We start from the raw sequence: 69,210 nt of genomic DNA on the forward strand, positions 1-69,210 counted from the left end.
ATATAATATCAAGACTCATGAAAAAAGTATGTAATATTTATTTCAGAAGTTGGGGAAATGTGCAATATGGATATAGGGAGCTTTTCATAAGTGTATCTTCATTGTGAATATTTTCTCTTTAGAAGTAAAGCATACAATTGAATTGCATAATCATACTTAAAACAATTCTGTAAGTACTGGACACATTTGATGATAATTTTACTCTTCAGTGATGGGGAAACATCTGTCTCTTTCTTTTCTTTTAAATGTACAAGAGAACACAGAATATTTGAAATGTTAGTTGTGAAGACATGGTTGGCTTAACTGAAGCTGACTGAGTGAAGACCTCTACATTTTGGTCTTTCAGGTGACTGAAACATGTTCACTGGACAGTGAAGTTGTCTTTTTCCCTGTCATTTTCACTAGAGTTTGCAGAGTCTCTGCTGATGGTACATTTTATGACTAACTTTTGTTTACTTTCAGATCCCTGAATTTTTGGGCTTACTTTTTTTTCCTGACAATCTGTGTTTATAGAGATAACATGATCTTGGCAAAGCATGTAGTGCTGTATCTTCGCAAAAGCTGGCTGTTATTTCAGATAGGGAACAAGCGGAGAGCTCTCAGGCCATTGATGATTAAGGAAGCATTAAGCAAACTATCAAGCAAGTACATTTTCCTGAATCATAAAGATAAAATGTCAACATTGCTATCATAAATTATTCAACAATATGAAGAATTGAAATAAGGTTTAAAAAAAGTATGTATTCCTTTTTTAAAATACTTCAGCCTTTCTATCAAGGAGTAACAGAAACTGCAATGTTTATGCATATGGTAATTGAACTCTAAATCTTTATTTGATAGGCTGGGGAGTGCTTTTCTATAGTTTTGGGTTTTAAAGTATTAGTCTTTAATTAAACTTTCATTTACAAAAATCACTTGCATCCAAGTATTTCTGTGGCACTGTCTCACAAGATTATTGCTTGGTTGTCTCAGAGGGTCTTTTTTTTTGTTTTGTTTTGTTGTATCATATTATGTGACCAGGCCCTGATTTTGTAAGGATTTAGAAATGTGATTTAATTTAATTATGCCCTTTCATAGCCTTGTTGAAGCTCCATACAGTTGGGGGGCAAGGAGGGAAGGTTTTTTGTTTGTGAGTTGTTTTTGGTTGGTTGGTTTGGGTTTTTTAAAGCAGGTTTTTTATTAGCTGATACAGACCTCCAGGCTCTAATCTTCCCTAGGTTTTTAGCTGCTCCTGCAGTAACAAAGAAAAATAAAAATGAAGACTTATAGAGTGCATTGTGTGGAATTACATTTTCTACAAACAAAAGTAATAAAAAAGTTAAGTACTTCTAAATAATATTAGTGTTTCAGATTTCTGATGTGTCGTTGTAAAGAGCTGGCTTTCCTCTACAAAACTTTAAGTGCTTTTCCAAGGTCGGCAGGGGGAACAGCTCCAAAATCCACTAGAAACCCCTGCATCTTCAGAAGGGAATTTATTCATGGACGTTGTATCAGGTCTGGTCTATTTTTACACAATTTCTAAACTGAAGCTAAAAAAGCAGGGTAGGCTAAAGATGAAGGGAATCTTTCCGGGTAGTCCAAAGCACAGACTTGCAGCTATTACTCTTGGCTGTTCGGTAGAGACTGCTGATTCACTCTGACTTAAATGTTAGCCTGTTTACGTACTGACAGTTACTTAGGCAAAGGGCTCATTTGCTGAAGCACGTTTTCAGCTTCTCTTCAGATAGTGTAAAAGCTGGGATAGAAGTAAGGAGATAACTTCATTCGTGTAGATGTCTTCACATTTTTGATGACTCCATCTCAGATTTACTAGTCTTTCCCTCCCCCACTGAAAAATGTTACAGGAAACAAGGTCACACATGTTCTGTCATGCAACATATTATGCAATGTTCTTGTCCAAGACCACTTCACTCTTTGCTTTTGTCAGGTGGTGAAAACTGGCAGAGGAAAGAAACTCAAGAGCCCACAAAAGTGGGAGCAGTGTGTGTGTGTGTGTGAGACATCTTTTTAATTTAATATTGTGAAGAATGTAGTGGATCTCTTTTTGTTTTCTCTTTTTTAAGTCAGAAAAGGTGGCTGGATTGTGATTATATTCTCCATGGTAATTTACCCTGTATAGTAAAGTGTAAAACTGTACTTTAAATCTCTAAAGGTAGAAATTCAGGAGTATGACAGAGAAGAGTAGATACCTTTTCATCTAGGACAGTATAGCAAAGAGGCATAGCAATACTGTTCTGTGCAATTATGTCTCACTATACCTAAGGTGACTGCAAACTTCTTTAGTCCATCCTTGAGGTATGAGTTAACAGGTTTTTTTCTTAACCTATGCTGATACTTGGCCAGTAATCAGGATCTTTCTATACTGCATTCATTTTTCCCCCCATTTTTGATGCTACTAAATTCTGCTACTTAAGCTGTGTTTTTGAAGCGAATAAACCTCAAAATAAGAGACTTAAACTATGCAGGGGAAGGAAATTTTTTAAACACTGTTTTGACACTTTTTGTCTTTACTTTGGCTCTTCCTCCCTGTGTACTTGTGTGTTCCTCTCCTGTATTTTGTGTGTTATAGGAGACTGGTGGCATCACTACCCTTCCCCCTGCCACCCCCTACCCCCCCATGTAATCTTCTGCTCCTGGTTCATGGGAAAAAAAATTCTAGCTCTTCAGCCCTCATTGAGTTTCTGCACATAGTGTAAACATACATGACAGTTACTATAGATGCAGTAGTTTTACTGACCTCTGAGGAGGGAAGTTGCCAGACTGAGGAAGTGAGATAAGGCAGCAAGAAAAGAGAGATGACAGAAGTCAGAAGAAAAGTCCAAAAGGGTTTAACTTTTTTAAAATCCAGATCTTGGGAAGAGCTTCCCAAACAACCACAAGCTGGGCAATTTATCCTAACAGCCAATGGCAAGTGGAAAGAGTCATGACTGGTTTTCCTCAGAGAAGTGTTTGCTGTGAGAAACTCTATCTGCTGTGAAGGAAGAGAACCTTGTATTTTCTACCAGGATGTAACTCCACTTGATGAAACCGTTGTTATTTGCCTAGAAGATACCTTTTTAATAGACTCGGAGCACCAGCACGCTCCCGTAGTTGGAGGGGATAAAGAACTTTTGTTGAAGGTCTGACACCCTTTAGAGGTACCAAACTACAGCAAGGGTCTTGACTATTCTTCTTCTTCCATAGTTCAGATGTTGAGAGCAAATTAATCCCTGCTTGCCATAGGAAAAACACAGGTCTTTGGAGGCTGAGAGAACAGTAACAGTTTTGAAACCTTTTCCATTGTGATACTGGTGTATCTGTGAATCTGGTGACAGCTGGTGTCTGCTGTGCCACTATTCAGCACTGTCAGATGGCAACATGCTGTGCGTATGACTTCTGACGGCTTAGTGTAGCTTGCTTCTTCCTTCAGTTTAGCATATGCTAAACTGGCATCTGTTTTGCAACTGTTGATGCTATTCTTTGGCCATGTAGTACTGTAGCAACGACTATTGCTTTGTGTGTGTTTTATCAAATCCCTCTTCAATTATGACACTATGAATTGCATTTGAAAAAGGATAGCGTGCTTTCTTCAGAAGTGTCTTCCAGCATTACCTCCCCACTATCTCCATCTTGCAATGTTTAAGAAAGCCAAGCAATTTGACAGACTACTTTGCTGCTGTTGCTTTTGTACTTTTTGCTTTTATTTGCACTTTCAATATTTATTTTAACTTGTGAGTGTAACTATAACTGGCATATGTATTCTCTAGAGGTCATTGAAGGGTTTTTCCCCTAGATAGTGTTTTCAACAAAAATGCCTTTTAATAGAAAAATACTTTTTTCTGTTTCAGTGGTGAGTCAGAATTCTTTTTCCACTTGAAATGTGATTTTTTTTTTTTTTAAAACCTTTTTTCTTGTCTTCTGATTTCTTGGTAATTCTTGGTGGTTGGTTTTACATAGAAGCCAGTGCTTTGATTGTTCAGTGTAGGACAATGGTTATTTGTTTTTGTAACCAAAAGCCAGGAGACAGAATGAGATTAGTATCAAGCAATCCTCAGAAACAGTTTTTACTTTGAGTTAATTTGTTTGATGCACACAGGAGCATTGTCAATTCCTTTTTTCGTGTTTTTGTGGAAAAAAAAAATTGAAGAATCAGTTAAGGAGGTTCTATGCTCTGCTAATTAGATCTTATTTTCATGGTCTGTGATAAACAGAATTCAGTTTTCAGTACAGTTCATGAAACAAAGCCCTGGTATGAGGTGGCATAATTGCAGAAATATAATTTAATCTTAATTTTGCTGTTGTCCTCTTCTGTTGTATCACTCTAGACAAGTTTGAGAGGTGTATGTAAGGCAATAACGGGAAAGTGGTGACGTTTTTCATATACTTCATGGAAAAGATCTTTCTGAACTATTGTGGTGACTTTTCCTATGTCCTCTGTGCATATAAAGTTGTGCAGATAGTGGTGGCTCTCAATGGACTACAACTCCTCAGGTGCCACTGTCTTGGGATGTAATCTTTGCCAAAACAATTGGGCAACAATTTGAATTGCTTGGAAATTTTCTGATTAAATGGTCTTTTGCTGAAATTTATCAGCAGGGTGAAATTTAAATGTTTTGCAGATAGCTACCAACTTTTGTCACAGTGCTGATGAAACTAAGCAGAGCTGTTGCTTGTGGGCAGGTCTTTGAATTGATTGCTTTTCTCGTAACTCACCTACTTGGCAGGTTACTGTGACACTGAGGCTTCTAGAACGTATTGTTCATTCTGCTTCCTGATGGCACCCCTAGGTAGCTTTCTACACAGGGTAAGCTAGAGCAAGGGCTTCATTCTGCTGTGAAGAACTTAGAAATCATGATTTTTCTTCTATTCCTAATCAGAATGCAAAGATGAAAATCCTCATACTAACGGCATCTATCCACTTGCTCCCTGTGTGTCTAAGAGCTAATTAGCAAGCGGATCAGGTCAGAATCATGAATGCTTCTTTGTGCAAAAGTTCCTGGACTCTTGCTGAATTGGTGATACAGGCAGTGGTTTGCCAAGCGAAAACTGTAAGCAAATGTTCTCTTTACTTCTCAACTTCTTTTAGCATGTGTTTTGTCATTAATAGGTTAGTGTGTCATCTTCCTTCTGTATCTGCTTGCTGCCATGTACATTCAAATTTTGATAAATTAAAAATCCTTGTGTGGTATTAATGTATGGCTGATAAAAATGGAAAATTCCTTTGGAGTCGCTTAACTTTTTGCCATTGTTTCTTCTATGAGCAGTTTTCTTGTGTCAATGGCTTTGCTTGTGACAGGGCAACTGTTAGATCCCCCAGTAGGCAGAGCGTATTAGAAAAAGCCCATAAAAACTGAAGATGCACTCTTTCTCTACAAAATACCTTTAAATACGTTTTAAGACAATCTTTTATATTTTTTAAAGTTGTTTTTAAAGTCAAGACCAATATTACCTGGAAAAGACAACCAGGTTTCCCTAATGCAGAAGATGATGTATTTAAAGCACAGATTAACTTTGTGTAAATTTGGCATTGGTTGTGTAAGCAGTAGAAAAAGTTCTCAGAATTTCCCAGTTGCTTAGTATTTTTAAAGGTATTGTTAAGTATTTTGATAAAGTCAGAAGAATGTTTTCTTGTGCATAAATGATGGAAAGATGTGAATCTGTTGCTCTGAATTTTTTTGTGGAATACTAGCTGATGTGTGTTCTGACTGAACAAAGATTTCAGAATCTCCTTTTGGTCTGTTAAGGAGCAGTGGCATTTCTGCAAATGCTGGTGTTTAAAAATACTTTATTGCCTGTCAAAGTAGCATATGCATTTGGTTCCTTGAATTTAGTATACTTTGGTATTTAAAAAAAACCCACCAAAACAAACCTGCATACACAAATGAAATCACGTATGCAAGGAATATTGCATGTTGTATGCAGAATACGAATACTGTTGTCATCTTTTTAAGATTTTAAAGTTTTCATAGCACGACAGGCCATGCTGGCTGTATGTTATAGGAAAGTTTAGTTGTGCACCATTTGTCTGTGTATTCAAACTGAACTGTGAAGACTATAATTAAATATTAAATATACCTATTAATTGTAAAACAAATAAACTAACCAAAACAATTACAAATGGGAAACTGACTGACCTTTCCTCCTAGTCTCATCTTGGTTTTAGAGGTAAGTAGTGTATTTTGGTGGTTTTGTAACAAGACACATAATAGTCTTTAGAACTTACTGATGTTCTCCCATTACTACTAGTGTAAGAACTGATAGTACTTTCTATGAGACTTTTCTACTCTCGTACCTACAATCACAGAATCACAGAATGCTTTGGGTTAGAAAAGACCTTTAAAGGTCATCTAGTCCAAACCCTACCACCCCTGCAGTAAGCAGGGACGTCTTCAACTAGGCAGAGCTGCTCAGAGCCTTGTCCAGGCTGACCTTGAATGTTTCCAGGGATGTGGCATCTACTACCTCTCTGGACAACATGTTCCAGTGTTTCACCAATATTACTGTAAAAAAAATTTCTTCCTTACAGTAGTCTGAATCTACCCTCCTTTAGCTTAAAACCACTATTCCTTTTCATGTTGCAGCAGACCCTGCTTAAAAAGCCTGTCCCCATCTTTCTTGTAAGCTGCCATTAAATACCGGAAGGCCACAGTAAGGTCTCCCCACAGCCTTCTCTTCTCCAGGCTCTACAAAACAAGTTTCTCAGCCTGTCCTTATAGCACAGGTACTCCAGCCCTCTGATCATTTCTGTGGCCCTTATCTGGACCTTCCCTGCAGGGTTCATGTCTTTGTTGTACTGAGGACTCCAGAGCTGGGCGTGCTATTCCAGGTGGGGTCTCAAAAGCATGAAGTAGAGGGGCAGACTCAACCACCTACCTACTATGACTTGGGAAGGCTTTCATGATTGGTTTTTTACAATGTTCGTTCAAATTCTTTGAAAGAAGAATGTGTGTGTATGCACATTTTTGTCATCTTCAATTTACACAAGAACACAAGATGTCCTAGTCTACTGGCAATAAACATAATGAGTTGTTAGGAGACAACTTGCCTTCAGGACCTTACTTGTCAGTAGAAAATGCTGTTTTGGTCTTTATTCTTTCTTGCTGGTAAACTGAGTATTCAAGGTGCTCAGTGACATTGGCTCAGTAAATGCTAGTTGTATTTATAGGACTTCTGAAGGCTTGCTGAGAAGTGACTATTTCAGGTTGGGAGCCTCCTCTATATAACAGATTTTGTGTTTTTATTGCAGATAATGGCATCTTGGAGATGGTGCACTATTTATATTGATTGAGTTTGATTCGACTCTTAAGTTCATTTTGGAACTGGGCATTGAAATCCTTGCAGCTGCCAGAAATGTAAGCTGGTGCAGACTTGAACAAATTCAAAGGAAAGAGGAAAGGGGGAAGCTAGGTCACTGGCAGGATGATGCACTGTCAGATTGGTACAACTGGAAATGTAGGTAGCATTCTTTGCAACTCTGCTGCTAAAAGAACAAGTTGTGTCATATGAGACTTACTCAGCCTTATGTAAACTGAATAGTTTTATAAGGCCTTAATGCAGATCCTACAAAAAGGTATGTCTTTAAATGTGCGCAGAAGAAAAAGTGGTTGACTCTCTTTTAAAAAAAATAAAAAAGATAGAGAGAATTATGTTATTACAACCACTGTGAGCCTGTAAAACTTGGAGTTTTTCCTTCCTTTTTGTCCAGAGCTATGAGCTGCTCTTTCATAAGCAAGTAATCATTTTTCTCTTTGTCACGTGAAGAACAGACTTGGTACTAGGTTGCTTTATCCAATTTTTGAAACGCAAGCTGCAGTGTCATTGAGCTTATTCAAAGTGTTGCCACCCTTATTCCACTGGGCTCTGCTAGGCAGAGACTAGAAATGGCTTGAGTTCTTAGCTTAACTTAGTTTGTCACATCAGCCCTATCAGCAGCTGTATCAGCAGCTAATGATGTTACACAATTAATCTGGAGTTTATGGAAAAACTATGTAATTAGTCAGGTAGGTCTCCTTGCAGTTTTGCTCAGAAGCCTGACTGGGAGTGATGAATGCAAGACAATTCTGAGCATGGAACAGTACTTTTAAAATAGAAAAATTAGTTCAGAATACTTAGCAGTGCCCCTTGATCTGAAACCTGCATGAGCAGGTGGTAGTTCTCTGCTTCACTTGAAGCCAGAGCTCCCAGATTAGTATGCATGGAATGTGTGCTGAGTATGTCAGCGATAGACTGCTCTGCACCAAAGAATCCCTCTCCCTTTCTGGCACTTTAATACAAGTCTGGAAAACTTGCACTGACTGTGCTGGGCTTTGGATCAGGTCTTAATTGGCTGACTAGACAGCATTTGAAGAAGAATCCCTGGAGGTGCATACAAAATAGACAGCTGTTCAGACAAGGCAAAACTGCTTATCTCTACAGCCAATATTGCCAGAGCAGAAACGCTAATCATTGCCATAACAGTCTGACTTCTGTGGGGAGAGAAACTGAATTTGTTGCTCATTGAGATGGGTTCCTTTTTCTTGGGATATTGGATAGACTCACTAGATGCAGCACATGGTGCTAAGGAAATTGCGTTTATTTCCTTCTCTCTTTACCAGGGAGATTTCTATCTGAAAAGTCATCAAATATAAAACTTGCAGAGTTCTCCCACTCTGAATTCTGCCCCCTTTGAACTTCCATGATACTTCTTTCCCCTCTGTCCAGTCTTAAAATTTATTTTTACTTCTCTCTCAGGCACTTTCCTATGTTGGAAGGTTCACAAGAGGGAATTTATCATTTTTTTTCACTGGTGCAGGAAGCTGCTTTTGCACTTAAGTGCTTTCAAATGCTGTTTCTTGCAACCACAGAAATGCTGGGTGAAGGGGGCAAGGGTGAGTGTGCCCTTGTCCAAGACACTTGGTGTTAACTTCAACATCAATTGACATCAGTGGCTGTTGTCAGTTTGCAAACAGAATTAATTGTTCTGGCTGAAGAGAATGTTACTGCACGAAGTAAACTTAATATGTCTCTTTTTGTAGTTACTTTTCCTTTTTAGCTTCTCTTTTCTTCATGTAATGCCACCAATAGTTTTCTTAAACTGACCTTGTATTCACAGAAAAGAAAAACATGTTGAGTGTGGAAAAAATTATAGTTCAAATCAGAGGTCTGTTTCATACACCAGTTTCTTGCTAGAAGTGAGGAGCAGTTTCAGTACCAAAAATGTGGGTTTAATTTTTTTTAAAAAGTCCTTTGTATTAAAGAAAAAAACCAAAAACAACCCTAAGTTAAAAAATGTATTGACAAAGACAGGAATTTGGGCAAGTGGAGTAGGAGTGGATCACTCTTATCTGTTCCTAAACACGGATTTGAACTCTTAAATAGTGATGCATTATGTATTGTTCACAGCCATTATTTTTTTTTTAATATTAAGTCTGTTTTTATTGCAGATGCATTATGTTCCACCACTGCTTGTGTGCCTGCTTTGTCTGACCTGCTGTGGATACCAGCAGTAAGTGGGTGACTTGTTACCTGCTTATTTAAAGGGCTTCGTCACTCTCATGTTTCGTACAGATGTTTCTCAAGTCATAAAAGGTAATTAAGAGTCAGGGATTTATCTGTGGTGAGACAGTGCTCTGATTTTTGAATCTTTGAAGCTGTACGTTTGAAGTTATATGGCTTAAGATCCTCGCCCTGAAAGTGTCTCTGGAAACCCATCCCCACCCCACCCCCCAACAAAAAACCTCAACAAACCAAAAAAGTGCCAAACAAACAAAAAAAAACCCAAACCCCCAATAACAGTATGAAGGTGAGGAGGATTATTTTTAAGAGAGAGTTTAGATTAAATAGCTCAAATTGTCTTTAAGAAGAAAAAAATTACCTCTGACTGGGGCTGTGGATGTTGCATATTAAATCATGAGGATTTTGTATGTCCTCCACATCTTAATGAAATTTGTTGCGTAAGTGGTGGTTTCCATCTCATTAATTAATTTCTTCCTGGCTGACTTAAAAACAATTATATCAATTAGGACAGCCCAGTGTGGCTAGTAAAATTAATCCTCAGTTAGGAGTATTGGGATGTACAGGCAGCAACAGAGAATTGCATGTAAACATGTTGCATTGTAGATGCTGGTAATTGTGGTTAGAGAAATATGGGCAATGATTAATCTCACCCTTTAGAAGCTGTGCCTTGAAATGTTATCTGGATTATTAAAATAATCCTATTGGATCAAATCCTCTATTCAGCAGTACCAGATCTGTTATAGTTAGTAGCTTTGATCCTGAAATCAGGATATTTACATTCCACCCAGATTTTGTCAAACATTCTTGTTAGGTGGATAAGTGGATAGGCCATTTTTCACTTTCCCCAAGTGCACTTTTAAGAATGTTAACTCCCATCAGCCTATGCAAAACAATGAACATATTCTAAAGTTAAACAGTAAACATTTTTATGTTTAATTTCTTTATTAACTGTTCAGTATCTTAATCAGTGACATAAACAGTAGGATCGAGTGCACCCTCGCCAACTCTGGGGATGACACCAAGATGAGTGGTGCAGTTGATGGGTTTGAGCGAAGGGATACTATCCAGAGGGAACTTGATGGGCTTGACAAGAGGGCCTATGTGAGCTGCACAATGATCAACAAAGCCAAGTGCAAGGGTTCTGCACCTGGATTGGAGTGAATCCCCACTTCAGTACAGGCTGGGCAATGAACAGATTGAGAGCAGCCTTGCAGAGAATGACTAGTGCATCTTGTTAGATGAAAAATGAGACATGAGCTGGCAATATGGTCTCGCAGCCAATTGTAAAAAAAAAAAAAAGTGTGACCAGCAGGTAAAGGGATGTGATTCTCCTCCTCTGCTCTGCTTTTGTGAGACCCCACTTGGAGGCCTGCATCCAACTTTGGGGTCCCCAGCACAAGGAAGGTGTGGACCCATTAGAGTGAAGGAGTGCCACAAAAATTATTAGAGAGATGGAACGCTTCTGCTAAGAGTTACGGCTGAGAGAGCTGAAGCTGTTCATCCTGGAGGAGAGAAATCTTGGGGGAGACCTTATTGCAGCTCAAATCATTTTGTTATTCTGAAAAATCAAATCTTTAGAACTGCTTACTTATTTAGATCTATTCTGCATTTTCAAAGTATGAAATGCCGAATTCCAGGTGGTAGTTACCTGGAATTGCTTTTAATAAAAGTAAGCCTTATAAACTGTGGTCAAAGCTTTGATCATAAGCATGGATTATACTGATTAAAACTATGATGGAGTCTCAGAAGAGCAAAGAAATTCTTCTGCTAGCTTTTGGAATATGCTTTGGAATACGTTAATCTCACTTCTTAAAAAAAAATCGAGTTTTTTCTGTTATCAGATATACCTGTGGTTATATATTGAGTTACTAGTCTTGTCTTTTCTTCGATTTAATTTATCAGAGAGGATTGTTAGCTTGAGTTACTTATGAATAGACTGAAATTGTTAGTCTCAAAGGGAGGTCTTGGAAGTCCTTCCATTCATGCATAAATACAAAAGATGTCTGCTTACACAGGGTCTCACCTCAGTTAGTACATGTTTTCTTTTGAGTGTTTGCTTAAGACTAAAACTGAGCTGAAACTGAAAAGTGCTATTCCTATGCTTCTCTTCTTCAGTGCCAGTTTGTGACCTCGCCAGTTGTTTTGTCTTAAGTTCTCAGTGCAGTCTTTGTGCTTAAACTGGGAATATAATGAGTTGCGCAGATGTCATTAAAGGGATTATTTTGCCTTTCAAGTTTAATGAGCATGGTTTCAGTTGGACAGGGGAATACACACTGTCTGAAGTCTAGTGAGAGGTATTAAGTCTTCTAGTTGGAATCCCAATTAATATCTTCGTTCTGCCGGTCATAGTGTCTGTTATTTTTCAGACTAGGGCTACATAATAAAAATAAACAAAACTTGTAGTAAACGTTCTAAGCCATTCTCTTGTCCTCAGCTATTGATGTTTTTCCTGTGTCAGAATGGTACTATCATTAAATAGGAGTATTACGAGCAAAGCAGATATAGCTGATCAAGAAATACTCTTTACATTTCTTTTAGGCAAATGCTCTGAACAGAACCAAACTGAACAATGGCCTGCCTTACAATGACAAACACAGAAGGTACAGCAACTTCTACTTTCCACCAGAATGGTGACATCCATGGGAATACTAGTGCAACCAAGCAGACAGAAGCATTGCTTCAAGTGTACCTTTATCATTCTCCTGGGAAGACAGGAGGAGATTACCTTCAATTTTCAGCTGGAGAATATGTTGCAGAAGAGATTTGTGCTGTTGCCTGTAAAGCCTGTGGTAAGTATATACGTAACATTATTTCCTAATGAAGGAGTGAAATCCAACATAATACAAGAAAGTTTTTAATGACCCAGAGGTCATCAAAATAGTGGCATTTTAACTGAAATGTTAATTTATCTATTCTTTCAGAAGTAATCAGTGTCAGAAGTAATTAGCATCAGGCTGCGAAACTATTCCTGTCAGAATGGTTGTGAAACAGATTATAATCAGATGACTCTAACTTTTCTTCAAATAATTTGAAAAAAAAAATGAGTTGGAAGTCGTCTTTCATTGAGCTGAGATACAGTTTGGATAGTTAAATCACAGCAGCAGCTGGAAATAGCTTGAATTACTTTCTGATGCAACCCTGCGAAACAGGTTGTGTATTATACATACCTACTCACTTTGCAGATGGAAACTGTTCTGTTAGATATAACATGACTGCATGAAGGATATGTGTGTGTGTGGTAAATGCTTTTCATTATTGTTTAGGAAATAAAGTGAGTAAATGTCAGGGTAGTGCCTTGACTATACCACCCAAGGAGACTTTCCGGTGTGCTCTTTGTAACTGGACTTGCCTATCCCACATTGGCCTTTTCAGCCATCAGCGCGCTTGCAGTAAGCGTGGGTAAAGCCCTTCCCAAATCTTCGTCCGCGAAGCCAAGCCATGAGAGATATTTGAAATAAGTAAAATATGTTTGTACCTAAGAATGCCTTTGAATTGTTACATTTACCAAAGCTTAACATGAACAGGTACTGAGACCCACAGTAAAATAATTCAAGCATACAGTTTGTGCATGCGTCTTTCTTCCATTGCAAAAGTGTGTTGAATTTGTGAATGAAAAAAATTAACTTCACTAAACTTCAGATATTAAAGTAACTGTCTTTTTACTCCTCATGCACATGTATACAGAGTCTCTCCACCCCTTCGTTTGGGCTGTCGGTGGTACAAGACTGGATTTGTCTTTTAGCTTTCCAAGTGCCACATTTCAGGTGCAGATGAATTTAAAAGGCAGGCTTGTAATTCCAAATCTTTCTTTTCCAGTGGATCACAAGTATGAAGCTGCTGACTCTCACTGTATGTTTTATAATCTCCAAACATCTTATACTTTTGTGATTTTTGTCTTTTGATTGCTGTGTTGTTTTTCAATTATTTTAATGACTTTACTTTTGGGAGGGATCTGTCAGTTTTATCTGTGCTGTTAAATGTCTTGCTGACTGACTTGAATGCTGTGAGTTGGCAGTTTGTTTGTATATGCTAGTTTCACACAAATTCTGATGTGTTTAAGCCCCAGTGTTACTGGGCGTCCTTTAGGAGTGGCAGGATCTGACTAAGATCTGAGTTTGTAGAGTTGCTTTTTCATGTAGTATAAGAGGTTTAGGCAGATAAGCACATATGAGTTCAGCAGAAGCACTCCCTGGGATTCATTCTGGGAAACCATGAAGAAGTAGTGTGGTATTTAGAGGTTTGCAAAGTTTTAGCTCTGTGAGATTCCACTGCTCTAATTATCTGAGTTGGTCAAATCTGGGATCTAGGAGAGTTCTTGAAGTTAAGGTATCTTTTTGATGGTGACTCAAAGATCTTCCACTGTGTCCTCAAGGTTCTATTGTCTCTTTCCTCCAACTGAAGAAAAAAAAAAATTGTCTCCCTGCTTTAGAAAATATGCCTATACTCATTTCTGTGGTAAGAATAGATTTCGTAGCACTGGTGCCCATGTTTTCTGGGCTTCTGTTTTGCCTCTGTAGGTTTGTCAGCTTAGTTCAGACCCTCAGGTACAGTGTCTAAAGGTGTGTAAGGCAGGGAGCTGGGAGGTTCTTCACTTCCTGAGTGTTAAAGTGTTACTGAATTTTTACATTAGACAATAGTTAATATTTTTTTAATGGAAATAAATACTGTTGTAGTCACTGAGGATATTGCTGAAGGAGTGAAACAGAATAATTTTACTAGATAGTAGGGGGGAAAAGTACTTCTTTGTTTAACTTAGGTATTCATTTACTAACTTGCCAGAACATTAGACTGACGAGTGCTTGTGTCCATCAGATTCAGTATGTTCAAAAGAACATGGTCTTTGAAAGAATATACTGTATCATCAACCATGACATCAGGTGCCTTGCTTCCTTTGTTTCTGTCTGACTAGATTTTTTTTTTTTTTGTGATAAGGAGATAAAAAAATCATCTGAACACCAGTTACTTTTCTAATGAATCAGTTAGTTAAAGCTCATTTTCCAGAAAATCATGGACTTATAGAATGGTTTGGGTTAGAAGGGACCTTAAAGATCATCTAGTTCCAACCCTCCTGCCATGGGCAGGGATATGTTCCCCTAGATCAGGTTGCTTAAAGCACCTTCCAGCTTGGCCTTGAACACTTTCAGGGAGGAGACAGCCACAACTTCCCTGTACAATCCTTTCCAGTTTCTCACCACCCTCACAATAAAGAATTTCTTCCTAATATCTAATTTAAGTTTACCTCTTTCAGTTTAAAACCATTACCCCATGTCCTGTCCCAGCCTAGTCTGAATTCACTGGAATAGTAACTACCAGTTTGATCAGCTGTTTCTACTGTTATTAAGCTGGTCTGTCCATTTTTTTCCTGCTTTTTCTCTGGTTTGAATTTTCACGCTTCAATTTTCAGATGTTTGTTCAAGTTCTTTGTCTCCTTTCTCTAGGGATATACTTATAGGCCATAATCAAATTAGTTTTTCTTTTTGGTAAAACCTAAATTGATTGATTTCTTTAGCTTTAATGTCATAACTATTAAATTTTTTTTGTCTGTCTTCTGCACTATCTCCAATATCCTGGAAAAATGTGCAGCCTAGGCCATGTATGATAGTCTTCTCACCCACATCACAGACATACAAAATCCAGTTTCTGGTAAGCCACAAATTCAATTAGTCTTGTTTCCTGTGACATCATCTGAAGACTTTATTGCTTGTTTTGTCAGACCTCATCAGTCCTTCTCAAGGCTTCTAGCTTTCTGGAGTACCAGTTTCTGTTTTGCTGATATAGCTAGTACCTAGCTTCCAGATGTATTCACTTATACTTGACTGTTTTAAAAATAGTATTTTAATAATAGTATGCCTTATCAAGATGGTTGTAAATTTTTCTATTGTTTCAGCATTCTTCACCAGACTTTCTAAAGTATATCAGTAGTAATTTATACTTACCTGTATAAATAAGATGTTTTATCATGTTGAGCCTTTATCCTTGTAGAGCTGAGGCAGACAAAAGTCCTCTGAAGAGTGTTTTCAGCCTGGCAGCTACTATGGCAATATTATACAACCTTTCCCTCAAAGGAATTCGTAACTGCATTTTTTTCTAAGTTGGTGGAAAAGGCTGAAACAGCTGAAGGTTTTTGTTCTCTTTAAAATCAGTTATTAGCCCTTAAGTCACAATGTACCACTTGTAATTTTCTGTTTGGCTTTTTTTTTTTCCTAGAAGGTTTTGTGGTTGTACAGCAGAACATGTAGGTCTGCAAAGCCTATACAGTCAAATAACGTTTATATTGGCAAGACTTGACTTTTGGAGTTAGCTGTGAATCTGTATACTTCATTAAGAAGAGAGTGGTTCAAATAGTAGGCATGTCCGAAATATAATGAACTTGGTAATTGTAAATGGACTTTCTCTGATCTGAGCACTTGTTAGATCTCTTGATTACAGAGCTGATTACATCCAGGTATGTATGTATGTTTGCTGCTGTTGACAAGCCGGACTGGATCTAGCAAACATCAGCAGTGACAAAGACAGTCTTGTTATGTACCTTTTACACAGTTCAAACAACTGAAGGTTTTCCAGTCTGTGCTGACTTGACTTTAGAACTGTTCTGTGTGGCATGTATTAGTTACACAAATACTAGTCTGTCTAAATATTATTCTGTAGTTGCATGCCAGTTTGAGGCATGCATGCAGAAGCTAAGCATTATTTTATTTAAAAACAACTTTCCAATTTTTTTGAAAAATATAAATATGGAACTTCTTGTAGGTTTGTATTTTTATATGGAAAACAGTCTGAACATGAAACTGAATCACATTTTCTAACTAGAAATGCAAGAAAAACAAGTGTTTGGAACTTAAATTGACTAGTTAGTGTTATGGATCAGCTCTTTTATGTTAACTAGTATCATTATTGCCATGTAAAAAATTGTTCATGTCACACCAAAAACAAGGGTGGTATTTGCTGTCAGCCAAAGAGGTGAAGTGGTATGAGAGGAGCTAACTTATGGTGGGAATGAAATTATGACAGAGAAATTGTTCACGAGGTTACAGAATCATTTTCTTAAATGTGTCTTCGTAATTCAGTGTCAGAGTTGTGTTTTCCCAACTCATGATCTTAAACTCTTTCATTTTCTCTGCTCTCTCAAATGATCTTAAACTAAAATTCTCTTTTAAGCTGTGTTTACAATCAGTTTATAGAACTATCAAGCAGTCAAGGCCATCTAAACATAAGTAGTAGTAATCATTCAGGAAGGCCGCCAGAGCTGATGGGAGAAAGTGATAACACAAGCTTGATGAGATATTTTACAGAATAAGTACCTGTAGTTGTTTACAGATTAACTATGAACTTTGCTTATAATTTTTGTATTACTCAGAGTGTAATTTATGAAAAAGCCCTGGAAATCTGTATTTAAAAATTAGCAGGTGTAATTGAAAATAGCTTGAATTCCGTTGTGGTGTAGGTATACCAGACACAGACTACTGGAAATGTCTGAACTCTTTGGATTTGAATCTTGTATGTATGTATTTGAATACAGAAAGAAGGATGTTTGGTATACTACATTAGTGTGACTATGCACTACCAATAATTTTGTAGTAAGATTCTGGCCATTCTCTTGTAAGTGCATTTAACAGTTTTTATCATCAGATAAAGTAATTTAAAAAGAAAATTTAAAAAGGCAAACCCAGACAACTCTAGACTATACACTCTACCTTACCAGTATAATATGTTATACACAAGACCAGTTTACATTGGAAAAAAAGCTTTCATTCTTAATTTTTAAACTAACAATTTATTGATTTATTCCATCAGCTGAATGAGTGAAAAATATATGCATCACTTGGATGTATAATCCAAATTTTACCTGAATTAAAGGTAACAAAATGAATATATTTTTATATTAAGTAAGTGAGTTTGTAAATCACAGTTTAAACAGTTGAAGTTATAAGCAAAGTTGTATTTACACCTTAAATGCAACTATAACATACAAGCAGCACACTGAAAAATGTGTTGGCAGAGTCAACCAAGTTTTGTTTAGCATCTTGCATTTCTGCCATGGCTTGTCCCTTTGGTGTATATGAACCCTAACTTTCTGACTTTATTTATCTACTTTCTGACAGGCTTTTGTTCTGATTTTCTTCCTCCCTGTTAAACCCTGAAATCTTAACTGCTTAATGGAACTAGAATCCCAAGAGGAAACCAACTGGATAATCCTCATGGGGTTGCTGACTTGCAGGCAAATAGCAGTTAACAAAAGACCTTGAATTTGTTGGCTTCTGTGTCTCTTTGTAGGTTTTTTTTTTTTATTGTTGATATCCTGAAACTCCACCTAGGAACCTTTTAACTCTCACCGATCTGATGGGCAAATAGATTGGAAGTTCTCTGGTACTTTCCTTGAAAACTGCTGATGGCTTCTGGAAAGCCGTAAGATAGCAGAGAATTTTTAATTATAACCAAAGCCAAATCATTGTTTCAAAATATTTAATGTGACTAAGCACTGACAGTGCTTGTAGTCAATTAAACATTTTCAAGGGAGTGACTGTGTTGCGTAATGTGATGAGTCTGATGATCTGTAACATGTATGTTTCAGAGGACATTCCTTGTTAGTAGCTAGAGAATTTGAAGCAGATTTATGTTTATCACGCTGAATTTCCAGAATTCACATGGCTCAGAGTTGTCATTGATTATAGCTGACCATTGTGGGTTTCGGGGTGAGTGTGTGATGATTTTTTTTTTTTTTTTGAGGTTGTGTTTTTTTCTTAAGTGATGGCCCAAAAATCCACACACAACACTGTTGGCAGGCTAGCGACACTGAATGTGATGTCACAGTTCAGTAAGCCTCCAGTTTGTGTAAAAGATGAGGATAAGATACTATTTTTTACTGAAGAAAAGCCAAGCAATTTTCCATCTGATACGTGCAATATTTTATAAGTTTTAGATAGTTTACTTGACAGTTTTGTGTGAGAACTGACTAATGTTTATATTGGACTTTGAAATTTGGAGATACTTTGTTTTTAATCATTAACTCCATGCAACTAATCGCTTTTGTATGTATATGTCTACTGAGTTATTTACCTGCTTGAATTGGCAGTTTCACAAGACGCTATTGCTACTGTAGACTGCACGTGCCTTACACTTTTCATAGTAGTGTTATGGCTTTCTGTGATTCACCATTTCTGGTTTTTATTTTTTCTTTACATTATATAATGAAAACATACTGTAGGGGTGAAAGGGTACCTAATGACAACACAGGAAGAAATACAGAAAAACTGTTTCCTTAGCTGCCTCAGGGTAAATGAAGTAATGCAACTTGTCTGGATGTGAAGCTCTAAAATCATAATGAGGAAAGGAAGAAACCTCTGTGCAAATGATTCTTTTTTTAGTCTCGAGGCAAAAGTTTGAGAAATAAACTTCAGCTGTGTTACAGCCTTTCATGGTGTTACTTGTTGCTATACTTACTTGTATAGCATGATGAAGTTCCTTCATTTAGCCTTACTAAATAAAATAATTGTGAGAGATAGTAATGTCTTTGCAATAGTCCAGAAAATATATTTAATAGCCCTTGCTGGAGAAGCGAAGTGGAGAACAATTCTGCTTTATTTTGTGAGTGAATGTCTCCTCTCCTAAATAATCATTGGTTGATTTTGATAGCATGGTTAGTGCAGCGCAGAAATACAGGGGACGTTTTTTTATTACCTGTTCTGAACAACTTTTCTGGTTTTACTTGTGGTGAAAATAAATTTCTCAGAAGTTGTCACTATCATTTACAGATCTAGGCACCATCAGAAGACTTTGATTCCCTAGCCCTCTACACCTCCACCCCTAGACTTTTGGTTTTCGTTGTTTCTGGAGAAAACACTTAAGTACTACAGTTATCATTCGCTGAAAAGTCTTTGCAATTAATACTGCTGGTAAGAATTACATTAAAAGAGACATCTCTGGCCTCTCTGCTTTCATCAGACTTTTGTGGACAATTTTCAAGACTCTAATAAGATTTGCTCTATTTGTATAATCATTGAAGTTTTTCACGTGCAGTAATACTCTGGCACAAATGTATAATAATCCTTAAAGGGGAACAAAAAAAGAAGAGAAAAGTTTAACTCCCTAGCTTGAAAAACATGTATGATCTGTATGTCATTGAGCACTGGCAGTGAAAGGCACAAGTTACCATTAGGAATTAAAAATTCTAAAGTATGAGGAATAAATTAGTGCACAGTTTATCTTCATACATAGGAAGACAGGCAAGAGGACTTTTTTGAGTTTTCTGCTTAATGCCAACATTTCTGATTTGTAGGGGGAATTCCAAAGTCATGTTCCTTGCTTAGTTAAAGTTTCAGAATGGCAGTGATGTGATCTGGATTCAAATATCTGTGGGGTTTTGGGGGTTTTTTTTTTTTGGTTTGGGTTTTTTGAGAGATGGGTGCGGTGATGGTGTCTGTAACATACGTGGTGAACTATGGCAGCTTAACATTTGACTTTATGACTTGGAAGTTTTTTCTTGTTCAGTGTGCTTACATGGGGTTGTTAGTAGGTAGGGGAAATGTGTTAGTGAGACTAGGTAAATATTCAGCATTGCCTTGAGTGGTGTTTAGCATCTGGCTAGAATCCTGAACTAGGCTGGTGATTCACATGCTAATGCACTGTAATTGATCTGAAATTATTTGGATTAGAGACACCACACAGCCTTAAAACTGCTCTGTTAGTTGTTACTGCTTCACAGAGATCTGATCTGTAATGTAGTTTAGTTGATACCACTTCACATATCAAGTGAGAACCATATTTTGTAGCGTGGGATATGTTTCTTTCTAACTCCATAAAATGGAGTTAGTTGTGTTTTTCTCAGAACTCTGATGGATCAAATATGCCTGCTGCACCATAAGTTTGCAAAGTTTAGATTTACAGCCAGTTGTTCAGTTACTGTTCACTTCAGGGTTATTCCTTTGGGGGCTTTGTTTAGTTTTAGTTTCTCTTTGGTTAATTTATGTGATGCTTTCAATTTCTGTAGTTTCTTGTAAGTCTGTGACTCCTTTTTGTAGAAAATCATGTAGTAAGTTCTGTCGTTCTGGTATATTTTGCTGAGCTTTGGTTTAAGCAAATGCCAAATGATTAGCCTGTAGATTTCAGCAGTTTAATCAGCTGCACAATAAACCTCTTGTTCTTAGCCCTCTTACTGGCTCCTTACAGAGACAAATCCTATTTTGTAACATATTTAAGCCAGTTGTTGTTTAAGACTGAATTACTTTTTGTTCCACAGGCTTATGTAGTTTTATATGAGGACTTGATCAGTTGTTTCCTAGTTGATTGTCTTACATACATATTAGATGTGATGAAAGAAATTCCCCTTGAGAAGTTCTGTAGACGTTGTACAGAACAGAAACAAACAAGGTTTTGGGGTTTTTTCCTCCTGGTTTCTTGCATTAATTTCAATTATTTAATTCAGGCAAGGGTCTCAGTATTTTGCCTTTTTCCAGAATTCTTTTGTCTCTTAATGTCATTTTAAGTTGCTTTCATTGTCTTTATATGTAATTTTTTCGATGTTTTTGGCCTTCTTCCCCTGTAGTTTTTCTTTAATGTAAACATCGTTTTCATTATGACTTACTGAGGCATTCAAATGGTAATTCACATTGTAAATTTTCTTTCCTACTCTCTGATCTCTAGACCTGTATCTCTTCCTGTCTTCAAAATACGGTTGTCAGTGTTTGATACCTGTCCTTTCATGCTGTCGGTTCTCAAGCGTTTAACCTCACTTCTTTATAGTACTGGCATCACATGGATGACTAACACTGCATCATAGTACAATGCTGTGGCATCTGTCTTACGTTAGGCTGTACTTTCAGCTGGGAGCTCCAAAACCAAATTAAAATTCTGGTGCTGCTGAAGAGTCGATGCTCAAATGGTTTCTGTAGTTTGTCATTAAGAAGGATTGCTTGACAATCCACATTAAAACAATCCTGAATTGTTGAGGGAAAATACAAAATTTTCCAGTTTTGTTTAATTAACAATATTGGTTTTGTTCTCAACTGAGTCACTAAAATGTAAATGGCAGATAGTTGTTCTAGTCATAATGACTTTCTTTGTGTTGCTTTACTTTTAATTTTTCATTGGTCTAAAATATGAAAATCAATGCCTGGATCTGTTTTTGGAAAAGGTAAGGAGAAAGGTAATGTACTGTTGTTAGCTGTTACTGAACTTAGAAACTTAGAAGCCATTGTATTAAATGCCATACAGAAAAAAAAATGTAATCTAACAGTGAAACAGTCTGCAGTCAGACAACATAAAGGAAGAAGCAGAAAATAAACCAGTAAAACCAATCAGCTATGGGGTGATTATTGCAATGCTGTTGAAAGCAATAGAGCAGTGTAATGAGTAGTTGGAGAACATCTGCCAATCTGCTACTTTTAACACACAATATTTTTTTAAAATAAGCTGATTCTTTGTGAAAACATATCCTATAAAAATTTGCTTCACTGTTCTTTTTTTAGGTATCATGCCAGTGTATCATAACATGTTTGCACTCATGAGTGAAACAGAGAGAATGTGGTATCCCCCAAATCATATCTTCCACGTAGATGAAGCAACCAGACTCAACCTGATTTACCGTATAAGGTAATATAAATCAAATGTTATGCACTTTTCATGGTAAAACAAAACTGTGAGAAAACACAACCTATAAGATAGTTAGTTGAACTATAATTTATCTGAGAAGTTATAGTCAGATTGTTGATGATAGCTAAATAAAAGGTAGATAAAAGAATCACAGTGGAGCAGGTTTGAGTAACATTTTGTTGCTTGTCTACATACTGTATATGTTTGCCATCGCAGATTGAAGAAACAAACAATTAAAAATATAGGAGAAATAAAAATAATATTTTTCTTAATAATGATAGAACTCATCTCTTCTGTGCTCCCCTGTTTCAAATGAGTAGCAATTCTGAAATGCAGAGTAATTACTCTGTATAGTCAGGCAGAGTACCAATTTTCTCTAACCTGATTTTTGAATGTGAACATCTTAAAGCTACAGGCACAGTTTTCCTTATGTAAAAGATACTGTTTATTTCCATTGCATAATGTGGCCTGAATGTTTCTTTAGGAACTGTCTCAAGGGAAATGGAAGACAAACACACAATTCTCTCTACTGTGGTTACTGAGGATAACTTTGCAGAGTTCCTTGTTCCTACCAGTACAGATCATCACCCTGCTATGTTGTAGTACTTTAAGACACTAACAACTGGCTCCAAATCCACTGGCTAACTAACTGGGGCTTTATATTGGTCATCTAAACCAAGCAGTACTAATTACATGTCTATGAAAGCAATAATGTCTGGTGTTGGTAAGCAAAAGTATCTGTTTACTGATGTTTGTTTAAATATTTTCTAATAGGTTTTATTTTCCGCACTGGTATTGCAGTGGTACCAACAGAGCATATCGGTATGGCATTCTTCGGGGTGCAGAGAGCCCTGTTCTTGATGATCTTGTCATGTCTTACCTGTTTGCACAGGTATGATTTGCTTGATTCTTTTTAAGTGAAGATTGGTAAAAGTTGTTAGTATGTATTTCCTTTCACATCTTCTGATAGCAACTGTATAGGCTCTTTTGACAACTTGAAGCCACTCAAGATGAAAGTTAAATTCCACGTCCCGTTGTGTATTTGGAGAGATAAAGCTCAAATGGCAGTTGTGAGGAGAACAGTAAGCGTGTGTAGCTCCTTTCTTGTGCCGCTACCATGTGGAAGTCTTTCAATGTGACCTTCATTTTGCCTGATGCAATGCAGAACAACATCCTCCCCATATCAACCTTCTCAAGATTTGAGATTAAAACATTTTGAAAACAGTGTTTCTAAGCATGATGGTAGCTGGTATCCATTATGTACTGCTTTTTGTGGATGAATGACGTCATTCAGAAGAATATAGTCTTGAAAAAGGCAAACCCAGAAACCCCTCTCCCCCGAAAAAAGCCCACCAGCCAACAACCCTTCTACCACCACCCCCATATCCCCACAATCTGAAAAAACTTCTGTTGATGAGCGGCAGTACTACAGTTTTAATTCACTTTCTTGTGTTCTTCTTTCTCAGTGGCGAGATGATTTTTTGAATGGATGGATACAGATGCCTGTTACTCATGAAACACAAGAAGAATGCCTTGGAATGGCTGTTCTGGATATGATGAGAGTGGCCAAAGAAAAGGACCAAACTCCCCTGGCTATTTACAATTCAGTCAGGTGACTCCATACTTTATAACTGTATCACTCCTATCTGATACCTAAACTCAATATTTTTGCATTTTAGCATCTGGGAGGAGATGCTCAGCTGTTGACGATATCTTTTAGCATAATGATTCCATAAACTTACCTATAGTGTCAACTAGAAATTAATAGAAATTGCATAATGACGGCCATTCATGTTTTTGCGTACATGATTTGGTTCTTTTAATGAGAGGTGAGGCAGCAGCAACTCGTGGGAAAGATGTAAGCAATAATACGATTTGGGAGAGACCTTTGGAAGCTGTCAGATCCAATCCCCTGGTCAGATCAGGGCCAGCTTCAAAGTTAGATGAAATCAAGTCCTGTAGTCAAATTCTGAAAATGTCCAGGGATGGAGGGTTCCATCATGTTGCTGGGCAGCTTTGTCTTTTGTATGATTACCCTCACTGAGGAAGACTTTCTCCATGTGTAATCAATCTCCTCTGTGATACTGCTTTTCTTCTGTTGCCTCCTGTCCTTTAGCCATGCATGATGGTCTGAGATGATTCTAATTCAGGCTTCTCCACAACCATCTGTTAGTTGAAGACAATTAGTAGAACACTCTGCTTGAGCCTTCTCTTCTCCAGGCTGAATAAATCAAGTGTCTTTATGACTCCTCTGTCATGTCATGTGCTCCAAGTTCTTAACCATCTTGGGCAGACCTCTTTTAAACTTGCTTGAGTTTATCCATTCACTTTGGTTTATCAACCTAATTGTTCCTACTCTAGCTGAGTTCATTCTGTCCCTGCTTAGCACTTAATGCTTGATGTTTGTCTTTTAATGAAACCTAGCAGAAGCAGTAAAAACCAAAATGAGACAACAAATTGTCCAAACTACTCTTTTGCCTCTTGGTACAGAATATGGACTGTAATAATAGGAACTTCAGTGAGAACCAACCACATGGTTACAGTCTACCACCTGTATTTTCAGTGTCCTCTAGCTGTGTTGTTGCTTCTATCCATGCAACTTCTAAAACTTCTACACCAAACAAAGCGACCAGTGTAACTTCTGCTGCCTTACCTCAAAACTTCAGTCATGACTAGAACAGACATGTCTACGCAAAATGCATCGTGTAATATCTATTCAAACTGAGTGAGGGGGAAAAGTATAAAATGGAAGAAGAGACAGGGCTGTGTTTGAAAAAACATGCCACAGATTGAAGAAAGGGTCCTTACTATCCTGCAATTTAAAAATTGCGGATGCATTTAGAGGAAAAGATACTGTCATGTTGACTTGTTTAGCACAAAATTAATTAACTTTGCTGAATTGAATGGATAAAATTACTAGTCTTCTGCTTGTTGTGTTTTCACAGCTACAAAATGTTTTTGCCTAAATGTGTGCGAGCAAAAATTCAAGACTACCACATTTTGACGCGAAAAAGAATAAGGTACAGGTTCCGCAAATTTATACAACAGTTTGGCCAATGCAAAGCTACTGCCAGAAACTTGAAACTTAAGTATCTTATAAATCTGGAAACCCTTCAGTCTGCCTTCTATTCAGAGGTTTTTGAAGTAAAAGAACCTGGTGGAGATCCTTCTGGAGAGGAAAGTTTTGCAACCATTGTAATAACTGGAAATGGCGGAATTCAGTGCTCGAGAGGAAAACTTAAAAACTGTGAGGCACTGGCAGAGCAGGTAAATTCTTTTTTTTTAATTATTATTATTTGTCATGTAACAGAGTGATTAGCTTATATTAGAAGTTCTGATTTATCCCAGGTAAATTTGGTACGTGAATTTTCGTTCACAGTGATGACACAATTTCCATATGGTTGAGGCTCATGGAATTGTATTGAATTAAACAGTACAGGATTTTAAAATCAGTTTTTTACTGAAGCATTAGAAGAAAGTCAGGGCTTGAACATGTACTACTTCTATGCTTGGCAAATTAAAAATTCAGTGCTGGACCTTCATTACTATAAAAAAATAAATGTGGAAAGTAATGATCCTGCCTCCAGGTATGGGTAAAATACATTAATTCCTCAAATTCTCTTTGAAAGCAGGGTTTCAAGGACTCCAAAAAACAGGTAAATTTCCCCGTACCTCTTTCCTGCTGCAATTAGCCTCCTACAAGTGTCTGAGCTAGCAAAGTAATGTTTTCGTGACTCTGGAGTCCCTCTACTCTTTGTTCAGGAATTAGATGCTAATTGGTCCTAATGAGTTCTAGTAATCGTGTGCTGTTACATTTTTATTTATCAGTGTTATTTCTTTGTGTGTGATTTCCCAGCATGACTATTAATTTTGTCAAATTTACCAGAATCTGATACAAACGCATAGCACTTGACATCGGGAGCGTAGGAAAGTGTAAGCCAAAATGGAGCTTTCAGCTTTTGTCAACTTTCCAAAATAATTACATCCATTAGTTTGGTAGTTTTGATGCATAATATATAGTAGTCAAGACCAAACGACAAAAAGCTGTATTTTTACAGTGTGCTATAATAATTTGTAAAAATGTTAGGTGTTTTTATGATACTTAAAAAAAAAAAAGTCGGATTACATGCACAGATTTTTTTAAGTGTGATGGAAGTGTCTGAGAATATTTGTGGGTTGACAAAAGGTTCTTACCTCATTCACATCATTATGTGTCAGCCCTATGCCTTTCCTAAGTTGCCTGTAAATGCAACATTCGTAAGTGCAAGGATTACAACATTTATTCATACTACGCTGTTTGAGCCTGGCAACTAAGCCTTTAGTAAGAGTAGTGTTTAAAGTGATCATATTTCTGTATTTCATATAGAGTTTGTGAAATTATTTTTTCATAATTAATAGTGGTATCATCCCATGTATTGACAGGATGTGATGTAGGGTGCATATACTTTTACTGGTGAGGAAGCTGTTTATAAAATTGCTTTTGAAAACTTTGAATTAGGCTGCTTGTAAATGTGATCATAACTTGTTTCAGCAAACTACACTGATGAGTCTTTATTAAGATACTGAACTGAAACAACTTTTTTATTTTTTTGAAGGCAAAAATGACATATGTGGGGTAGATGGTGAAGAAATTTGTTTTGTCAGTTCACATTTCCAACAAGATGAAGACATAGAGAATCAGGGACTTCGATGCATTTGAGCTTGTTTATTCTAGCTGATACCCACTGAGTCTTACATCCTCGACTGTTACACCTGATTATGTAATAGGACATGCTTGCAGCTGTGTAAATTGGGTATACTGACTTGAGTAAAATCTTACTTGCTTTGGAAGAATAATTTTAGGTAGATAAATCTACCTATATTTAAAGATGTTACTTAGCATCTGAAGTTCTACTGAAAACAAAATGAAGTATAATTTGTGGCAGTGTAATTTGGCTTGTGAAAGATTGAAGGAGGTGGTACAGAATAACGTAGTATCAAAAAATACCTGAACTTGCTATCAAAGCAGAAGTGTCTTGGATTTCCCATGTAATCAGGATTGGTGCTTCATGTTACCTAATCAGCGATGAACGTGGCTGATGGGAGAACATTCTCTTAGACACTTTCTTCAGTCATACTACCTACATCTCTTTGGTAGCAGATCTTGCAGCTTGTATGACTCTGAACGAAGACGTGACATTTTGGATTGTAAATCCTGTAGTTAATACTACAATACTACAGCACAAAGAAATATCTACAGTAAAAAAACCCCACAACACATCCCATTTGTATATATTTTTACTGATGGTTCCTGGATCTTTAGGCGTTTTTGAATCGATGCCTCTAGTGATAGTCCCCTAAACAGAAAACTCCTTTCTTTATTTGTAATGCCATATTTAATGCTTTATGATCCTTTTTGTTGCCAGCTTACAAGTTCGTAGTTGTAGAAATTTTAATGCTGAAAATAGGTGTGGTTTTTTTAGTTGCTATTTGTGTTATTACTGACATATAACCAATATTTATTGCAGGATTTACAAACATATTGCGATTTTCCTGATATCATTGATATCAGCATTAAACAAGCAAGCCAAGAAGGCTCCAGTGAGAGAAGAATTGTCACCATTCATAAACAAGACAGCAAGAATCTGGTCTGTTTACTTTTCTTGCTGTTTTTCAAATAGATGTTGCTTTGAGCAGACTGCGTGAATGCTGTGGTATTTGTAGTATTTTATAATGAATTACCAGGTTAATTAAGCATGAGGTAAAACTAAATGCATTTCAGCAGTATAAATGGTGTAATAACACCAAAGGTCTTTTGCATTCAGAGCTCTGTGCATAGACTGAAATAGAAACAGACGACTGTAGCTGAAGGTAATTTCTGATACATGGGTTGCTTCTTTTCTTTATTGGAATCTTAAACCTGAGTCTGTGGTTTTAGCTATCAAGCACACTGTTGCCGTGCTGTCATGGTAAGCTGCTTCCCAGTGACCAACAGGTTGAAAAAGGCTTCAAAATGCTCTGAAGGAATGAAGACACGCAGAAAATCAGTATTAGGACAAAACTAATGTCATTGGTTTTGTTTTTTAAAGATCTTTAAAGAAGATCTTAAGAATTCTGTACCTGAATGTAAACAGTTAAGTTGTTTCAGTTTGAACTCCAGCGTTGCCATTAAGTCAGGCTTTCCAGCAGGTATAACTGTCACATGATTGTGTGGTGGTTAACCTTCTCTGGTGCCAGGGGCCCACCAAAGCACTCCATTACTTCCTCAAGCGGACAAAGGGCGAAATGTACCACGGAAGTCTCATGGGTTGAGATAAGGACAGGCAGAGATCATTCACCAATTACTGTGACAAGCAAAAAAGCCTCAATTCAGGGCAATTAATTTAATTTGTTGCTAATCAAATCAGAATAGGGTAATGAGAATTAAAACCAAATCTTAAACTTTCTTCTGCCTCCACTTTCTTCCTCAGGTCAACTTCACTCCTGAGTTCCTCTACCTCCTCCCCACCTCAGTGGCAGAGGGGAATGGGGAATTAGGGTTGCAGTCAGTTCATCACACATTGTCTCTGATTTTCCCTTCCAGCTCACACTCCTTCCTTGCTCCAGCATGGAGTCCGTCCTGTAGGAAACAGTGCTCCATGAGCTTGTCCAATGTGGGTCGTTCCCATGGGCTGCAGCTCTTCATGAACTACTCCAGCATTACCCATGCATGACCCAAGTGGGTCACAGGTCCTGCCAAGAGCCTGCTCCAGTGCCGTGGGGTCACAGCCTCCTTTGGCCACATCTGCCTGCTCTGACATGGGGTCCCCCACAGGCTGCAGGTGGATATCTGCTCCACCATAGATCTCCATGGGCTGCAGGGGCACAGCCTGCTCTTTGTCTTCACCATGAGCTACAGCGTAGTCTCTGCCCGTGGTGCTGGGAGAATCTTCTCCCCCTCCTTCATCACTGAACTTGGTGTCTATAGTTTCTCTCACATATTTTCCTTCCTCTCTTCCACTGCAGTACTACTATCCCCTTCATAAACATGTTATCACAGAGGCGCTGCAACCATCACTGGCTGTCTCAGCCTTGGCCGATGGTGGCTCCATCTTGGAGCTGGCTGGCATTGGGCCTATTGGACATACGGGAAGCTTCTAGTAGCTTGTCACAGAATCGATCCCTGTAGGACCCCTGCTACCAAAGCCTTGCCATGGAAACTCAGTACAAGTTGTTCCTTCCTTTGTCTCCATGACTAATCTGTGGGCTCCCCAACTCAGGTGTTTGTGTGACTACAGAGCGTCCTTCTCTGTGTGTATGTGAAAAAGCTGTGTACAGCTTATGTACTACTTTTCTGCGAAAATAATTTTTTAAAATCCCGAAATATTTCCATAAGCATTAACTAGCTTTATGGACTCTCTGAAGGTTTTTTTTTTTAAAGGCATATGGTTTACTATAATTTTTAGTAGAATTGTGATTCACATTCATTCCCTGTGTTAATTAGTTCAAAACCTTTTCAGGGCTTTTTGTTGAAACATAAGAGTAGCTGGAATATCTGATGTGCATCTGTGATGCTGAGAGCATAATAATATTTCAGATATTTGGAGGAGGCTTCCTCAATCTTCAGCCATTAAAATTCTCTATAAAAATTCTCAATAGCAGTAGTTAGATGCTTGACTGTGTACACTTCTGAGGTAAAAGTGGCTTTCTAAGGGCTCATCTAAAACAGCTGCTGAAGAGTAAGGCAGAGTAGGAAGAAGTGCAGTAGCTGCTGTTTCGTTTATAATTTATGTGTGGATACCTTACACACCAGAATTAGCTGATGTGTAAGTTAGAGTTTGTGATTTTGTTTAACCTGTTTCACAGCCATGATAGAAATGTACTTTACATAGTTTTAGGATACATGGGTTGATTAAAATGGCTGAATTTCTAGGCATGTTTGTTTGTGTGGGTTTTCTGATCATGTTAAAACAACTGTAAACATAGTTGTTTCCAGGTCCTCTTATAAAAAGGAGTTTGAAGACTCCAAACAAGTCCTTGGCACAGAATCAAAGAGATCAAAAGAAACAGCTTTTTTATTGCTGTCTAGCAAAGAACTTGCCAAGGAATTATGTTTAGCCACTAAGTGTGTCCCCAGTGTCATGGGGAAACTTGTGCAGTGTGTACTAAAGCCTGTTCTCTTGGGCTACTGAATGAAATCTGGTGTGACTCTGTAGATGATAGAGAAGCACTTTTCTTGTTGAAGTAAAGATAGCCTTTAATGCTGTGATACAACTCTCAAAATATTGAGCAAATACAGATAATTACAGAAAAATAGACTTCACTTGCTTTTATTGGAAGTAAGACATGCGCTGTTACAGATGGGTTTAATTTTGCCCTGGTCTTACCTGTTCAGTGTATTCTGTATAGATCTTGTCCATACCCATATGTTTTCCTTTGATCTCATTATTCTGCTCCCCACTTCCATTCATTTCACCTCTCTTCATAGTAGTTAAAGGTCAACCTCTATCTATGATCCAGCTCAGGATGCCAGTTTATGCTGACTACTAGTTAAATTTTCGGGCTGCTCCTTTTCTAGAGATTTTTCTTTGATACAGCCCCATAAAGCACAGAGAAGTGAAGGCCTTCCTTTAGGAAAAAAGTGACACTGAGTTGCTAGTATAGTAGGTGTCTGCCATGTTGAGTTGTATCTACTCAGTTTTTCTCTTTCAAATGGTCTGTCTTGTCAGCATTCCTGTGCTGTTTCATATATTTAGAGCAAGGGAGTGTTTTTATGCCGGATTTGGTTTGGGTTTAATTTGCTGACAAATTTTAGGTGGCACCAGGAATGTAGAACTATACAAACTTAGTACTTATACAAACTATAGTACTTGAAAACAATTGGGATATCTTTAATGTGTGTGTAATTTATATCTTTTATACCAATATGATATCTACGAATTTTGTGTTGCCTATTAAAAATTGAAATTCATTCTTTCTCTCTTTCCACTTCCCTCCTTCCCCGACCCCGGCAATTTAACAGGAAGCTGAATTTCTGTCACTAAGAGAAGCTCTCTCCTTTGTATCCTTAATTGATGGATATTACAGATTAACTGCGGATGCCCACCATTATCTCTGTAAAGAAGTAGCACCACCATCAGTCCTTGAAAACATCCAAAGCAACTGCCATGGACCAATTTTGTAAGCAATCTTTTAGCAATATAATAAGGTGATATTATATTTGAAAGATGAACTTTAATTGACTGTGAAACATGATGGACATCTTGAAATGTGTATTTATTACATAAAATAATGTAAAAGGCTTTACATTTTTCCTCTTATTTTTCATTTGGCAATACTCAGTGGTTTCGTGATGTATTACAAAAATTAAATTGAAAAATTCTGGTTTTAATTTTCTTCCCGTAAAAACCTATTTTTCTTCAAGCAAGACAGGCAGGAGAGTCATGAGGCTGATTTTTATAGAATAATGGTTACTACTATGGCAGCAACATACAGTATCATAGAGAATCTCATGTTTTCACTGCAGCCTCTAGCAGTTATGTTATCTTGAGTTGGATAATATACAGTAGAAGCTGTAAAAGCATATGCAATGAGTCTAGACCTTCCTAAGCTGTTCCCTGAGATGGTCAGAAACAGTCATTTAGCAAGGCTGTTTAACGGGAAATTGGATCTTGTAATAACAAATGATGTTTTATTTCAACTTCTCTTTCTTGTTAGCTCTTTCCCAAGCTAAAACTACCTTTTCCACTCACACGAATATTTTGCTAATTTTAGTTTATTTACTAGGTAGTTTTATTGAAGCTTGTTCCGTAAGGGATGTTGAAAGACATATCGTAATCCTAGAGGAATATACTTTTTAGGCTGTAAGGTTTATCATCAAATAAGTAATTGTGGTATTTTCAGTATGAAGAATTTTTAACACACTGCTCTTTACATAAGAAGCCACCACAAATATTGGAAAATAAAGGGACAAAAAGATTAACTTAAAGGGACCTGTAAAAAAATGTAAGGTTTGAATTGTTGTATTAGGTGTCTGATAATAGCGCTCCTTGGCCAGTCTCTGATGTTCCTGGGTTTTGAAATTATACAATATTAAACATTTTCTTTTTACTATAGCATGGACTTTGCTATCAGTAAACTGAAGAAAGCGGGTAATCAGACTGGTTTCTACGTTCTTCGGTGCAGTCCTAAAGATTTTAAAAAATACTTCCTCACCTTTGCTATAGAGGTTTGTATTCTGCCTTAGAGCATACCTGTGTAATCTCTATTGTGCTGTAATAATGAGCCTTGGATATTCAGGAAATGATTCTGAATTTTCATTTCAGAATGTTTGTCTGATGAGTATATTCTATAGCTACCTCTGTCAGATTGGCCAACTTTCAGGGTCTTGTGGGGTAAAGAATTGCTAATGACACATACCATATGCCTAGGAGAAGATAACCTGTGGAGGGAAGAGAGCATAAGAGTTCTGGGGATGGTAACATGGCTTTTGGGACTCAAATTTTGGGGTGATAGCTTGTTTTGTTGGGCTTTTTTCTTTTTTTTTTTAAGGTTTGGGGTTTTTTAGTTGGATTTTTCTTCCTCGGATTTCTGCCCACCTGCTCCCCCTTTCTTGCACCTGAATGGGGGTTATTTAGTCTGAGTATACAGCCCTTGGTTATCTGAGAGTATCTCTTTCACAGGTTCTTCTGGGTTTAGGTCCTGTCTCCGTCTGCAGTGCTGGGCAGCTGTTAGGTCAACACATCTTCTGCTGGATATCTGATGTTAGCTAGGGTGGGAGCCAACCTTGAATTGCTTGCAGTGCTCATGCAGCTCAAGAACCAGCTGTACCTATCCTCTGTGAGATTGCTGTTAGGGATAATATAGTACTTTAATGTTGCTGTTACATAATTGTATCATCTTGTTCTAAGGATGGGCTTCTTATCAATTAAATTGTCAATTAAATTGACAGAGCCACCTTTGGGGTTTTAACTAGGGAAAGTAATACATGGATTTTCTTGCTGGTTTGCAGCAAGCTAGCAAGTTTCCTAAATACTGTCAGAGACATGTACATGACAAAACAATGTTGATGTATGAAGCCATTTTAAGATCAGCTTTAGAAAAATTTTACATTCAGTCAGTGACGTATGTGTGATAAGGAATTTTTTAGACTAAGAGATCAGTCCGTGAGCAGCTTAGAGAGTCACAGTCTTAGTCAAGCTTGTGAGTTAAGCCTGCCATTAAGTGAACTAGCCACATTTTTTTTCCCTTGTTCTGAGTTTTTGGGCAAGCCATTAGAAGGCTTTTGAGATTCAGAATTTGTTGAAACACTTTCAGCAGTGTTGATGTGAAGGACATGAAAGCCCTATTTTAAAAATGGTTGATGAGATCTTTTCAAGACTCATTGTAAAAATAATTCGGTGCATACTGAAAATCTGTGCTAGAACTAATTGCTGAGAATAGAACTGTAGATGACAGAAACAGAGAAATACTGCTGAGATCTCTAAAAGCTTGCCGAAAGAACATTGTACATGAGCATTTGTGCTATTACCTCAAAAAAATTTTGTCTTGATATTACCTCAGGTACGGGTGAAGAAGCTCTTATTACTAGCTCTGAAGGATTTTTCCTAGAATCATCTATTATCTGTTTTCTCAGCTCCATCTTTGCAGATTTCATAACATTTTTCTTAGTAACAACATGCTAATTCCAGTGATGGGAGTAGAGTCATATTTTCTCAGAATCAATATTACACAGTGAGGACAAAATAACAAATTATGGTGATATTTTGCTGAAGCATTCTTTAATAGAGTTATGTACATTTAAATAAGCTTTCAAATACTAAATATTGATCAATTTTATTTTTAATGGAACAAATCTCTGCAGCGTGACAATGCCACTGAGTATAAGCACTGCTTGATTACAAAGAATGAGAATGGAGAATATAATCTTAGTGGGACCAAGAGAAGTTTTGGTAATCTTAAGGATCTGTTGACCTGTTACCAGACAGAAACTGTCCGTTCAGACAGCATAATTTTTCAGTTCATCAAATGCTGTCCTCCAAAACCAAAAGGTAAGAGAAAGTTTATTGCTAAGCAGAATAGTTTCTGACTTTTAGATTAAAGGTTTAAAAATAAATTAACTTTAAAAGGCTTTCAGGTAGGTAGATATATGTTTGTGGGGTTTTTTTTAAATTTCACTGGCCTTTTTGTTTATCTTAGTCATAGTTTTCAGTGTCTGCCAAATTTTAGTTTGTTTTAAAGTGACCTTCCAGAAAGAATCATGGTAGCCAGTTTCATGATTAGAAGCCAAGCTGGTTTCTTAATTGCATTGGATTGTGTGTAGCAACATTTCTTCTTCAGTCAAGTGTTTTCATGTCTTGAGAAGGAACAAGCTCCTAAAGGTACAATTTCTCACTGAGAGTAGTTCCATAAGCATGTGAATGCAGTGAATTTCTTTCATTGTTGACATCCTAGCTGAATTACGCAAAGGCTGCAGTGTGATTTGAGCTTCTTTTTCACACTGGAAAATATATGTAGAATAGAGCTCCTGCCTGAGAAGTGTATTTTTCTTGAAGTTACATTAAAGATTTTAGCGTAGCTTTGATATTCATAGTATCTTTCTCCTTAATGAATTTTGATAGTCTGACCTTTTTGATTGTTAGAAGTAGTATTACTTACAGTTAATATTTGTCTTTGTCCGAGTTAGTCTTTTTCTCTATCCAAGTCCCTATTTAAAGAAAAACTTGAGAGAGCAGACTGTTTGATGTCATTCTCATATTTGATTGAAATTAGCCAAATGGATTCAAAAGCTTAGAAAAGATTCAACAAGTAAATACGTATGCACATCACAGAGAACAATTTTGTAACCTTATTTCCATCAAAATCAAACGTGTATGCATCAGAATTATAAATTTTTGAATAAATGGAATCATGCATGCATGCACACATATACCCCCAAATATGTACCTGTCAGCCTTAGTTTGACTAAAAGACTGGCTCTGCTTTGTGGAGACTTTTTTCTAAAAATCACTTGAAGAATAATTACGCTAGTGATCCTCATTGCCTTATGTTTACCCAAGTGCTGGCAGGGAAAAATGTGTAAAAGCTTTAAAGAAGTATCGGAAAGATAGGCACATCTTTAACAGAATAAGTTCATAATATAAAACAAGAAAGTGACTTACATTCCCTTTTGCTATCCCTGATTGTTACTGAATATACAACAGAAGTTAAAATGTGAAAGAAGGCAGGAATATTTTTCAGAATGTTTGTCAAAAGTAGGAGCACTTAAGAAACTTAAAATAGCTGAGTGAACCTAAATGTCTTTGATGATTAGAAAAAATCACACTTTGAATTTGTTTAATGAAGTACTGTGTGGCTTTTTGAATAAACTCATCTCAGTGTGATACCTTCTTTTTGCTGGATTAACAGCTTCTCATTAATAATCCCTCTGAAATTACATTGTTTAAGTTTTATATTCTACAGATTTACTTTGTTTATCGTTTCCGCACCCTCTTTCTTTTCCCAGATAAATCCAATCTCCTAGTCTGTAGAAGCAATAGTGTTTCTGATGTGCCTTCATCACCTACACTGCAGAGGCACAATAACGTCAACCAGATGGTCTTTCACAAAATCCGGAATGAGGACTTGATATTCGTAAGTCCACTAGATGCTTCTTCCACTGCAGATGGTTGGTTTAATACACGCTAAGTTTTTAAAAACTCGGTATATATTTAGAAAAGCCTTATCCCTGCTGGGAGATTTTGCTGTAATCTTTCCTTAGCTAGAGTTGTGAGAGAAAAGGTATTTTTAAAAAATTTCCATTAATACAACTAATGGTGTTTTGTTTTTTTTTTTTTTAATAACTAGTGTCCTTTTGGCTGCAATAGCAGCTGTTTTCTTTACTTATAGGGGTGTCTAAATACATCTTTAACAGCAGTCCTTCCTCTCTGGTTCTTGCAGCAAATTATCTTCTGAGATCCTTGAGGAGTCAATAAAAAACTAAGCAAAGCTTTAAGCTGTTTCCGATACAGTTACTTCCTTGTTCCCTTAGTCTGACTCTAGAGGTGTGTTAGCTGTAAAGATTTTTGAATTTTAAGGAAAAAAATTAATTTTAAGAAAATTAAATTTTAATTTTAAGGAAAAAAATTAAAGAAAATTACGTGGTGGTTGTTTAAGAGAGCTTTTGCAAAACAGGTAGACATTTCTGATTTTTTTCCCCCATCTGTATCCTTCCTGCCTTTTTAGGAGGAGAGTCTTGGACAAGGGACATTTACCAAGATTTTCAAAGGTATAAGGAAAGAAGTGGGAGACTATGGACAGCTCCATCAAACTGAAGTTCTTTTAAAGGTGCTGGATAAAGTGCATAGAAACTACTCTGAGGTTGGTGTTGGTTGCTATATAATGTTTTTCCATGCAATGTTGAGCATTAAGATCTTAAAATAAGCAAGTATTTGTTATACGGTAGAGGGTTGTGTGTTGAACCAAGGTCCTTCTTGGCCTTGTGACATGGCGGAGATGAATTTGAGACTGGCTTTGGGAAGTATACCTATGTACTTTATTTCCCCTCTCCCCACCATTTGTCGGAAAATTCAGAGCTACACACTCAAAGCTAGAGAACAGTTTCTTTGTATGATACGAGTACCACTGGAGAGGTGGTTTGGCCACAGAATTACCTTTACCGGTAAATATATTATGTATGTGCAGATAAGGGACCAATGTCTATGGAAGATTGTTTTGGTAGACTCTCTTAAGTGCTTTGGAGTCATAGGGATTCTCCAGTAAAATCAACATTTAATATCAAGTCAAAAAACCAGAAGTATCTATGTGTGAGAAACACCTGCCACATGTAGAATCATCTGTCTTCACTTAGACTTTCCACTGCTTGAGTGAATCTGTGAGGAAACCTGAAATGCCTTTGTTCACTAACTAATCCACTGTAATGTAATTGAGCCCAAGATTTGTGTACGTGAGAATTTAAAGACTTTAACAAGATGTGGTAGATGTTTAATATGTTAATATAACTTTATATGGCTGTTTATTATTTACTGTGATTACACAGTTCTATCAAATTCCTAATTAATGTAGATGTATTTACAGCAAGCCAAGAGAACCAGTCCATTTTTTACTGAACTTTTCAGTTACTTAAGACAAATCTATTTGAAAATGTAAGCAAAAAAGGAAGAGATATTTCAGATAGCTAATATTCATAAGCTGTGTAGGTATACCGTTTGGACAACTGAAAACAATAAAGAAACTATAACTCATGTTTTGATTTCAATAAGCTGGGTAATATACTTACATTCTAAAGTTAAGGGAAAATCAATTGTTAAAAAGACTAGGAGTACAGAAATACAAGTATGGTCACCTGAAGGAAAATATGCAAATTTCAACCTTGTTTTGTGGGGTGAATAATAAATACACAGGCAAGTGTAGTTGGAGATGCTGCTGAAGAGAATGAAATAATGACTAAATAAAAGCATTTGAAACCTTCCTGACAAGGTTAGGTAAGGTCTCACAGGAGTGGATGAGTGATATAATACTACTTGTCTTTTAATAATGTGCTGTGAAGAAATAAATGGGAAACTGAATAGTGCATTATGAAAGAATAAATTGGAAACTGAATAATGTGTCATGAATGTCTCTGTGATTTATTTAGTTAATTGATATGGAAGAAGAGATTCTTTTTTGAATGTTGCGATATGCTTGCCTGCAGAAAGAGAGATTGCTAACCTCTCTGGAATGTGGATTATCAGTCATTTTAAAAAAAGCACCAAACCTTAAACAACCACAAACGATGTAGAATACGTTACAGAGGGTCTTTACAATGAGGTGGAAGTTGAAGTGTTTTAAAAAATGCACATGGTTTTAATAAATTTTGTAGAAATCGTGTTATGTTTTGGGATTTTGTTTTCACTGATATTTATTCTCTCTCATTCTTTTTCTTCCTTAAAGTCCTTCTTTGAGGCAGCCAGTATGATGAGCCAGCTTTCTTACAAACACTTGGTGTTAAATTATGGAGTCTGCGTATGTGGAGAGGAGAGTAAGTAGGAACGAATTACCTTTTTGTACTAATTTTATACAGCTCTCATTAGAGTTTGCTGTTGGTTCTGGGTAAAAGCAGGGATAAAAACCACAGTAAAACAGCCTGTCACACCAGCTGGACACCCAATACATGTTCACAGTATAGTACTATTAGTCTTGGTGTCTGAGAACTAGTTTATACAGTGATAACAAAGAAAATGGAAACATTGTGTCTATACAGGCAGTGTGAAGAGTAACCTCTGTAAATGACTCAGTCACGTCTGTTCTATCTGAAAATATAACTTTTGGGAAGTCTTGCTGAACTTCTGAAACAGTTTTTTTTTTTAGAAAAATTGTACCCCTATATTGTATTAACTGTGGTTATCTAGAAGGGGAAGTGCTTGGCTACCGAAGAAATATCTTTGTTTACTGTGATTAGAAACATAGAAACTGCCAGCCTTTCCCACCCATGTTCTGACTTTGTGAGCGCAAATACAGCTTTGGGAAGTTTTGTTCCAAGATCCCATTCTGAAAATGTGAGGTCCCGTTCAACAAAAATACTGCAAAATCTTAACAAAGGTAAAATCTTTGCATTGCCTACAGGAGTAGAGAAGTAGTGTACAGAAGAAGTACGGAAGTGTGATTTCTGTTTAGCTTACTGGGTTGTGACTATGTATTTGTAAGGGTTTTTTAAGAACACCTGAAGTACCTTTATAACATCTTGTAATGAAATCTTAATTCTGGATGGTTATTATATGCTTTTGTGTGCTATCTTCAAATATGTGCTGCTCAGTCTCCCTTTGGCAGTTTTTCCTCTTCATTCAGTCTTTGGTCAGAAATGGCAGTTCGCCCTAAAACAGTTGGGGTTCGTTTCTGTGATTAGTAATTTGTAACAAAAGGAAGCATTTTAGAATAACTGTATAAGCATATTGGTGTAGACAGTTGCCTGCGTTAAGAGAAGGAATTTGCAAAAGGGAGGATGGATTCTGTATCACGATTTGCTTCTGTTAGGAGGCTGGAAAAGGTACAGTACCATGTTTGGCCAAGAACTTCTTTGCAAAATGTCCATGAATGTTTTTTCTAGTTTATGCATTTTACCATGCATGGGGACTATATAACAAATTTCAGATAGATCAAGTGTATAATTAACCCCATTCCCCCCCAAAAAATAAAGACGTGTATGCTTTAGATCACAGTTGCCTTCTATAGACAGTTCTATCTCTGAAGGCAAAAGACTTATTACAGTTTAGTAAGAGGCAGTTGCTAAGAAAAAAGAGAAACTGTTCTGTAGGTTACACACTTGATGTACCGATTTTATGAAAACTGCTTCACATAATTGTAAAAAGTGTGTTGTCTGGAAAATGCATTTTTTATAAAAGTCACTTTGTTAAAATCAGATATGACACCAGTAGTTTTCAGTGTCTTTAGAGAATAAATGAGAAACACTGCAATATGAGCATCTTGCAGCTGCAGGCAAGAGTTCAATCATGCCGTTTGAAATTGTTGTATTGAAACTGGTGAAGACTGTGCAGTACAATGAAATGGGTCTTGATTGTTGGGTTATTTGCTGGGTGACTGCATGAAGGCATATGTTATGTGTATACAGAAATTTTTTTTTATTGCAAGTATTAGTCTGTTTTCAAGAAGAGCATGTTTTGCCAGCAAAAGATCATATTTTTCACTAAGAATAGAGGTTGTAAACAGCTATGAAGTGAATGACTTGAATGTTATTCGACTCACTACATTGCTAGTATTGTACTATTATTCTCTGTCAGAAATTACATTATTTATTGTGCCTTTTGTGTGAGGGTAGAAGGGTGCTCACTGGATTTGTTGAAGTGGAAATGTATTGTGTTAAAAAACAAAAAAAAAAACCCAAAAAAAACCAACCACGAAAACCAAACCCAAACAAAAAACCCCTACTAAATTGAGAACCTGCATTTGAGGAGAAATTAGGCAAACTTTCACCCCCAAAGAAGTATAAAGAATATAGAATATTTGTGGCAATTCTCAGATGTCATATAGCTTCAAATTTATAGTATCTTACTATAGTATAGTAAGGTATCAAAGGAAGTGATGGATATTTCTGGAGTAATGAATCTGTCTTGAAATTCCATGATTTGTTGTTGAGTTTAATCGTTACTTTTTTTACTATTTTAAACCAGACATCCTTGTACAAGAATATGTAAAATTTGGATCCTTGGACACATATTTGAAAAAGAACAAAAATGTTATCAATATCTTGTGGAAGCTGGAAGTAGCCAAACAACTGGCATTAGCCATGCATTTTCTGGTAAGTAGTTTCTTTTTCAGTTTTGTTAATGGCTGAATTCAAGTGCTTCAGGCTAGTACAAGTAGAATGGCTTAGCTCTTACCCTACTTGTTGAAACTCTGGAGGATATTTGAAAATAAGCTGGGCATATACCAGATAGTGGACAGCCAAGGACAGACCTTTTTATCTTGCACAATGTGTAATTAAATTTCCCATTCTTTTTTTGATGTTTTATGTTTTAGTGTGAAATAAAAACACATTTCCAGTAAAAATTCTTCTCCCCACCCCAGAAATCAGTCTGTCCTCAGCTCATGATGCTGAACATAAACTATTTTGTGGTAGTGCTAGTAGTTAACCACTGAGAAGGGAAAACATTGTGCAGCTCAAACTGCTAGTACATTCTTCTTGTGGATTAGGTCCCAACCTTATAGTTTGTTTAATTCAACATAAAGGCCATTGTTTGAGACACGATACGTGATTACATGAATCTTCCCTATAATAGAGTTTAAATGTTCTTATAATAATTTTAAATGGATCATACTGATGGATCAATATTCTTCTGAATTAACAAACATCAAATAGTTTTAGACTTGAAACTTTAGGTAGATAATTGAATGAAAATTGGCTAGAAGCTGTAACTTTGAGAGGAACTCATGAAACATCTGAGGTCTGATCGACTTAATCTGTGATCATTATTTTCTTTGTTGTTGTTTCCCTCCTGCTATAAAGTATTGGTTTTTAAATACCTCTTCAACCATTAGATTGTTTTGTCAGTATGTAAAAGATGCATTTCTGTTTACAGGAGGATAAAGGCCTTGTTCATGGCAATGTCTGTGCAAAAAACATCTTGCTTATCAGAGAGGAAGACAGGAAGTCTGGAAACCTTCCATTTATAAAACTAAGTGATCCTGGCATCAGTATTACAGTTTTGCCAAGAGATAGTAAGTCTTTGTGTTAGGTTTCTTTAATGCTTCTGACTTGAAAAATAGGTTTGGGTTGTTTGGCTTTTTTTCTGACTGCCGTCTAAGTAAATTCCTTCATCCGTCTGTCATTTTAAAGTTATCTCTGCAGTCCCAGTCAGGAGTTTTCAGTGTATCTTCTTTATGATCGAATAGCTACAGGACATAAAGTCACGATTCTTCATTGTGTGTGGGGGTTTCTTTCCTGCTCTTCTCATTTCTAACTGTGTTTACACTGGTAGTACTATTAGTATGCTATAATGTACCGTGAGTAAGTCCATTGCATCCATAGGTAGCTGCTGGACTTACTACCCTATTATTGATCAAGACTAAACAGTTGTACTTTATAGCTTGGAGAAGCTTTCAGAGCTGAAAGTAAATGCACTTGTGAAAATGCTGCCTGGCAGTGGAAAATCATCTTCAGTACATTTCTTGATGATACCACTTGATGATGCTAAAAATACTAGATTATCATCTGCCATTGAAACTGGTCTAATGCTTTAGAAATAGCAAAATTAATTAAAGGAAAAGAAATCAAAAGTGTGTGCAAGATTGTTATGCTAATAAAACTGAAGTAACAAGTATTCTTTAGCTAGTATTTTTAATAATTTTGGAAAAATGAATACACTTTATAGTTGGTAATTTTATACATGCTGAAAGCAATACTGAATCTAAGAGACTATAAGCAACACATCGTCATTATTTTCCAATAAACTGTTTAAACTCCCTTTTTAAATGAGAAGCCTATGTTTAATCTTACAAGGTCTCATTTTAAAGAGCTCTAATACTCCATCACTACAGTACCATGGTTTAACTTGTTACTACAATTAGTATCACAAGTTTAAAAAACCGAAGAGAACAAATAGTATGAAATTTCTTGTTATAGCGGCTTTTGCTGCACCATAGTTCCTATGAGGTAGCTACTAAATCTTGGTAACATTGGATGAAATAAAGAAGTCAAAGCAAAAATATAATGTGGACATTGTGTTAAGGCAGTTTTATAATGTTGGGCTTATTTTGCAGTAAAACCAAAGGTTTTTCACTCTGATAAATACTATTTATATATATATTCTGTAGCTTTTTATTTTTAGGAAGCCACAAAAACTTGAAAAGGTATTAAAAGCACATGACAGAATGAAATGCCTGTGTATATTAAAGTCAATTTTACTAAATCGAATACAGTACAGGATTTTCTGGTTTTATTACTCATCTTAAAACACGATGTTTCCTTTGCGTGATTGCACAGTTCTTCTTGAGAGAATACCATGGGTCCCACCTGAATGTGTTGAGAATCCCAAACAATTAAGCCTGGCCACAGACAAATGGAGTTTTGGTACTACTTTGTGGGAAATCTGCAGTGGAGGAGACAAACCTCTGAGTGCACTGGATTCTTCAAGAGTAAGTATTACCGGAGCTGCAGGCATAACAGTTCTTTGTGTACACTTCTAATCTAAAACATAGACTATTGTAACTAAAACAGCATGTGAAGTGGTGTGGCCCACTGTAGGAAAAAAGACAGTTCTACTAGTAAATAATGAGCACAAGTGATGTTTTAAGGTTTGTTGGTGGTATTTTTTTTGTTGTTTTGATTTTTATGGAGACTAAGTATGGCATTGCCGGTATTACTTTGTTCATGTTTACATTGATTTGTTGCAACAGTGTATCACTCTACAAAAAGTGTTCCTAACCGTATACATGTATTTTAATTGGCATTATCCTAGTAACTTAACATCTTAAATACTTTAAGACTTTGTGTGTGGCAAACAATTTACTATTTTTGCTAAACCAAAAATGTTAGCTTTGTCTCAACTCGGAACAAGTTGTGGAGAGGAAACATATTCCATAAAAATATTTTTTCTTACATATTTGCTTCCTTTGTTGTAAGCAGAAGGACTTTTTAATTTACTATGCTAAAAAAGATTTGAATTATTATTTTTATAAAGCGACTGTTATCTTCTTAGCAAGCCTGATCTGATTTCTCAGGTGCTATAATCTAGGTCTACCTAGACCTAATTTATAGGTATCTAGGTATTTCAGAAGTTACCCTCCTCTGCTGTACTAACCCACATTCCTTCACAGTACTTGTGAAGCTTTTTACAACTGGAGGAGCTCAGTGAGCTCACAGGTGGATAGAATTTTCTGCTGGACCCATCCTGCTCAGGTTCTATGAAATTACCGATAAAGGAGACAACATCATTCTTGTTATCTTTCTCTATTTTCTTATCTTCCACCAGTAACTGACTGGGATCTGAACTGATTACTTGAATTATACCAGTCTTGCTAACATTGTCAGCCTTGGCTTTTGATGCAAATTGTTCAGACGTACATTTGGTGAGATAACAAGTCTAGGCTGAGAGCTGTATTTTTCTGGCTGCTCTGGTGAGAATGTTAAGGCTTCTGCAAATCTTCATGGTCTTATTTAAAAATTACTTTTATCTATTTAATTCCAGAAACTACAGTTTTATGAAGATAGGCACCAGCTTCCTGCCCCCAACTGGACAGAACTAGCAAACCTTATAAACAACTGCATGGATTATGAGCCAGATTTCAGGCCTTCATTTAGAGCAATTATACGTGACTTGAACAGTTTGTTCACTCCAGGTGAGTCTGTGATACAAGAACACACTAGACAGAAAGAACCCTGATTCCTTTTGGTTCATTTTCATATGATGCCTTCCTTTTTGGTATGTTGACCCACAACCACTCTCCGAAGCAGCTCAGGAAATATTAAGTTAGTAAGGACACTATGTTACTGCTTTTTAGTTTGCTCTAAAAGAGAGCACATTAAAAGCATTACTGTTCAAAGCAGTTTTCTGGTTTAATTAATGTCTGTCCCTATGTCTAGTTTCATATCCAAGTGTGTTATGTTTGTGACTGTCTTTCTTTTTTCTTTCAGTAAAATAAATAGGTATCTTTTTTCCAAGTGGAAGACACATGTTATCACAAGCCCTTGTGAAGTTTAAATTTCTCACCTCTGCAGTAGTGGAGCTGTTCCACAACACTTGCTAAATTTGAAGCATGATAGGCTTGCAGAAAAGATCGTTGGGAAATGAAAGCAAGATTTGTTACAAGTCAAGAAGTTATCTGGCTGTTTTTGTAATACATCTTTGTCTTTGACTGCAAATTACAATATAGAAATTAAGGTGGTTGTTAATATGCTACTGAGTCTGGGGTGTGCCAAGCATAAAAAAGTTGAACATGCCATGACTGTAATAAGTTTCTTAATTCTCCTATTTGCTTCTCTGTGCTTCCTGTTGCCTTTCTCTCTCCTCTTCTTCCTCCTAACCCTCAGATTACGAGCTGTTGACAGAAAGTGATATGTTGCCAAATATGAGAATTGGGGCACTTGGATTTTCTGGTGCTTTTGAAGATCGGGACCCAACACAATTTGAAGAAAGACATCTCAAGTTTTTACAGCAACTTGGCAAGGTAGACTGTTTCAAAATGATCTTTTTCAGTTCTCTTCTGATGGACCCATATACATTATTTACATTGAAGCTTCTGTTACAGAAATTAGTAATTTCAGTCATATCTGACCACAATGTGCAGTTCCTTTTAGATATTTTTCAGTTTCATGATATCATTAGGTAGAAGAAAGATAGCTGATCCCTACAATGAATCCAGTGATGACAAAAGGCTAAAATCTTTTTCAGTAATGCAGAGCAGCATCTGACATAATATTTATTTTTATTTTATTTTATTTTGGTTACACTTTGTATTCATTCAAAAATGTTTCAGAGCAGTCTTGCATAAACTAGTGAGGTTAGGTATTTTTGTCCATGCATATTCTGAGAAGTCTGAATATGCAGTCCTTAAAGTCAATAATGTCTTTGGGGTCTATGTAGGTCTTGAACTTTTTAGGCTTTAGAAGTCAGCGTTTGGTACTGGCTTTGCAAGTCATTGCAGCTTGGCTGTATGAAAGAGTGCCTAGACAGATGACTAAGTGCAGCTGGTGGATCTTCACCAAGCACCATTTGTTACAGAATGGTTCCTGGCTGGTTTATGATTTTTATTGACATGATAGCTATATATTCCTTTGACTCCAAGTACCAGTGGAAGCCAGCCTGAAAACAAAATAGTGCATGTGTTTGCAGATGTCTTGTTGTTGTCTGATAATGGTAGCATAGCACAGGGCGAGGAACAGAGTGGTAGGTGATGGCTACATAAAGGAAGATAGAGAAAACATAAACAGAGAAAGGGAGTAAGGTAGACCATTGACATAAATGGGGGAAGAACCACCAAGAAACAGAGGAAGAGCCAAGAGGAACCTAAATGAAGGGGGTTTGGCAAGTGCAGTAAAAGAAGTACGCCAACCGATGTTTGGAAGTGCAAGTGGAAGTCTGTGAAGAAGGGCAGAAAATTAAGACATCACCCCCTCTCTTTGTGCTTACTTCCTCCTATGCTGTTTGTTTTCTTCATTAGAACATCTTTCTTAATAGAACTGTTACCTGTGATCCTGCACACTTTTCCTCTCAGGGAGGTTTTGTTGCAATTCACTTAGTTGTGGTCACCTTAATGCTAATACAGTGAGCACTGAGGCAGTATGAACAAGCACTAAGAAAGAAATAACGATGTGGACTTGTTTTTAACTCAAGTATTTCCATTTGTGATCTAGGGAAATTTTGGCAGTGTTGAGATGTGCCGGTATGACCCACTGCAGGATAACACTGGGGAAGTGGTGGCTGTGAAAAAGCTGCAACATAGCACAGAAGAGCACCTTAGGGATTTTGAAAGAGAAATTGAAATACTTAAATCTCTGCAGCATGACAACATTGTTAAATACAAAGGAGTATGCTACAGCGCAGGTATGTGCTATATTGAGTACACCTTCAGGTATACACCGAAGTATGCATACAGTCAAATTCACAGAGGTGAGTGTGGGTCAAAGTCACTGACTTGTCCTAGCTTTAACAGGACTTAGAGTACAAATCAAAGGAAGTAGCGTCTGTCATATACTACTTCTCAGGATAAGGTGAACATTTTATTCAGTCAACTCATTGCATAATTTGATTGGTTTAGAGAAAATACTCTTTTGACTAGTTACTCAGTTTATTTAACTTAAAGCATGAAAGTCTTCCTAGAAAATTTAGGGTTAAGTGGGGAAAATGCAACCGTTTTGTAACTGCTGTTGGTTCTAGTTCATTTTGGTGTCCCAGAGTTGATATTACCATTTCTTGTACAGCCTGTACAGGAAAAGGCTAATCAGGAAAAAGTTTTGAAAGCTAATGTGTTTGAGTAAATTGTTGATGCTGTTGAAGTTGATTAATTAAAGCATGGGTTCTGACCAGGATCGTACTGTAAAAAGAAAACTCTTGGGTTCAAAATCAGACTAAATTTTTACAGATGGTATAATGCCTGACCAGATGATGTGAGTTTCCCATTCTGTGCTTCATCTCAGCAATGAGGTACTAAGTAAATATAGATATACATGTGGCACCTTTGCTTTGCTTTAGCAATGGTAGCTAAAGTATTGATGAGATCATCTTGATTAGTGATATTTTGTAGATGCAGCATATCCATGTTAATGCTGTGTTTAAATAAGTGGCATTTAATTAGTAAGTGCAGTTAATATAGTAAAAATATTGCATAGTGATATACATATAATAAATTAGATTTTTGTTATTAAGACTATTTTCTATTTTATTCATAGACATTTGTAAGTATTTGTATTTCAAAAGTTGTCATTGGAAAAGAATGAAAAAGTTAAGCGTATGTTTTGTTGTTGTAAAAGGTCGTAGGAATCTAAGATTAATTATGGAATATTTACCATATGGAAGTTTACGAGATTATCTGCAGAAACACAAGGAGAGGCTTGACCACAAGAAGCTTTTGCTGTATGCGTCTCAGATATGTAAGGTAGGAAGTTTCAGATGATTGAAAGTTTCCGCAAATTTTTGTCTCTGGAGTCTTGTCTTACTTGTTCCAGAAAAACCATCATTTGATGTTCTGGTGTATCTTTCATAATATTGTTGGACTGCTAGCACCACATAACCCTAAAAAAAAATAGCAATATATATTCATATACTCCAGAACTGGACAAACTTCTGAGTGTGTTAGTACCGGATGCCAAGACTGACCTGCCTGCTAACTAAAGCAGAATATAGTCTTTTTTGTTTGTTTATTTTATGGTTTTCTTATATTTTGTTCAGAAGGATTGAAACCTTATTTCTCCCTGATGAGAGCTAAAATAAAATTTTGCAGGAGTTAGTATACTCACCCAGACCAATCATGCATGACATCAGTAGATTTTTCAGAACTTGAATATTCATCTATAAAACTATTATATGTTTAAGAAATTTACTTTAAACTATAAATAGTACTAGCCTGTTGAGCAGAAAGAGCAAAGATATATGATCTCTGTATGAAGTACTAGCGGCTATAGACTTGTCCAAAGTTCTAATAAATTATTTGCTAGGCTCAGTGATTGGTACTGAACATCTTTCATAAAATTTTGAAAAAAGGGGCAAACATCTGATTTTTGTGATAGCTTATTTCCTCAGAAAGGCTTATGCCTATGTTAGTTTTATTCTGTCATTACAGAATAAATTACATAATTACAGCTTTAAATACAAGAAACTGCAGACACTTCAGATTTCATTGCATGTTTGGTAGTTTGAGGAAAGGGGGGAAAAAGTGGGGGGAGGGAACAGTGGGAAGAGACAAGTCGTCACCCCACACACACACACCATCAAGGCACATACCAGAAGTATTTTTTAATTTATTTCCCCAAAGACATGCAAACAGTAGGTTACTTAATGAGTATTCTTCAGGGTGTGTAGCCCACAGATATTCTTATGTCTGGCAATTGTGCCCTGCCGCAATCCGAGCTGAAGGCATTCCTTCTGCAATATCCGCAGAAAAGGTCTAACAAGGATCAGGCAGGAGAGGGCCTGCCAAAACCAAGATCTTCTCCAGGCATTTAAGCTTTCATCTAGTAAACAGAGATTGATAGCTCACTGCTTGAAACTGGACTGGCTCAGTAAAACTGGCACCTACTGAACATGGTCCAAGTACAGAAGGATGGTGCACACGCAGTTAGCAGCTGATCTCGCCTGTTCACGGGCTTCACTGAAGCATGGCTAGGTTGTTGGGCCTCCAGCAAAATATCCTCAATGGGCAAGCAATGAGGTTGAAAAACAAAATGTTCACACATTTGTGGCAAGTCAAGTCTTGTCACAGAGAGGAAGGTTGAACATGTGACCACCTACTCAGAGAGGGTTAAAAAGCCCTCTGATCTGTGTCTCAAAACAAGCATTCTCCAGTAAAAGGCCTAAGAAATTCTCTCAGCATCACTTCTGCAACAAACTAACTTTCAGTGTTGGTTCAGCTACTGAAAACAATCAACTTTTAGGCAAAGAACAGGAAGAGTCTAATGCCCAGTACCATCTTAGGAGGGTGGTGACAGTGAATCTTTCCTAGAATAAAGGTGCAGCAGGGGTTTTTGAACATGCAAAGGCTGCGGCCACTTACCTGTTTTATTCTGTGGCCATCTCAGCCTATGACCACATGGGTCATAAGGTGCCTGCCCTGTTCACTGTCATCGGAAGTTGTGAGGCTTGCATATCTAAGTCTTCAGGCCTTATCCAAAGCGTGAAGGAACAACAGTGGCAACGTATCTCGGGACCCTGGTCTCTGAAAGAGAGGTATCCAATAGGAGGACTGGAAGGTGGGTTTTGGCCTTTGCAGGCAGTTCAAGTATGGCAGGAAAACTTGAGAAAGGAACTATGTTCAGAAGGTACAAACAAACGGATTGTTAATATGTGTGTGTACGTACACATAAAGGAACACTGAAATACTACAGTCTTCAGGGTGGTGATGAAAAAGCGAAATAGGGCATGAAATGCCTGCTTCGTAAGTACCAAGCACCAGCCAATAGGAAGGGAACTAGAATACGCCTTCTGCAGATACTTCAGTGGGAAAACATCCTGCTTTCATGTGACAAAGAATGGGTACACTCAGCATGGGAGTGTGGGAAGTCTGCACGTAGGACTTGCTCTTAAAGAAGTATCTTTTCTTCACTTCTAAAGGAAGCAAAGTCTAAGAATTGCAGTGTATCTGTCTTGCTTTGCACTATTGTTGCTGTACGACCTGCAAAGCAGAGGTTGTAGTGATTGCTCTAAGATTTCACTCTAATCTGCAGCGTTCTGTTACTTTAAAACAACTTAATTAAAAACAACAGTGAGTACCTAATGTTACAGAAATGGAATCTTAATTGCTTTTACCTTCTTTTAGCGGATCACATTTCCCTCCATTCTTTAGCTGGTTTTGCTTCTCTTGCAACGTTTGCTCTTTCAGCATCTCAGATCTCATTCTGCTGTGCATTCCTGTCACTCTGTTATTTTGGGTTTTTTAATCAAATACCTTTCTCCCTCTGCCTTGCTGCCCTTCTCTCAAATGTATAAGAGAAATTAAGGTATGCCCATACGTGAGGGTTAAAATGAGTGTGATTGCCAGCTTCCTGTGTTTTAGTTCCTTGTGACTATACTGGAAGAGGCTTTCTGACTTAGGTGTTTTTTGCTTTGTGCATATCTCATACTGTGAAAAGCAGCATTCCCAGAGATGGCATTTGCTAGCGGTGATGTTTCTGTAATGCAAATTACTGCAGCTGTCATCTTCTGCAGCACGTGCTATTAGGACAGCTTGGTTGGTGGCAAGCAATAGGACTCTATATTCAACTTTAAAGAATCCTATAGAATGATCCAATAGAATCCAGTAGAATGGCCAAATAAGGAGGTTAACTCCTCCATGCATCTGATTTTTGGAATGTTCTTTTTTGCTCTTTTGACCCTGAATTTTGTTAATGCTGGGTGATCGGAGAAGAAGCTAAGAATAATTTTATTTTTCCATCTCTTAACAATTAAAGTGCTTCGGGTATCCTTGCTGGAAAGCCCAGCTCTAGTGATAGAAACATTTGAAATCATGTAGTCAAACTCAACTCCATTGTTAGAATAGTGGCACATTGTGATTTTCACTTAGAATTCGCATGATTGCAATTAATTGTCTCTCTTTGAAGAGGTATGACTGTTTTCAGTAGAGTATGTAGTAGTTATAAAAAGTTATAGCATTTACATAGACTAGTTGTGTCAGAAAATCGGGAGTCTCGCTCTGTCACAGGTAGGCTCGGTGTTTTTCAGGACAACGGGGGCGGGGTGGGTGTGGGTGATAAAGAACAGGGCGGCTTTGAACGGTTTTGGAACGGGATGTGAGCGAACAGCGATGCCACCTACCGGTGCGAGGAGGTAACGAGCCTGAGGGGAAGGTTGGACTCTGGAGTCGAACTATTTCTGAAGTTTCTCACTTAAAAAAAACGTAAAAAAGGGAAAACTACATCTTTTGGCATTAATAGTAGTTCAGTGATGCTTTTAGCATAACTTAGAGCTTTTCAGTTGTGTTGAAGAAGTGACACTCTGAAACTGACTGCTGGCTTTGTGTTTCCTTTCACATATGAGACACATATCTCTTGACATTGTGCAGTGTCAGCTTCTGATTACCACTTATTGCTGTGTAAGCAAGACCTTTTTTTAGTAATGCCACTACACACACTGGCTTCTTCCACATGTCATTGTTAGCAAAAAGAATTATGTGCATTGGTAAGAAAGACTCATCCGCAACAAAAGATTTCATGACTTTGGACCAATGTTTTGTTACAGCAACCCATGGAAATATAATAATAAGCGGAACAGTGAGTAATGGTCCATGTAGAAGAGAAACAAGACACACAGGTGGGAACACAGAGAACAGTTGTTAAATTCAAGGAATCATAATATTCAGTTTCATAAAGCAATCAGGAAAGAAGGTGCACAAAGTGAAGCAAAAAGAGCAAATGAAATGGGTGAACAGGATAGTCTCCTCATCTGCTCTGGACTATGTAGCTTAGCCCAAGTTTTGTTTTCCTTCTGTCTGTCACTAGCAAACTGCTTTTGGCCACAGAAGGGAGCCATTGCAGCTATCTAGCTACATAATCAAAATACACTTGGCTCTAACAGGTGCTCAGTCTGTCTCCCTTGAGTTAAGGGATGTCCCTGCACTTGTAAAAAGTAATTCCTCAGAGAAGACAAATGCTCAAGCACAACAATTTGGTAATAATTTGTGTTCGGTTTTAACTTTGAGATTAATTCATCCCTTTAGGGAAAGTGCAGCTACTTAATGGTAAAAGTAACTCTTTTCCTATTGTGTTTATGAACTTTATGCCTAGGGCATGGAGTACCTGGGTACAAAAAGGTATGTGCACCGGGATTTAGCAACGAGAAATATCCTAGTGGAGAACGAAAACAGAGTTAAAATTGGAGATTTTGGATTGACAAAAGTCTTGCCACAAGACAAAGAATACTACAAAGTAAAAGAACCTGGTGAAAGCCCTATATTTTGGTAAGTCTTCTTGTGGTATGTGAAATCATGGCAGGTTTTCAGTTTTTGCAGTTTCAGCCAATTGTTTTGCATCTTGTGGAATTTTTAAGTACAAACTCCTAAGTCAGTTGCCCAGCATTGTGAAAGTCATGTACATGATGTTTCACTTCACAGAGCAGCATGTAGGACTTTTTAACATATTTTTTAAAAATCAACCTAAAAATTACCAACATATTTAAAAGAAATAGTATGCAACAGGAAAGATATCCAAAGATAAAGGAAATTTAAAAGGACTCATTCCCCAGGATGTTTTCAAAGTTTTGGACCTTTTGGTTCCCTAAACACTGGTCGTTCATGACATCTAGCTGAGATCTGTTGGATAGATCCTCTGTTGACCAAGTCGAGTTAAATTCCACAGACTGTAATTAGCAAGTATAAAGTGATGGGTTGGCCATTTGGACAGATGTCTGTGTTTGGACACTGAACTTCCGGAGGAGGTCTAAGTTACTCTGAAATACAGTAATGCTTCAACGAGCTGTGCTTACCGTACAGCCTGTGGGAGACTGAAGAATTATGAAATGGAAGTTGGTAGACTATGTTCAGAATGTAAAATATATATTATACTTTTGTTCTGGCAAAGACATAGGAATACCTTAGAAAATACTCTAGCAGATAACTGTGATAAAAACAATTTTATGTCTTGGCAGCAAAAGAGAATGGCATTGCATACGTGTGATTTTAGTCTATATTTTAGTCTGCCTTACCTAAGGCCCGTACCTAAAGGATAAATAATACAACGTAGCATCTCAGTAGGAGTTACTGGGAGTTGTACAACCGAAGTCTAGAAGTACCTGGAGCACAGTTCAAGGCTCACTGAAAGTGGTGGAAGGATGCTTACTGGATATAATTGTTATTCTTTCCAGGCCTTATCACATCAAAATCTTGTTTAGTCACACTACAAATAAGAAAAATCTAGAAATTTTGCTCAAAAATGGTCAAACTTCGATATAGTTATCACTAACTATGTTTGTTTGAAGTGTTTTTTGTTTTCAATACTAATTAACTATTATTGAAAGAATAGTGAAAGTAGTGAAGGTAGCCTATGAAAACACTTAATGAAAAAAATCAGTCTTACTAAACCAAAAAGACTCACATTACACAGATCAGTGTTTTTATCGTATGTTGCAGGTATGCTCCAGAATCTCTGACGGAAAGCAAATTTTCTGTGGCCTCAGATGTGTGGAGTTTTGGTGTGGTCTTGTATGAACTCTTCACATATATTGACAAGAGCAAAAGCCCACCAGCTGTAAGTACATCATTAACGTTTCTTAGAAGCTTTGTGGTTATTTATTTAATTTCTCAAAAATATATTGGTTGTTCCTGTACCTAAATAGGCTGATACTTACTGATTCTTTTCTGGAGATACCTTAGTGTTCATGAGGCAGCATCTGATCAGAAGCAGCAACATGCTAAAAGGTATTAATATCAAGCTGTAAGAAGGAAAGGCAATCTGAAAATTAGTTGATAGTCTATGCAGATCTTACCCATCCTGTAACTCCTAACTGTTTTTAACAGGTTTTCTCTCATTATAGATTGTTCTTGCTTGTCTTTTGTGGAGAGTAATCCCAGATGAAATGGGTTCATTGCAACATGACATGCGTTTTTAATGCTATTCCAAACCTGAGCCAAACATGTAAACATTAAGTTGGCTTAAATAAGATGAATTAATTTTGTTATGATACCAGAACCCAAATTAGTAAGTTATTGAAGCTGGAGAAAGAAAGCAAGTGACTTTTTGCAGACTCTTGACAGGCACTTTTAAAGACAAATTTGGAGTGGACAGACAAGAACACTACTTGTACACTGCATAACAGTTCTCCAATTAGCAATGAGATTCAGGGTCTTACACGTAGCTGTCCTCTGCAGACAAAGGAGAGCTGAGCCTTTCATATTTACTGGAGCTGTCTTTCCCCTTAGTCAGTGTCTTCGTCCTTCCAAATGTAGTTTTCAGAGCTGAGCAATGATAATAGGCAAAAATGCGCTAGGAAAATCTCTGCATTGATTCAGTGGACATCTTAGTAATTTGATACAATGACTAACCTATCAAGGAAGAACTCCAAGGCAGGGACAGTTCTTCCATCGTAATAACATAAACACTGTGGGCACCCCGAGTTCTACTTCAGAAGGATTATAAAATGGAAAGTGGTAGAGTAAGTCACGAGCTCAGGTGGAATTTATTTTCAATAAATCAACTCTACATGTGCATTCACCACTTCATCAAGTTGATTATCATATTGGTATGTATCAAGAAAAGTTAATTTTACCAGTTGGTCAAAGTGGTCTCTTTAACTGTCGTAATCTTTACGTCTATACAGTGTTTCCCCAGCTTAGCTCACTTGCATATCCTACCGTCAGTTTCACATTTTCATGTCAAGGATTGTTGAATAAATTTATGTAATGTTGGAGGAGAAATAATTCCTTTATATTGTGCTTAGAAATTATTTTTAATTAGTACATTTGATCTCTGGCCATCTGAGTGAGATTTCAATCTACCTTTTGTTGATTTTTCGATAGCAAGATTTATCTGAGCTATTTTTTCTGGCTTTAATTATGCTACCATTTCTGGCCTGTAGTTACTGCTTAAACCTGTTAACTTTTTTTTTTTTTAATATATTAGTATGATATTATCTGTTTTCTGTTTGACTGTGATTTTTTGAAATATCGAGATCTTGTTTTAAAGTTTCAGGGAGCTTTTTAGGATTAGCTGTGAGGTTTATCCTTTTAAAACTCATTAATCATCACGTGATCAACATGTTTTAACAAGATTTTTTACTTATTGCTTTAAACTGTGTAGGTATCATCCTATTTTTATCAAAACACAAAACCCCCCTGTAATTATTGACACGTTCTCTGGACTTGTAATTTATAATGTTATCACTCTTATATACTATACTATTTATTCTTATTTATTATTATAAAACTTTTGCCTTGGTAATAATTTTGCAGCATCTTTTTTTTTCCTTTAAAAATTATTTATGACAGTTTGCCTTCTGTTTCAGGAATTCATGCGCATGATTGGCAATGATAAACAAGGGCAGATGATTGTATTTCATTTGATAGAGCTTTTGAAGAATAATGGACGTCTACCAAGACCAGATGGGTGCCCTGATGAGGTGAAGTATTGTATTAACATGTTACTATATTCTGAAAGGTGCTCAGTCACTGTGAGTACCTGGTAAATGCAAACCTTTTGTTCTGTTCTGCTTGGATTACTGAAGCATTTGTACAAGCAGAATGGCTGTACTGTTATCAGTGACGTGATAGGTCTGATCACATTTCCTTTCTGATTCTTTGGATTACATTACCTCTAGAGCCCACAGTTTAGTCTTTCTAAATACGTGAAGCAGGACCGTTATGACTGACTGCTGTACTAGGCACTCAAGCTTCTATTTCAAAAATAGAAATTCATTAGAGCAGTGAGATTAGTATGTAGAACTTCTTCCATGGAAGTCCCATATAGAAATTCTTGTTGAAAGCTGTAAACTGAGTGTAGCTATTCGTGCTTTATTCTTTTACGGCGGGCCCACCAGCTCTCGGCTGGCTCTTCGCTGGAGCCGGACGAATCACTCATATGCCAATATGGTGTGTAGTGAGACCCGTTTATTGTTTACAATACATCCCAATTTATAGACTCTTGTTCACCCGACTAGCTACATGGTGATTGGATAGTGTCTCTGTCACGCAGACAGCACACATCTCTTAAAGCACTATAATTGGATAAAAGGGGTTAGTCCCCACGTGGCTACTGTTTTGGTTAGAGTTAATCAAACAGGCTAGTTAGAGATATAATTTCCCACACGATAGTGTTGCAGCTGGGTTTTGGCTGCTAAGTTTCCCAGAGAGAGTAGCATATTTTTCACAGTTCTAATTTCTGCTAGAAAGATACACCAACAACTGAGGATTCCTTTGAAGTCTGTAACATTTAGCAGAAGTATCTTAATATCTGTTTAAGGTCTTTCCACATTAATTCCAAGATTTAAAGAACTCCTTATCTTGATTGTTTTCCTTCTCTTGCCCTTCCCTCCTTGAGCATAGGAATAGCCATGTTTATCATTACTCACTCTCAAGTATTCTCAGCCAAGAACTACCTGCAGACTTGAGGCACCCTTAAGTATATGACTCAGATTTTTTTATGTTCAGGGCCTTCAGATTTATACTCACGTTCTTTGTATATACTGAAGTGTATGTGTATGTAAAGCCACCCTCAGACCACATGAGTTAATTCAGTGCTCTTTCGTTTTTGCTAATACTACAAATGTTTTAAAAATACTTTAATACTGCTTTTAAGTCTTGTAGCTCTGTTCTTCAAAACAGGGTGCACTTCATCTTGAGTCAAACTGGTAGGGCTAGGTAGGTGAATTGTTAGGGAAAGAAGGTAAAATAGTTATGCTTTTTAATACGTGTAACTTCCAGCTCAGCTCAATTGCTGCATCCCTTTAAACTCACATTTGGCAATAAGTCGAGAAATAATTCAAAACGGGAGACAAAGAAGAGAGCAGGGTCAAGTGGTGTGGCAGAGAAGAGAAGACAAAGACTGGTACAGGTGGCTCAGTGAGGCCATGGGGGAAGAAATAGTCTACAAAGAATCAAAAGAGAAGTCTCTGAAGTAACCTTTCTTGCATTGTCTGTATGAGTACAGCAATAGTTGAACTGCAAAGGTTTGGGATTTTGTAGATAACCTGAATGTCATATGTGCAAGATAATAAATAATCTGTTTTACTGAAACTGTGTCCAAACTAATGCAAAGGTTTCAATGTCTCTGACATTTCTTCACATATCAAAGCAGGATGGAAATGCCTCTCTTTTATCAGAAACTGTGCTCTTCCTGTTTTGATCCTGAAAGGCCAGTCATTACAGATACAGACATCTTAAAGACTTCGTAGCATACAAGCTGCTTGAGTCTGAGCAGCTTGGCCAGTGCAGGAGTTTGATTTGCTGAAATATAAGGAACTGATGATACTTTGTTTTTCCTGGGAGTTGTGCAGGTTGTTCTTAAGTAACGTGTAAAACGTTCTAAATATGAGAAGTTGGTAATAACAATCTGGGTTGAATTAGTGAGAAGAGTACAAGTGAAGAGCTTAGCAAGTTGTTTTGTGATCAGGTATTGGGTACATGTTTGGGAAGAGAGAAAACTGTTGCCAAATGCCTATTGTAATGGAGATCTCTTCCAAAAATCATTTAAATATACTTCTACTAGAAGTGGATTCAGCTTGCACAATAACTTTTCTGGCTTATTTCTGATTATATATGAAGAATAATTAAGAATTTAATATACAGACGTTAACATTGCAGTGGAAGCTTAATTGAGAATTGTTATCCTTGTAAATCTGACTTTTTTATTCAGATGTAAATGCAAAAATGTAAACATTTTTGAGCTTTCGAAAAAATAAGAGCAAGTAAGGAGATAAAAACTTGGCAAAATAAGTCTCTTTAAAGTTTCAAAAACTAGCTGAGTGAACTTCCATACTACCTTAAAAAAAAAAAAAAATCTCCTTTTATAATAAGGACTTCTGCAGAGCTAGCTATCCTCACTTCTTGCTGTCATTAGAATCAAGAAGATAAACTGATTGGTACAGCATGAGTTTTGGCACACTCCTGTGCCACTGTTGCTTGGAAGTAAAAAGTAAAGTTGCACGTTCTTTGGACTAATTCAGAGTAACTCTTAACTATTTGTAGCATCTATTTACCTACCAGCAATTTTCTTTGTTTTTTCTCCAGATTTATGCTATCATGAAAGAATGCTGGAACAATAATGTTACCCAGCGCCCCACCTTTAGGGATCTTGCTCAGCGAGTGGATCATATAAGGGACAACATGGGTGGATGATAACTCTGTCCCTCCTTCAGAAGATGTTTTGGAATGCAGAACAAAAAGTACTTGGTCTGCGGTATATAATTGACATATGTACAAGTGTGCATCTTATTATGCTGGAAGTAAAATCTGTGTGGCAAATCTCAACCTGTATCAACCTGCATGCTGAGGAATCCTGCTGGTTTTCTTTATCAGGATATATTTGTTACTATGAGAACACATTGAAATTCTTGAGAGAGAAATTATTTTTTCTAAATAAAATAATCTAATGTATGGTTAGTCTACAACACCATTATTTGCCTTACTTGGCAATGCAAAAAAAGAGGTGACTTAAAATGTGGCAAGATTAAGGGATAAAAAGAGTGTATTTCATTGTTGAAGTGGAGATGCACAGGAAAGCATTCTAGAAGTATTTTCACACTGAGTATATAGTGACTTGGCATCCTGGTTTGTGTATTGCACAAGGGCTTGTGTGTGTTAATACAGTTTCATAATTTTTTTTTATTGTTGATGCAGAAATGGCTTCTGTGCATAACCAAATAGAAGTGGTTATGTAACCCAGAAACTCTTAATGTGCCTGTCTGAATCAGTTACCAGTCAGCAATACATGCAAAGAGTTATAAGAGGCTGGGTGATGTACTCATAAGTATTTTGAGGAAAAGGGAGCAAATTGTTCTTAATTCCAAGAGCTAGAAAACCTACTTATCCATGTGAAAATATTAATTTAAAATGGAACAGCAAACATGTTATTCAGTTTTGCGTACTCTTTTCCTCTGCCGAGTATTAGATTCTCTTTATATGTTGAAGGCACAGTGATTACAAGTAGAAATTATGCCATTTTATACAAGGCAGTGTCTTCAGTTTGTTTCTGAATACGAAAAGCTAAACATACTGCTTTTATATGCTGCTCTTTTATTCTTTCCATCTTTGTAATTTTCATGCAGTCGTAAGCATATCTATAAATCGGGAACTTTTTAAAGCAGAATGAAAGATCTAGCAAATGCCCTCCATTTCACAGTTCCTCACTTTGCTGTTAAGACGATCACCTTATACCTTCCTTCCAGGACACACGAAAGAATACTTATCGCCCAGTATCTGAAATGGCCGGTCACAACCACATCGAGTCTATTTTGTAACTAAGTGGCCCAAGTGACCTCCTATTTCTTTCTGAAGTAATACCCAACATAAGACTACTTGGAAGGAGGAATTTTAAGTGCAATTGCTCCACTCTCAGTGGGAGGAAAGGACACGAACCCTGTTACTGAGAACTGGAAAGAGATCAGAGCTACCTGAACAGATTACTTCTGCTGTATAATTCGGCTTTTGAAATAAGTCTAACAAAAATTTATGGACAAGACAACTCTTCGGTTTTGCCTTCAGGCATAAAACTTGGGGATAATCTCACATCAAAGTAGCAAAGTTGCAGGTTTTGTTTATTTTTAGTTCAAATTTTTGTTGTTGTTTTTACTTATTAAGCATTATTGTTTGTGCAGTAAAATTCTTGTTGTTCTTCGACTTTTGCTGAGAGAATTTCAATTAAGGGGATATACAGCTTGGCAAACTGACCTGGTGTCTAGATTTGTATTTAAAATTAAGTGTGTATTTTTAAAATTTGTGGCAGTAAGTCAGTGAAACAGAGGAGTTACGTTCACTCTGGGGCCTCCTTAAGATTTGTGGTTAACTACATCCGTCTTATCAGAAGTGGCCTCAACTTTAAAAAAATAATTAAAAAAACCCCATAAATCGTTACTTAGTGTAGCATAGTGCCAGTATAGCAATGTTTTGTACCACTATGATGTTTCTCTCCCCCAATCACTCGTACAAAATTATGATGTTATAATACGGGAGATTGCTCAATAGGGAGGGCAGCATCAGCCCTCTTTCTGCCCATTGCATTTAATATGTCTGTTGGTTTTCTTGCCATCAAGCACTTGCATAGATAATTTTAAAAGCTAATTTCACAATCAGATTTTAAGCTGCAAAGAATTTTAAAGTGCTTTGTTCAACTTAATGTTTTCTTAATTTCTATACATTGCTCTGAAGATTTAAAAATTTGTGCAAAAAATGTCTGTATTTGTAGTCTCAGATGTGTGTATGTGTTTTTTGTAACAAAAGATGATAAAAGCATTGAAAAATAAAAAGATGATTTAAAGCATTGAAACAGCATTTTAGCTGGATAACATATGAAGGAATCATGTAAAATTTGCAGTGTATGACACTCAGTAGCTGGTTTCCAATATATAGTAGACTACAGATAATTTATGTAACATTTATGTAAAAACCTCAGGGAAGTTTGTGTAATGCAATGAAGAAATCTTCCAGTCTGCTATTTTTTCAAGTGAATAAAAGTCTTTTTCTTGTTCTACCACACTATGACTGATTACATAGACTATATGATTGCATAAATACAGTGTTGTAATTTTAAAGTGTCTCGTGGAATTTTTTTTTTTTTACTTTAATATTTTTAGAGAAAGCCATGCTTTTACACTGCCGTATAGTTTTGTGCTGTTGGTCAGGAACATACAGTCTTTTGTAAGAAGTCCATCTGTGCAAATGGCTTGGTCATTCGGGATGAGTATTCTCACCTGGGTGAACAGGACCAAGTAGTGCTTAGGACTCCCAGGGGATGGGTGATCATCAGTCTTTAGGTCCTGGAGCAGAGACCAATGGTTTTCTCAAAAAGCTGTTGAGGATGTAAATGCAGTGATTTTGCAGAATTTGCTGCTGCCAGTTGCAGTAACCTTTTTAAAAGGCAAACAAAACCTGCTGCATTTCGAGAGCTCTCAGATCTGCAGTAGCATTGTACAATACCGTGTTTTTATATAGTCTTTGTATTAACAGACTCAGTGCTTAGTTTTAGAAACTTTCTTCAGACAGCCTTGCATTTGTCGTACTTTGGGTAATCATTATGCTACCCAAAATGCTGTGGGACTTCGTTTTTGGTTTGTTTGGGGTTGTTTTCTGTAGAAGCAGTGCTGGTTTATGCATATGTGGCTGCTGCTGCAATGTGGAATTAAAATATTAGCTACTGCTTTGCACTTATTTTTGAAGTGAAAGAATTTTTGTGTAAGTGCGCCATGTATCTTATAGAATATCTGCAAACAAGTATTGTGTAGTATAATATTGGTTTGTTGTCTATCAGTATAAATATGTTAAGTTTCAAAATTAGTTTTTAAATAGATTCCACAATATTGCAACAGTCAAAATAAGCCAGAGGAATGAATTTTCAGGAAAAGAAACCTGTATTCTTGTCAAGTGCTAGTATTGTCTAAGAGGTTCCGTGTTGAGATAACTATTACAGATGGATATAACTGTAAAAATATATGTAGAAAATACTTCATTTTTTTCCCAGAAATCAAGTTTTTATTTGTTGCATTTAGTTGAGATGTTGACCAGCTGCCTTGAAATGTATACTAAAAGGTGAAAATGCATGAAGTATGAAGAAATGCAACTCTTGTGTAAGGTAAACAAGATTTTCAGGAGTGTATGATCACAAACACCTGGAGGATAGAGTTCTGAGAGCACGAGTGGAAGTGTAGAAGACGACGACCGATGGAAAAAGGCTGATGTTCAACACTGAAGCTTTTAGAAATGTGAACTGCAGAATATTTATGAAAAATGGGTATCTACTGAAAATGCCGTACGGTGACAAATGCATGCTAATAGATTTCTAAACTGTGTATTGTCTGCCTTAAATCTAAAATGCTCAAGAGATGTAACATGACTGAAAAATACAAGAATTACTATGCTGAAGGAAACTGCTTAAGGTTGTGCCAGACAGCAATTTTGAAAAGGTGTTTTGCTAAGAATTTTTTTCTAAATACTGCTTTTTGAATAAGAGATTTGCAATACTTTATGTTAAAGTAGAAAAGGTCCTTTTAGGGAGGGGATTAAAAAAAAAGATACCTGTTATTTATGGTTGGACTGCTAGCACCTGAACACATGGTTTATTGAAAAGAACATAAAAGGGATATTTTTTAGAAAACTGTGTATCAATACCTGAAACTTAACTGTGCGTTTCTTTTGAGTTTGGGTAGTGAAAATAAAATGACTGAATATAATGAATGGCACATGCCTGCCAATATTTTCTGTTATATAATACCTAAAATCAATAACCGATGTTTACATGGCTACTGAAGAGAGATGGCCTGTTTGAAGGAGAAGAACACAGCACATACAACTTTGTGACCTTCGCAGAATAGCCGTATGTAGCGTTTATCTTTTGGAAGGAACTTACATGTACCAAAGCAAAGGCTGGTATCCCTAACAATAAGATGGGGTTTGGTGTTCTGCTTGTTTGGTAGGTTTTTGGTTGTTTTTTAGTTTTCATTAAGCTAATTGTTTTGGGATTAAGAAGCACTTCCTTTTGCTCAGTATTTAGTGAGAAGCCAGTCTGTCTGACAGGAACTGCTAACAGGTTGCCTGTTATCAGACTACAGTTCTTTAGAATTTCTAACACAGACTTGTTACGAAACCACTTCTTGATTCTTCTTGTCCTCTTTTCCTATGACTTCCCTGCAACTTTACATTAAAATTACCACCACTTACCCTGAGCAGAGTTGAATGCTTTTGCTAAATTTTGAGAAGTATAATGGCAAAATGGAAAATAGGCATACATATGCAGTCATGCAAAAATATACTTAACCTGTTATACTGCAGTGGAAGTAAAAAGTTAAGCTAGTTCCGTTATCCCTTCCCACGGATAAAAGCATCTTATTCTCAGAGCAGATTGCCTGAACATTTTATTCCTGAAAGAATTTTAAAGGTTATTATAGGCAGTGTTCCTCCTGTTCCTCCCAATACCTACCTACATAACTGGGGATCTTTAATTGTTCTAGAGAATTTCTGGGGGAAAAAAATTAAAATTTGAGGAAGAAAGAGATATGGGAGGTGTAATAATGTCATGAAGCATGTTGTCCCTATATCATGAAGTATGGCATAATACAGTCTTCAGTACATTTTTGTTATGCAATAGTGTGATGTTCTGCTTTTACTTTGTGATAAATATTCGTAGAGGTTTTAATGAATTCTGAAATTCAGGTTTAGAAATCTGTCAAACTGCAGTCAGAGTAAGTAAAACATTCTTTATGGACAGTAATAAGGAAAGAAATAAGAATGTCCAGTATTTGCAAAGATTACCCCAAAATACTATGTCATAATTTCAGGAAGGATTCATGAATGCACTTAAAAGAAAAGACAAATGAAAAGTAATTAAGTTAATTGCCTAAAGCAACCGAGGTAGCAGATACCTGTTCAGACCTTTCACTGCTACAGTGCACTGAAGCAGTTGATTCTGCCCTAGAAATGTAGATGAATTAATAGACATTCTCGTAACGCAAGTCACTAGGAGGAAGTGCAGAAACATGAACCGTTAAGGTTGTAGCTGAGTAATACTAATAACAAGGTAAAGCTTAAAAGGCTTCAAATTTCATGTGACTAATTATTTTGTACAGTGCAGGAACATCCACAAGTGGAAAGGATTCAAGAGCATTTAGCTAAATTAATCCTGCAGCACAGCGAGTATTAAATTCTGACTAACTGTATTGTGTTGGGTTTGTTTGTTGTAGGGTTTTTTTTAAGGAATGAGAAGGCCTGAATAACATACTAAACTGAGTTACTGTGTTAAAGATCTGCGGCTGCAATGGCTCTTTTCCTGTGTATCTGTTTTTCTGTGTATTCAGTTGCATTTTCCAAATGGAGCAGTGCCATAAAACTTCAGCTCATTGAAGAATGATCAGTCAAAAAACCCAAGGCAACTCATGTATAAAACCAACTCTGCATCACTTATGTTTCCTCCAAGTATTTTTCGCTTTTGATGTTTTAAGGATGTGAAACTTACAGTGAACTTATAAAAAGAAGCAGCTCACATCCATGAAAGCTTACTAAAAAAAGTCGAATAGTGGTCTCTGCAACAGAGTAAGATCGCCACTGAAAGTCTGGGTGGCAATGGAGCTGTTGTTTTAGGATCCAATTTTGACATTTGCATTCTGCCCAAATCTTACGTGAGGTGTAATTTGCTTGCTTGTTTAGCTGGTTTGGGTTTTGCTTAAGCAGCCTACTTCTCTGAATTACACTATTTCAGTAGAGGAGGATTTGACTCCATAGAATTCATCAGCCAGTGCAACTTTAGTCTGTGTGTCAAGTTTGTCCTGACACTCCATGAATAAAAGCTGAGCACGCTGACAAGTTTGAAACAGTGTGTGGTAGCATGTCGCATTCTGGAGTTAAACCAGATCAAGGTTTTGAGAAGGTAAATGTATGCGTGTCTAGAGTTGTGATGTATTTTCCAGAGTTTCTCATTTGGAATGTGTAAAGCGACTGTGTACCACAAGTGAGTAACAAGGCTGGGGCCACAGAAGCAAGTGTGATTTCTGTTTGTGTTAACTCCTGTGCGTGCAGGTAGCTGCCCTCAGAAAGCCATACGACCGGTTTGTGACTGCATTGCACATCTGATTTGTGCTCATGTGAAGCGTGTGATGTACTCCTCACTGTTAACTCTAGAAGATGGGAATTTGAAGGCAAACAGCAGCCTGGAAAGCAAAAATTGGACTGAGAAGGTAAAACTTGGGGAGATCCAGGTGTAGGGTAACCCCTTGCATGGAATTTAGCGGCAGATACTCCTGATGCAAACAGGTCAAAAGAAATGGGACTGGAAGAATTAAATTTGGAAGGTGTTGCAGAAAGATCTGAAAGTCATGATCCAGTCATAAACCAGGTCATTTTTTTTATCCCTTCATAGAGTATCTGTAAAACTAGTGCTGCAGTAAAATGCCTTTGAAAAAGAGTTTGAGCTATATCTGAAGTAATGCTAACTGAGCAGCTTTACAGCACTTAACAGAAGAGACACGAAGTTGAACAAAGGAGGTATGGGCAAGTCTGGTACCTGCTGGTGCTGCCTCCTCAAGCCTGAGTTGCTGTTGTAGCTGGAAGGCTGGTCCCCAGCATGGCTGGGATCTGCCTCTCCACCCTGTGCTGCTGTGCAGTATCCACCTGTGCTGCTGCCCACGAGCAGGCAGGATGCTCAGTGCGGTGCGGTGCGTCCCTGTGATGGCAGGGATGCTGTTCAGCTCAGCAGGGAAAAACAAGAGCCGCATGCTTCAGGGGGATTTCAGAGGGAGCGTGTACGCCTCGTAACCCTGGTTCACAATTGTTGCTGTTGGTCAACGCACATTCAAAACCGAAGGCACATACGATTTGGAGCTGTGGGAGCAAGGCTTGCTTACTTGCTCTGTCAGGCACAACTGGAGGTATAAGGGCAGGAAAATCCCTGAGTCTCTAAGCAGCTGTGTGACAACCAAGCATTTGCAAGGGCGTTGTGTAGGGTACCTTTTTTGTGAGGCCTTTGCAAGCTCTGGGCTCACTCTCTTGGAGTGCATCCTTTTGCACCATGGCTGCAGCGAAGATTGTGGGAGTTGGGATAGATAATATTTTTTTTTTAATGCTATCATTAACAAAAGATGAACTAATTGAGATAAATTGCAATTGCTAGGAAATATCAGCAAAAGCTTTGGAAAGTGTATCTGAGCTTCTAACCCCAAACTGCAGATTCCTGGAGCATGAACTGGAGTTCAGGAGTGTGAGGCTGTATTTAAAATCTGATTTGATGAATGGATGGCTGGAATCGAACTTTCCTAATTTTTGCATCCATATTCTTGAGTAATATTCTGTTCTTAGCAGAAGAAATGAATGATGAATGGAAAGCAGAATGGTATCCAATATTGAAAGGTGTTTAAGGGATGCAACTTAAATCTGTGGAGAAGAGCTAAATAAAGAATACTTGCACATCAGCAAGGTACTGAATATGCCCTTCGTTTCTCAGGACTAAGCAAGATTTTATTACTTTGCAGTAAGCTGTATAACTCAAAGGCTACAAGGAAGTCAATACGGAGATACTATGGTCTCTTTATGAAGACTTTTGGGACATTCTATATTGCAAACGTCAGGGCAGCCATGCTGCTACAAGAACAACGTGACATGGAAGAAGGAGGCTGCTCTAGAGCAGCTTTCGCACCCTGTATTAGGACTGCTGGGCCCTTGGGGATCTGTGATTCCAGCGCTGGTCAATTAGTGTCTCCCACTAGTGTGCTTGGCTGGCAAGTGTGGGAAGATTTGCAGCAGACCAGCCAGGATGGTGACCATGCTGGCAAAGGTGAAGCTTTGCTTTAGGGTGGGAGGGGAGCTGTGCGTGAGCACTCTGTGCTGTGATCCAGCACAGAAGCATGTGGAAGGTAATGTGGAAGTCCACCACTGCCCAGAGGCAGGATGTGGCTGAGGTGGAGCTGCTCCACGTTGGAACTGGGCTGCCACCAAAGTCAAAAGGAGTGAGGTGGTTCGCTGGGCTTAAATCTGCTGGCACATGGAAATCGTAATGGGGGCTGGTCTCAGGTGACTGTACATGGGTGTGTGAGGTGAGTGAGTGAAAAGCCTGTCGCATGCTTGGTTTGTTTTGTAATTAGGCTTAGCAGCATCAAAGAGTTTGATGTTACCTAGCCCCACCTGAACAGAAGTGTAGTGTTATTTCAGTGCGTGTTTTCCATTACCAACCTCACCACCAGACTGAGGGCCTGCTATGGCAGACCCATCAGGTGCCGTGAAGGAAAACAAAACACTTTTCTGACATTGAATTGGGCTTTGCCATCTGAAACAGCCACCAAGCCGCTCACTGATGAGAGGCTTTGGGGGCATCAGCAAAAGCCGCAGGAGTGCACAGGCACTTAACAAATAGGAATGTCTGTGAAACTGAAATGGCTTTGAAATTAAGGTTCAACTAAGAACCAGTTTTATGGATTTAAAGTTTGGAGTGAAAACTCTAACAAATATTTCATAAATACCTTTCCCTTGGGCACCTAGGCAAAAGTTTTGGACCTTTCCAAAACACCCTCTTATTCAAACTCTGCCTTGCTTTCTTTTGTCTGTATTGTCAGATCTTCAAATTGCATGGTTGAACAGAGAGGAAGATGTTAAAAATACTCTGCTTGCTTGATAAATGATGGAATGGAAAACTTTAAATTTTCAGTCAATCTTGGGTCTTGAACTAGTGCATCTGTGGATATAAATCTGATTATGCAGATGAGAGATACCAAAGAATTTGTTCTTTGTAACAACGAGCAATAAGAAGTCTGTAATTATGTCAGATTTACTTCAGTAAATACACCTGCCACCTTGTAAGAGACTCTCAGAACTGGAAATGTGAGGAAAACCAAAAGCTGGATTCTAGAAGAAAAAAGGGAATTATTGCAGAGTTGTACCAGAGTTGCTGCAAGTCAGGCTACCTAAAGAAGAGTAGCAAAAAACATCCTGCTCAAGTTCTGTGGTGGGAGAAAATTAGTGTGGTATTTCATTCCCTTTGTAATATAGCTGCCTTCTTAAGAAGAAAAATCCTACAAATATAATAGCTATTAGTGATTTGCTTTGCTGCTATAATATTTTCTACTGTTTTACTGAAGCTAGACAACTCATTTTAATAGTAGTCTTCATATAAAAGAAATTTTTGTAGAGCCTTTATAAGACATTATTAAGGAATTATTAACAGATCAGATTTTTAAATCCAAGTATATAGCTCAACTGTATTGCAATTCATTTAAAATGAGTAATTTCCCCCCAACAGGAAGTCCAGTTAGCCATCATCTGGTGTATTATTGAGTACATCTAAACTGAACAGTGAAACAACAAAAGCTCAACAATTACATCAAGAGGAATTGAAAAGAACAGCTATTAAATGTGGATGCTAGATGTGTTGTGTGAGCTACAGCTGACAGAGCTGTAGTCAGGTCAAAGGACTTTTCCAACTATGTCATTAAAACCTCTTAGTCAGGTCACTGCTAGAAGAGGCTTCTCCTCAGAAATACTGATCTATCAATTAAAAAGGTAAATCACACTTAACATTTAGTCCACATACAGGAGCTTCTGTATGGGAAGTGTGGAGCTTTGCAGGTTCTTACCTCAGAAAAGACCTTGAATAGAGTTTAAGTTAAACCTCAGCTTAGCTTCCGCCTTCAACAGAAAAGCATCTGACGTAAGGATGTGAATCCCTCTATTCACTTAGCCAAAGATACTGCTGTTTAAAAGGATGTTCTGATAGCAAATGAAAAAAAAAGGGGGGCGGGGGGGGTTCCAAAGGTTTCTCCATTAAGGACCAAAGATGTTAGAATCCCCCTGCAAACTGACTTTCTAAATGGAGGAGAGGAGTCAAAAGTTCGGTGAATCTTTCAGAAATCACAGGAGCATTCCCAAGGTGAGGGAATACCAAATTGCTTAGATGTGAGGGCTGTCAAGTGGGTTTTAAAGGAACTGACATAAGTATCTTTTCCGTATGAATGTATAGTTCAGTCTAATGGACAGGGAGATTGAATCAGGTCCTCACAGTCAAGTCCTTTTTCACATACCATTTACAAAGTACCCCAAACTGCTAGTTTTCTGCTATTTATAAAGAAGTGATGAGATCCTGCAAAATGGACTAGGGTTCTTTTATGTATTTGCAGATCTACCTCTCCTGCCTTATTGAAGTTATTCTTGATAGATGTTTATATAATATGCAGTTCCCGTAACCTCTGTGGAAAGTCTGTTCCAGGGATTATAAAGCCTTTTCAGATTCAAAAATACACTTCTATAGCTTAAACACCTTGCTCTGTGTCCTTCACTGGTTGTGTAACATTTCTTTCTTTCGCATTTACTGCCGCCTTTATGTACCTGAAGACTTCTGCAAGTTCTCGGCTCAGGCTTGTTTGCTCCATATAAAACAACTGCCATTTCTACATTCCTTCTTTATAAGCTGTATTTTCTATATCTGTGATAATTTTTCTTACTGTTTTACAGAATTCCTCCTTCCTGTATTGTGGTGTCCAAAACTGTTGATGGTATCACCAGCCTTTTTTGTTCCCGGAAGAAGAAATATTTCACATACCTTGCAGTTAAAATTCTCACGTATATATCCCTGGATAATGTTTGCCTGTTTATACAATATGATATTGATAGCTCATTCTGTGATCATCTGCAGCCCAGATTGTTCTGTATAGCCAGGCATCCCACTGTATTTATTCTTTAGATTATTCCGAAACACAGGAAATAAGTTCCCTGATTTTTTAAGATCAGCCTAAACTCTTCCACCATAATCCCAGTCCCTTCATCCTTAATGCTAGCTGCAGAGTCCTCTGCTGTTTTCTCTAGTTCTTTCTGCATCTTCACTGTCTCCCTTCATGCAGGCAACTCATGAAAGTGTCAAATAGTGTTAGACCAAAGAGGGGATGCTCTGAACTCAAGCTTGGTCTGTCTTCCCTCCTTCACGGCACACCTTTGACAAAAGGCTGGACACCATTCTAAGAGGCTCTGACAGCACTCCTCTTATTAATAGTTTTGTTCAGTTTATTTACCCTGGATTATTTTCAAGGAATGTAAATTTTTATCCCAAATATATAACATCTTGCCTAACAGCAAGATTTGATAATTCTTTTTGTTTCTTTTTTAAATCGATGTTGGTTGTTCTTCATTGTCTTTTAAATACCTGCATATTGTTCATTTGACTGTTCACTATATTTTCTCTTGCCCCCTGAATTACAGATGGACTGATCTATAATTCTCTACCCCCTTTTCAAACAGAGTTTATATATTTTTTTTTTTTCCTGCCACCTGAAAGTTCTCTTGCCCTCTTTGAATTCCCACAGGTAAGCATCAATGATTCTCACCCTGGGGGAGAGGGTGAAGATTCTCGTTCTTAACAAGCCTGCTCTGTATCATTCTTTCCCT

The 69,210-nt window shown here is 37.3% G+C and overlaps 1 protein-coding gene across 1 annotated transcript; it reads left to right on the forward strand.

Moving 5' to 3' along the window:
- Positions 1-9,397: 9,397 nt before the first annotated feature.
- On the forward strand, positions 9,398-57,596 carry JAK2 (Janus kinase 2). The gene is made up of 24 exons (XM_010133030.1): positions 9,398-9,467; positions 12,013-12,263; positions 21,939-22,062; positions 22,837-22,954; positions 23,529-23,674; positions 25,008-25,329; positions 27,570-27,689; positions 31,043-31,200; positions 32,137-32,248; positions 33,884-34,070; positions 35,525-35,652; positions 36,244-36,378; positions 37,951-38,038; positions 40,185-40,312; positions 41,094-41,232; positions 42,497-42,648; positions 43,701-43,851; positions 44,543-44,679; positions 45,866-46,055; positions 46,982-47,106; positions 51,446-51,618; positions 52,786-52,903; positions 54,657-54,770; positions 57,376-57,596. The coding sequence occupies exons 2-24, from the start codon at positions 12,044-12,046 to the stop codon at positions 57,481-57,483; spliced, it is 3,393 nt and encodes a 1,130-aa protein (XP_010131332.1). The 5' UTR covers positions 9,398-9,467; positions 12,013-12,043; the 3' UTR covers positions 57,484-57,596.
- Positions 57,597-69,210: the final 11,614 nt, after the last annotated feature.

This window comes from Buceros rhinoceros, unplaced genomic scaffold (genome assembly GCF_000710305.1).
Source record: "Buceros rhinoceros silvestris isolate BGI_N320 unplaced genomic scaffold, ASM71030v1 scaffold22463, whole genome shotgun sequence".
Classification (NCBI taxonomy): domain Eukaryota; kingdom Metazoa; phylum Chordata; class Aves; order Bucerotiformes; family Bucerotidae; genus Buceros; species Buceros rhinoceros.

Coding starts and splice junctions, on each gene's coding strand:
- JAK2 (XM_010133030.1), top strand. CDS start 12,044: ATGGCCTGCCTTACAATGACAAACACAGAAGGTACAGCAACTTCTACT. Junction 34,071..35,524: donor CTGTCCTCCAAAACCAAAAG/GTAAGAGAAAGT, acceptor TTCTTTTCCCAG/ATAAATCCAATCTCCTAGTC. Junction 42,649..43,700: donor GTGCACTGGATTCTTCAAGA/GTAAGTATTACC, acceptor ATTTAATTCCAG/AAACTACAGTTTTATGAAGA.